The sequence below is a fragment of the Acinonyx jubatus genome, chromosome B2, assembly GCF_027475565.1.
Source record: "Acinonyx jubatus isolate Ajub_Pintada_27869175 chromosome B2, VMU_Ajub_asm_v1.0, whole genome shotgun sequence".
Lineage (NCBI taxonomy): Eukaryota > Metazoa > Chordata > Mammalia > Carnivora > Felidae > Acinonyx > Acinonyx jubatus.
This window is the reverse complement of record NC_069385.1, coordinates 108113245-108182075: the sequence shown is the minus strand read 5'-3', so window position 1 is coordinate 108182075 and position 68831 is coordinate 108113245. Positions and strand designations below refer to the sequence as shown.

At 51.8% G+C, this 68831-nt stretch overlaps 2 protein-coding genes, 1 long non-coding RNA gene and 1 other non-coding gene across 8 annotated transcripts in view; 2 read left to right on the top strand and 2 right to left on the bottom strand.

The window, feature by feature from the left end:
• The window catches only part of TMEM63B (transmembrane protein 63B), a 25004-nt gene extending 5465 nt beyond the window's left edge, over positions 1–19539 (top strand). For 2 of the 3 annotated variants that reach the window (XM_027057658.2, XM_053222749.1), the window contains 23 exons: positions 1919–2101; positions 2392–2471; positions 2733–2774; positions 3750–3840; positions 5270–5307; positions 6243–6385; positions 6498–6549; positions 7008–7116; positions 7817–7887; positions 10772–10852; positions 11326–11449; positions 12266–12399; positions 12542–12679; positions 12804–12957; positions 13865–13971; positions 14239–14325; positions 14529–14594; positions 15889–16051; positions 16625–16730; positions 17712–17879; positions 18110–18225; positions 18381–18461; positions 18733–19539. In XM_027057658.2, the coding sequence (XP_026913459.1) occupies positions 1943–2101; positions 2392–2471; positions 2733–2774; positions 3750–3840; positions 5270–5307; positions 6243–6385; positions 6498–6549; positions 7008–7116; positions 7817–7887; positions 10772–10852; positions 11326–11449; positions 12266–12399; positions 12542–12679; positions 12804–12957; positions 13865–13971; positions 14239–14325; positions 14529–14594; positions 15889–16051; positions 16625–16730; positions 17712–17879; positions 18110–18225; positions 18381–18461; positions 18733–18924 (2502 nt within the window). In that variant the 5' untranslated portion in view covers positions 1919–1942 and the 3' untranslated portion in view covers positions 18925–19539. The remainder of the gene's footprint in view (positions 1–1918; positions 2102–2391; positions 2472–2732; positions 2775–3749; positions 3841–5269; positions 5308–6242; positions 6386–6497; positions 6550–7007; positions 7117–7816; positions 7888–10771; positions 10853–11325; positions 11450–12265; positions 12400–12541; positions 12680–12803; positions 12958–13864; positions 13972–14238; positions 14326–14528; positions 14595–15888; positions 16052–16624; positions 16731–17711; positions 17880–18109; positions 18226–18380; positions 18462–18732) is intronic. The other variant, XM_053222750.1, reaches the window with a different exon arrangement.
• A 5667-nt stretch (positions 19540–25206) lies between these two features.
• Positions 25207–43756, top strand: CAPN11 (calpain 11). 2 transcript variants are annotated; one of them, XM_053222747.1, is made up of 21 exons: positions 25207–25296; positions 31274–31527; positions 31907–31976; positions 34519–34637; positions 35446–35579; positions 35764–35932; positions 37162–37245; positions 37355–37440; positions 37680–37754; positions 37911–38071; positions 38213–38382; positions 40560–40771; positions 41061–41100; positions 41199–41267; positions 41350–41407; positions 41543–41607; positions 41881–41949; positions 42410–42488; positions 42585–42701; positions 43172–43230; positions 43321–43483. In XM_053222747.1, exons 1-21 carry the CDS (start codon positions 25266–25268, stop codon positions 43345–43347), a joined length of 2148 nt encoding a protein of 715 aa, XP_053078722.1. In that variant the 5' UTR covers positions 25207–25265; the 3' UTR covers positions 43348–43483. The 2 variants fall into 2 exon arrangements, with proteins under 2 accessions (XP_053078722.1, XP_053078721.1); XM_053222746.1 differs by lacking the exon at positions 25207–25296 and adding an exon at positions 26903–26943 and having other exon boundaries at positions 42585–42627; positions 43321–43756.
• On the bottom strand, positions 35443–62831 carry LOC106974015 (uncharacterized). Of its 2 annotated transcripts, none has more exons than XR_008298585.1 (4): positions 61121–62831; positions 57489–57592; positions 41041–49811; positions 35443–40744 (listed from the first exon to the last, which is right to left on the bottom strand). It is a non-coding gene; the product is annotated as an uncharacterized LOC106974015 (long non-coding RNA). The 2 variants fall into 2 exon arrangements; XR_001430082.3 differs by having other exon boundaries at positions 41041–45193; positions 61121–61883.
• Positions 62832–67910: 5079 nt separating this feature from the next.
• LOC113598960 (U6 spliceosomal RNA) lies at positions 67911–68013 on the bottom strand. The gene has a single exon (XR_003419723.2). It is a non-coding gene; the product is annotated as a U6 spliceosomal RNA (small nuclear RNA).
• Between the last annotated feature and the right edge of the window lie 818 nt (positions 68014–68831).

The following is a 68831-nucleotide window of genomic DNA, read 5'->3' as shown; positions in this document are numbered from 1 at the left end:
AGTGGGTACTAGATAAGTGACGCCTGTTGTAATTACTAAATTCATGGGGTTTTGGGGTTTTTTTAAGGCGACTTGGGCTGGAAGGGAAGAGGGAGGCATAAACACTGGGCAGTTACCACTTTAGCCTTCTTAATACAGGCTTTTCAGAGACTCCCTGGGACCAAGTATAACATATAAACAACCACAGCTTCCCCCTCCACTTGAGAGCTGGTGCCTCTTCCCCTGCAATTGAAGTGTCAGGAAGGGGAAAACCAGGGATCGGTGGGCAGGAGAAACCCTCTGAGTCCCCCCAAGGGGCTAGGGGATGCTTGCTGCCAGAGTTACAGTCACTGATTCTCGGTTTGTTGTTCTCTCTCTTTGTCTGGTTTCCTCTCTTCCCTGGGGACCCCCACCCCCACCCCAGGCAGAGTTTCAGTGTTGTCAGCAGAAGGGGCCCCCAGGGGCCCCCAGTAGGACGGGGTGGAGCAGCGTGCCTCGGCCACACTTCTCCACCTCTCCACCGTAGGAGCCTCCCCAGAGCCCTGCTAGGTTCCGTCCCCAGACACTCCCAGAACCCAGGTATCCGGGCTGGCTGCCCCTTCCCTCCTCCTCCCCGCCCCACCCACCCAGCCCAAAGAGGGCCCGGGCAGCCCGGCAGTGGGCAGTGGCGGGGAACCGGGCTGGAGGGCAGTACCCTGGCTGCCGGGGACTTGGGCAGGCTAAGAGGCCCCTGCCCACTCTCTCTTCCTTTGCCAATGGAAAAGCTCGCTGGAGGGCACAGCATTCCCAGCCTGCCCTACTCCGGAGGCAGGAACAGGGCACTCTGGGAGTTGTAGTTCTCACACCACTCAGGTGACCCCTGTGCTGAGATCGTTGGAGAGGTGAGGAAGCTGGAGGGGAGGAGCTGCTTCCAAGGCAGGGAAAAAGGAATGAGGGTAAGCAGGAGTGACTGGGACCAGGCAGATAACACAAACCCAGAAGTCCTAACTTTTTAACTGACTTCCCACTCTGACCCCATCCTCAGGTCCCTACTCTGAGGACAGAGAGCCAGCTCTGAAGCTGAACATCTTTTTTTTCTTTGTTGTTTTTTTTTTTTTAATGTTTTTATTTATTTTGGGGACAGAGAGAGAGCATGAGCAGGGGAGGGGCAGAGAGAGAGGGAGATACAGAATCCGAAGCAGGCTCCAGGCTCCCAGCTGTCAGCACAGAGCCCGACACGGGCTCGAACTCAGACTGTAAGATCATGACCTGAGCCAAAGCTGGACGCTCAACTGACTGAGCCACCCAGGCACCCCCCTTTTTTGCCTTTGTTTTGAAGCCAGTTATATCGAGAAAGTGATTAACAGTGCCGAAATCTCTAAGCAGATGAAATCATGCCATTTTTCTAATAGAGGTAGAAAGAGAAGATCAGGATGAGGTAGCTGGTTCCTGACTCATCTTCCCCTGGCCTCCTCACCCCACCTTTTAGCCTTGAACCCTCAGACCTAAGACCTCTCCCCATCTTCCCTCATGTCTCTGCCTGAGACAGAGAGAGAGGGAGAGAGAGGGAGAAAGAGAAAGCAAGCATGAAAGTGTGTGTGTGTGTGTGTGTGTGTGTGTGTGTGTGTGTGTGTGTTTGGAGAGTGTTTGTGTGTGTGTATGGAGGTGGTGGGAGGTAGGCAGCAGAGACTCACAACTTCCAACTTAGAAAAACCAGTCTCCCCAGTGCAGATCTGGGCCAAGTTCCCCAGACCCTGGGTGGGGTCTCGGCCTCAGAGCCAATGAAGGTAAATCCATGTGACTCAACCCTCCCCTCCCCAGGCCCTTATCTCTGGAAGCCAGTGCTTCCCCCCACCCAGGCAGCCGGTGATCTGCCCTCACTCCCTCTCCCCGTGCTCATGCTGGGAGCCATGAGGGGGACAGGGGATGAGCCCAGCTGACCATGGTGCTCTCTGCTCAGGAGGACCATGCGGCAGTAGCAGCCATGCTGCCCTTCCTTCTGGCCACCCTGGGCACCACGGCCCTCAACAACAGCAACCCCAAGGACTACTGCTACAGTGCCCGAATCCGCAGCACCGTCCTGCAGGGCCTGCCCTTTGGGGGTGTCCCCACCGTGCTGGCTCTTGACTTCATGTGCTTCCTTGTGAGTGCCCACACATGCCCCCCCCCCCGCCCCCCATGCCTGGCATCCACACCCTGTACCTAGCTAGCTAACACCTGCAGCTCTAACCACTCTTCCACCTGACCCTGACTCCCCAGGCTTAACTATGGGAGGGATCCGTATCACGCAGCCCAAGCCTAGCCTCTGACCATTCACCCAAGCCAGGGTCAGCCCTTTCTAAGGCCAGATCCCAGCCCCTCTGCCCCTGCCCTCCAGGCTAGTCCCGTGGGTGGACGGTCTCTCTACCTGCCAACCATTCCCTCTGCCCACAGGCACTGCTGTTTTTGTTCTCCATTCTCCGGAAGGTGGCTTGGGACTATGGGCGGCTGGCCTTGGTGACAGATGCAGACAGGTAAGGCTTGGGGACTCTTCCTCACCCCTGCACACATACACATGCACACTCACTGTCACTCACTCAACACACACCCATCACTCCTCGGGGATAGGAAAGAGCAAGCCCTCTCTCATCCCCCTTTGTCAGGGGGATGAAGAGGGACCAGTCCCAGAACAGCCATGGGGGACATGAAGGCCTACAGTTGGATCTGTGTCCTTTGTCAGTCCCCCGGGACCCTCCCCCCCTCCCCTGTTAACCCTGTCTGTTCTCTGTCCCCAGGCTTCGGCGGCGGCAGGAGAGGGAGCGAGTGGAACAGGAATAGTATGTGGGGCACCTGCCCCCTCATCCCCACTAAACCAGCTTTCTCTTTTCTTCTCTCATGCTTCTTTTCTCTTCCGGCCTCGTTACTGGTTTCTCTTTGCAGTTTTCTCCTCTGCAGGCTCATGTTTCGGACTAAAGCAGGCGGTGTGCTTTGCAGAGCAGGGGACTCCCAACTTGTCTCTGCCTCGCTCCCCCATCTCTCCCTCTGGCTTTCTGCCTGGGAAAAGCCCCTCCCCATATGTCTGGCTCTCTCCATGGTGGCCGGTGGCCAGGCTGGAGGGGCTGTCCTCCCGGAAACTTAGAGGATGCTCACCTGTTGGTCCCAGAGACAAGATTGGGTGTCCCCAGTGGCTTGCCATCCCCTAACAACTAGTTCTTCATATTTCAGGGTTCCCTGCTCACCCCTTCTGGAGGCCTGGGAGGGGGGCCTCCCACGGAGCCCCGAGTCTGGGCTTTTGTGTCACATCATTGTCTCTGTCTATAGGACTGGCGTTGGAGTTGTAGCAGCTGCTGGGGTCATGGAAGAGGGAGGGTAGGGTCCCACCTGGGAGGCATCCCCCAGCCCCTGATCCCTCCAGCCCTTCTGGGGCTCTCCTAGTCCATCCTTTCCTTCAGCTCCCCATTGCCCTGTGCATAATACTGGCTCTGTCACCCCCCTATCCCGTCCCCTGCTGGTCAGCCCCAGAAATGCAGGGCCTCCTCACACTCTCGCTCCAGCCTCCAGGGAGTAAGATGAAGACACCCTCTCCCTTCACTCACTGCCCTGCACTGGTGTGCCCTCCAGGTGCCCTGAAGGAAGGAGGTGCAATTAAGGGAGGCAGGGAGAAGGCAGGCGTTCGTCCCCGCTTCAGCCTCTGCGCTTTCTGTGCTTTGTCTAGCCCCTGGAGCTCTGGAGGGGGAGCCCCCCACTTCAGTCCCGCTCCCCAGGAGCTCAGACTCACCAGGCTCTCTGATCTCTCACCTCCCCACCCCCAGTGTGGCCTCAGCTATGCACGGGGACAGTCATGACCGGTATGAGCGTCTCACGTCTGTCTCCAGCTCCGTCGACTTTGACCAAAGAGACAATGTGAGTGCCCTCCCCCAGACTTGTTAGCCACCCACTCCTTCTCCGGGGCAGGGGGCTTAGCAGCCTCTAGCCTCCAGTGATACAGAGTCAAGGACCTGGAATGTGGCCTTCTCCTCAGCAAGGGCAGTGCTCGTCTAAGAGCCACAGGATGGCGACCCAGACTCGCTCTGTACTCCACGCCAGCCTCCAAATCAGCACAGACCTAACATTGTGAATCCCACACTTTGCACCATGTAGAGCCCCGTGCCCGTCTCCACCTGTTAATCCCAAGGACCCCTTCTTCCTTAGGGTTTTAGAAGTAATAACAGGCCTTTCTGCCCTATGGAGCAAAAGCAGGAATTCATTGCGTTGCTCAGAGATTGCAGGCTGGTGGCCCTCGTCTAGATGGGGCCAGTTGTGGGTTGGGGCTGAGTGGCAGAGGTCCTTACAGATAAGGCGATTCACAGCAGTCCCCGGACCCTCATGCACGCCAGACCCAGTACTCCAACATTACCTGCCTGGCCCCTGTCGTCCTGCCAGGGTGTGGGTCCTAGTCAGAACTCTAATCTTTAGGCCCTAGGCTGGCCCTGGGCAGTCCGGCTTGGGCTGGGTGGCCTGGGGGCAACAGCTCCTGTAGCAGCCATAGTAGAAGAAGCCTGTCAGCTTCCTGAGCTGGACTCACACCGGTAAGTGGCAAAGCAAAGCTGTCACCCTTGCCCGCCAGAGGTGTCCACATGGTCCCCAGACTCAGGTGATGTTGGCAGCAGGCAGCACAGTCCTGCATCTTAACTGGAAGCACCCCTGTCCCCGATCCTGTGTTAAGCCTGGACCTTCCACTGGTAGGAAGGTGAGGGAGGGTTCTCTCTGCCCAGCCCTCCCCCCTGTATCCCGACCCTGCTCTCAGTGGGGTCTCTGCTGCAGGTAGGCCTGGGGGCTTGAGGGTGGGAGATTGAAGCTCACAGGGACCCGGGGGTTGGTCCCTCTGGGCTGTATTGGGAGAAAGGTGGCAGGAACTCGGGAAGCCTGGCCTGCTCCTCTGCTGTAGGCAGAGCCATGTTGCAAACTCTTCTTGTCTGGGTCTGGAGTCCCCACTGCCTCTCCTAGAACCCTGAATCCCACTCCTCCCTACGCTGACCCACACAGCTGCAGGCCTTCCTTTGGTTGCGCTGCCCCGTTGACTCTTGGCGGGGATATGTAGCTCTGGACATGAGCATCCACAGATAACTCAGTTTGGCCTTAGTCCCTTTCTCCTTTGAGGGCTGACACCTTCCCTCTCCCCCTCTGGGATGATCTGCTTTCTTTGGGGGGTTGTGGAAGTTGTTCCAAGGTGAGCCCAGCCTGGAGGTGAATATGAGAATGGGGCAGGTGGGATTTGAGGGGGAAGGGAGGGTGGGGGTGGTGGGGTGGTGGGGGGCTCCAGCTGATAGCCCTCTGTCCCCCCCCACTCCAGGGTTTCTGTTCCTGGCTGACAGCCATCTTCAGGATAAAGTAAGTGAACAGTCTTCAGGCTCTAAGGAAAGAGAGAAACAAATAAAAACTTCAGAACCTGTTACCTCCCTACAAAATCCAGAAGCCAGCAGCTTTGAGGGCCTTAGTGCTCCTAGCCAGCCCAGCACCCTCCTCCCTCCTCCAGGAGGCCAAGCCCTGGGGTCCTGGCCTCTGCTGTCCCCTGAGCTGGCCTCACTCTACCCCACGGTCTCCTGTATGCCCCCCTGCCTGGTGGGCCCGCTCTGCCCTCAGCTCTCCTCACCCCTGCCACCCTGTGAGGGCAGAGGCCAGAGCGCCCCCACCTCAGAGCCTCCGTGCAGCCAGCGGGGCGGGGGGCAACAGGCAGGCTGGGAGCAGCCAGCCAGCAACAGGCAGGAGCCAGTGTCCAGCAGGCAGAAGTCAGGAGATCGAGCCAGAGTGCGGCAGGCAGGCAGTGAGCGCTGAGAGAGGCAGGAGGCCCAGACAGATCAGCACCACCACTGCCCACGCCCCGGCCCCCAGGGCCCCTCCCCAGGTGCACCACATAATGTGTTTCTCCAGCACCCATAAGGCGCTGCTCTGTCCCCAGCCTCCGTCCTCCCTCCTGCTCCAACCTCTTCCATCAACCCACCCTCCCTTTCCTCACCCCCTCTATTCCTGGCCCTTTCTTACCCTTTCTGCCACTCTGCAATCTTCCCCTTTCCCCTCTGTTCCCCTCCTCTCTCTCCTCTTCTCCTTTCCCTCCCTGCATCCTTCCTTTCCTCCTTCCCCTTCCCTCTCCCTTTCTCATCCCCCCTCCCAATAATAGGGGGCCCAAAGACCCCAGCCCACCCCCATACTGCTGCCAGACTGGCAGGGGCTAGGGTGGACTTGGGGGCGGGCGGGCAGGGCAGGCAAGCTGTGGCCCCTCTGCCACCCGGCCCTCACCTGATTCCTCTGCTGCCCTGGGCCTGCAGGGATGATGAGATCCGGGACAAATGTGGGGGCGATGCTGTGCACTACCTGTCCTTCCAGCGGCACATCATCGGGCTGCTGGTCGTCGTGGGCGTCCTCTCTGTGGGCATCGTGCTGCCTGTCAACTTCTCAGGGGACCTGCTGGGTCAGTGAAGGCTGGGATGGGTGGGGTGGGGAAGGGAGGAGAGGGGGCAGGAGGGCACGCGTCCTGACCCCAGCATCATCCTCTCCCTCTTCCTGCCCCCTCCCACCCCCAGAGAACAATGCCTACAGCTTCGGGAGAACCACCATTGCCAACCTGAAATCAGGGTAAGATTGGGAAGCCAGTCGGTGAGGTCAGAGTCCAGCTGTAATGAGGAGGGGTGCGAGGGGGAGCACTGTGGGGAGAGGTGGATGTGGGGCCCTGGGGACTTGGATTGGAGACAGAGTAGGTGGATGTCTGCTGGGAGTCCCCAGAGATGACCAGATAAAGAAGCTGCTGTGTGACCTCAGGCCAGGGAAAGATGGCAGGGGGTAGTTAGGGGACAGTGTAGCCAGTGCACAGGGCAGGGAGAGATGACCTCTTGGGGACATTTCAACTGCAGTGGAATAATCTTGGGACCCGGACGGTGTGAAGTATGGGGCCTGCCCTGTGAGGGGGCCAGTGCCAGAAGACCACTGGCAGTATTAGGGCCTTGAACCAGGGCTGAATTCACACCGGGAGGCTGGGGGCTGCCTGAGTGGGTTCCTGGCCCCGGTGGCTCCATGTACCCCTCTGCCCCACCCAGGAACAACCTGCTATGGCTGCACACCTCCTTCGCCTTCCTGTACCTGCTGCTCACCGTCTACAGCATGCGTAGACACACCTCTAAGATGCGCTACAAGGAGGACGACCTAGTGAGTAGAGCCCAGCCGGCCTGCCCCGCCCCCAGCCTCTTCCCTTCCCTCTGGGCCTCTCTCCCCTCAGCCCTAAGGGGTGTCAGTGCCAGCGTGAGGCCGCCTGGGTTTCATTCCGGGCTCAGCAACTCAAGAGCCCCTATGCTGCAAGTTAAGTTACCTCCCCAAGCCTCGCTTCCTGATCTGTAAAATGAGACAACAGCAGAACCTTCCTAAGATGGGGGCGGTGGGGGGGGGCGGGGGGGGGGGTAGGTGATAGGAGGCGTGGAAATCACCCGTGCTGTGCCTGGCCCTGGGGAAACAGCAGTGGTGATGCCATGCTTGGGATGCTCCCTCCCTCTCCGCATCCATCTACCAGCCCAGTACTGAATGCCCACCCCACAGCAGCCACGGGGTGCCCGGGCCTTGTGGCCTGAGGGTCAGAGAGTAGTACCCCCTCCCTCGCCCTGGATGACCCCTCAGGAGTGAGAGACCAAATGGCTCTTCCATTAAGCTCCTGCCTGATTTCAATTAGATGCACTCCCCTGCTTTCCCTGGAACCTGGTTTATCCCTAAGGCCTCCTCCCACCCAGCTGCTCCTCTCTGCTCACCATTCCCCACGCCCTCCTGGCATTCTCGAGCCTCCTCTGGAAGGTACATGCGCCCTCCTGGCATTCTCGAGCCTCCTCTGGAAGGTACATGCACTCCCCTCTCACCCCAGGTGAAGCGGACTCTCTTCATCAATGGAATCTCCAAATATGCAGAGTCAGAAAAGATCAAGAAGCATTTTGAGTGAGTGGCCACTCCTACCCCCAACCCCAGGTCCCTTCTTCCGTCTTTCAGTCTTTCAGCCCCTCAGACTTCTCACATCCTCTGGCTGAGGTCTGGGCTGCAGCAGGGTGGAGACTAGACCACTGAAGGATTACGTGACCCCAGGGCATTCTAGCACCAGGGCTGGGTGATAGCCACCCCTGCCCCCAACAGCAGGGGAAATATAAGAAATACTTGTAAAGTGAGAGAAGGAAGTGTATGTCACATCCCCTCCCTCCTCTCTCTCACCACCCCCCCCTCCCACTCCACCTCCCCTCTCAGCTTGAACTGGGTCATGGGTTGTTGGCCTGGGATCCAAGGGGCCTTCAAGGTGTGTGGCTTCAAAACCGTACGTGACATTCTGGGGTTTGTGTGCAGACTGGCAGGGAGCTCTTGGCTTTCAGTGGATCCTCAGGGAGCCTGGGGGGACCTGAGCTGCATGTGTTCTCAGGCTCTTTTCAGCTCTGGAGTTGTGTCTCAGAGGGGAAGGGGAATATACACCTCTAAGAGCTCCAGGTAGCCGGAATGGTCCGCATCCGGGATTAAGGATCCTGTCATACATTCATCTGTGTGCTCAGCAGACTTTCTCATGATATTAAGCCTTGGGACCATAGAAATGAATGAAAGATCATTGAGCTCTCAGGAGGTTCACATGGTGGAGGTCAGCGTCAGGAGCTGGTCCAGGGTCTGATCAGAGATTGGTCTGAGGCCAGTCTGTGGCCAGAATTAGGAGTTGGCCAGTGGGGTCCTGATAAGGGACATTGGCAGTTTGGATCAGGGCTCAGTCTCTGCTCAGGATCAGGACTTAGTGAGGTCTGTATCCACAGCCATTTGGCCTGGATCAGAAGCCAGTTGTTGTTCTGGATCAGAACAGGATTGGGAGTCAGCATCTGGCCGAGGTTAGATTGCAGACCCCTTTGTTGCAGGCAAATGAGTGGTTTGTGATCAGCATCAGCGGACGGATAATCATTCATTCAACATGCATTTATTATCACTTTCTGTACTCCAAGCATAAATAAATTAGAAACAGGCCCTGCCCACACAGAAGTTCGAGAACAGCGGTCAAAATTAGATCATCCTCGGTCAGTACGAGAGCGACTTGAGATCCTGTCTGGATTCCCAGCTGTGATCGGCATTAGGGGGCAGTCCGAGTCAGGATTAAGGACAGTGTGTGCTCAGAATTAGGTGGCATCTTAATATCACTGTCCTGTTGGGATCAGTTGTCAGCTTGTACTGGTTAGTCCTTTAATGACAAATCCTTCTTGAGCACCTGCCGGGCACCCGCCCTGGAGGGGGACCTAGGGTCACAGCAGCAAACGAAGAAAGAAAGCCCCTGCCCTTGTCCGCTGGCATTCTGGTGGGCGAGACAGGTAATAAACAAACGAACTAGTAACAGACATTGCGTCGAGTAGGGGTGGGTGCCAGGGGGAAAACCAAAGCAGGGAGAGGAACAGAGTGAGGGAGTCAGGAAGGGCTGCTGTTTCCAGTGGGGGGGGGGGGGGGGGGGAGCAGCGGGGCGCATGCTGACAGGGCCCTGCACACAGTGAGGAAGTGAACCCCGCTAACCAAACATCCATTCAGCACACACTCATCGTACACCTACTGTGTGTTTCCTACCAGGGAGACAAAGGAGAACCAGGCCTGATGGGTGTCCGTGGGGAGCTCGTGGTTCAGGCTGTTTCAGGAGTCAATCTACGGTTTTGTTTAGGAAGCAGACTGTGATTAAAATTTAGTGGTCAGCCTCTAAGCAGGGTGGGGGGGAGACTGTGGTCCTAATTGGAGTTTGAGGGGTCAAGGAGGTGAGCATCAGGGAACAGCCATCTCATGGATCCATTCATTCAGCGCATGTTTATTGAGTACCTAGTATGTCTAAGCTGCTGGCCCAGGCCCGAGCACGTGGTGATGAGTAGGGCTTGTGATCCAGGTCTGGGGTCTGTCTGAATTAGAGGACTGACCCAGCAGAATTAGGGAATATCCCGTGTGTAATATCAGAGAGCCTGCATGGCAGGGATTAAGGGGTTAGAGATTAGTCGGGTGAGAATGAGGGCTCAGCCTGCCACAGGGTTCCAGGCCCTTCCAAAGAGGAGCCCTAAAATGGTTAGAGTAACACCGTGTGGGGGGAAAAGTCTGTAGTGCATTTCAAGGACCGCATCCCAGATTTAAGTTTGCAAATTCTCGTGCTTTTGGGAACCAGATATTGTGCATCTGTTAACACTTGGTGGTTCTTCATTTAAAAAAATTTTTTAACGATGGGGCTCAGTCTAGATCGGGGAGCAGGGAGCAGTGTGCGATGAGAAGTGAGAAGGAGCCGCAGGCACCCCTCGAGTCCTGCCAGGTACCAGCACCGAGAGTCACATACAGTCTCTCTCTGCTCGGTTTCGGGGCAAGGTGAGGGTCAATCTCGGGTGAGGGTTAAAAGGTCAGTCTTGGGTCTGCAGACCGGGCCGTGGGTTGGTTGGCATCAGTTGGACCGTAAGGCAAGGCTAAGTGTTGGACTGTAACCAAGTATTCTGGAAACAGGGTTGAGAGAACAACCTGAGTAGAAACCGTTTCTCTCAACTGAAAGGTCAGAGCTCTGAACAAGAGTCAGACCACGGCCGTGGCCTCCCCTAGCGCCATGCGGGGGTGCACTGACATCCACGGTCATCATCGGGGTGTGCTCAAGGTCCCCGTGCCTCAAGGCTCCCCGCTGCTGCTCAGTTAAACACAGGGAGGAATTTCCAAGTTTCATTCTTACGGAGCTCCCATTTTTGTAGACCAGAAAGAGGGAGCTTGAATTGGGGGTGTATGTCTTCACGGTCGCGGCTGCAAGTCGGGGGCAGGTGGGCAGGGTCGCCGCAGAAGATGATGGTGGACTGTATTTCAGGGAGGCCTATCCCAACTGCACGGTTCTTGAAGCCCGCCCGTGTTACAACGTGGCTCGCCTCATGTTCCTCGATGCAGAGAGGTAATGGGGGGGATGACAGCTGGGGGCCCCTGCCTATTATAGAGTGCATCTCAGCTGCCACAGGGGAACCTGGCTCCCCATCCAGGTGTTTCCCAGGGCATTTGATTTTAATTCAACCCCTGGGTTGCCTGTCAATCCAGCTCTGGAAAGAGCAAAGCCTGGAGGTTAGGGTTGTTGCAAGAAGAAAGGAGCCCACCATCCCCACCCCGTCCAAGGACATCCCCTTCTCCAGCTACAGTATGAAAACTTTAGGCCAGACTATAGGAAGAATTTCTGGCCCTCAAGGGATGGGTGGGAAGACCCTGGAATGGGGACATACCTGAACCATACATTCTAAGAAGATCCAAGAGTAAGATCGCCCCTGTCCTCAGGGAGTGGACTTAGGTGGCCCCTCAGCTGGGCTCCCTACTCACCCTCCCAGCCATTCCTGGCCCCAGCTGGGTGGTGGGTGACTGGACCCCTGGATCCCACAGGAAGAAGGCCGAGCGGGGAAAGCTCTACTTCACAAACCTCCAGAGCAAGGAGAATGTCCCCACCATGATCAACCCCAAGCCCTGTGGCCACCTCTGCTGCTGCGTGGTGCGAGGCTGTGAGCAGGTATGAGGTGACCTCAGGCCCCCAAAGCTCCTGCTGAATACGGGAGGGGTTGGACAGATTTTGGGAAGACAGATCACAGTAGAGATGGGCACATTCCAGGTGCGTGTCCCACGACCCCGGGAACACATACACACACACACACACATACACACAAATGGGTCTTAAACATAAACAGCCAAAGGTAAGGGACGCCTGGGTGGCTCAGTCAGTTAAGTGTCTGACTTAGGCTCAGGTTATGGTCTCACGGTTCGGTTCTTGAGTTCAAGCCCCGCATCAGGCTCACTGCTATCAATGCAGAGCCTGCTTCAGATCCTTTGTCCCCCCCACCAAAGATAAATAAAAAACACCAACGGTAAACAGACTCCCTGAGGAGGCAAGGCCATGCGGCCCGGGGGCTGGAGGTAGGGTGCCAGGATGGGGAGCAGGGCGCAACCCTCCCTCAGTAGGTCCCCACCTGTTCCTACAGTCCTTGAAGCTCCAGTTCCACTACTGGGTTTGTACCCATCCCTCCAGTGACCAAGTTTTCAGGGCCCAAGTCAGAAGAGGTCAGCCAAGAGGACAGTGCTGTGGTGTATTTACTAGCTCTGTGGCTTTAGGCGAGTTTTCTGACTGCTCTGTGCCTCAGTTTCCTCATCTGTAGGATGGGGCTAATTGTATCTACCTCGGGCTTATGAGGATTACGAGTTAACACATAGCCTAAAGCAGTACCTGGCCCGTAGTAAGCCCTGGGGCAGCACCGCTGAGCATGGTGGGGACCAGCCCGGCTCTCTGACCAGAACCTTCGCCTCACCCGCCCCCCCCCCCCCCCCCCGGCAGGTGGAGGCCATCGAGTACTACACGAAGCTGGAGCAGAAGCTGAAAGAGGACTACAAGCGGGAGAAGGAGAAGGTGAACGAGAAGCCTCTTGGCATGGCCTTTGTCACCTTCCACAATGAGACCATCACCGCCATGTGAGCCCCTGCCCTGCCTGCCCAGCCCAGTCCTTGCCCCCCACCGACCAGCCGGGGCTCCCAGGTCCCCACGCTCACGGCCAGCTGTCGGCAGTGGGGTCCCCAGCGGCTGGCGCCCTGGTAACCGGTGCCCGTCCCCCAGCATCCTGAAGGACTTCAACGTGTGTAAGTGCCAGGGCTGCACCTGCCGCGGGGAGCCGCGCTCCTCGTCCTGCAGCGAGTCCCTGCACATCTCCAACTGGACCGTGTCGTACGCCCCCGACCCCCAGAACATCTACTGGTGAGCGCTGGGGTGGCAGGGGCACGTTCCGTGGGGCCTGCTGGCTCCAGTGGGTAGAGGGGAGGTGTCACCGGGAACCATCAGCATGCGGTCCCCAGGATGACCCTCTCCCCTGCCTTCCCAGGGAGCACCTGTCCATCCGAGGCTTCATCTGGTGGCTGCGCTGCCTGGTCATCAATGTCGTCCTCTTCATCCTCCTCTTCTTCCTCACCACCCCGGCCATCATCATCACCACCATGGACAAGTTCAACGTCACCAAGCCTGTGGAGTACCTCAATGTGAGGCCCTGCCCCGCCCCACCCCTCTAAGCTGTGTCAGGAGACACAGATGCCAGGCCTCGAATCCCTTTTCGGGGGGGAATCCAGAACACCCTCCTGCCCAGTCTGGCTCCTCTCCTGCTTTTCTAGCCCAGCCACACCAAGCACTCCCACACGACCACGGGCTGTAAAGCCCTCTGTGAACTTCCCTGGGGCTCCCTGCCACCTTCTCCTAGCAGAGACCACCCTTGGGTTTGCACACATCTAGAGAGACACCGGGGAAGAGAGAGAGCCCAGGGCCAGTCCCTTCTCATCCCCCAGTCTCTCCGACAAACGAATGGAGGTTCAGACTACATCACTGGCTTCCAAACTCAGATTCTGGTGCCTTCATCAAAACGACTCTTACGTGAAACCCAGTGTGGAAAAGCAAGGCTGCTCAGATGGCAATAGAGTGACGGCCACTTCCACCAGCTCTCCCCCCACCTCTCCTGCCGCGCACACGGCATACCTCCTTGGGAGTCTCAAAGTCCAAAGGAAGACAGTTTAAAGAATTACTGACTGATAAGAGCAAAAGACATAAGACCCGGTTTTTCTGGGTTCAGATTCCACCTCCCTTCACTCCTCACTAGCCGGGTAACCTCCTGAATCTCTTTTTGCCTTAGTTTCCTCATCTGTAAAATGGGGTAATATTGTGAGGCTCAATACACGTAAAGCATGTGATCAATGCTGGGTACTTAGTAGATACTCAGCAAGTGCTAACTACTGATGCTATTTATAAGACCCTGGCCCCCACAGGTTCTGGACGTCTGTCATGGGGCCCTGAGAGCTGCAGGGCCTGGGGCTCAGTGGGGGAGGGGGCCGATAAGCAAAGCAAGCCGGACCGGGGCCGCTGCCCCTGCCTGAAACGCAGCCCCATGCCCCATTGCAGAACCCCATCATCACTCAGTTCTTCCCCACCCTGCTGCTGTGGTGCTTCTCGGCCCTGCTCCCCACCATTGTCTACTACTCGGCCTTCTTCGAAGCTCACTGGACACGGTGAGACCCTTCACACTCACTGCACTCTGGCCCTCCTAGGTGTGCACCCGTCCCCCCACCCCCACCCCGCCGCCCCCAGGCAGCGCTTTCCCCTTCAGCCTCCCCGCCCCAGGCGGCCCCAGAGCTGCTGGGGAAGGGATGCCGGCCGGCATCCTCACCCTGGGCGGCCCCCATCCCAGTGGGGCCTCCTGTGATACCATCCTGGCTAGGGGAGCAGGCGTGGGGGGCTGGTTCTCCTGACCTCTGCCCCCGTGCCCCCTGCCCCAGCTCCGGGGAGAACAGGACCACCATGCACAAATGCTACACCTTCCTCATCTTCATGGTGCTGCTCCTGCCCTCACTGGGACTGAGCAGGTAGGTCGCAGACGATGGGATGGGAGATGGCGTGGGGGTGTTGCAGGGTGGGCGAGGGGAACGCTTCAGGCTCCTACCTCCCTCACAGAGCGGGGGGACCCAGGTCTGGGGGGGCATCCCCAGAGGCTCACGGACTAGACTCCTCCCCTGGTGTTCTGGGCCATTCCAGCCTCCCACCACACCTCTCCACTCCTCCTCTCCAGCCTGGACCTCTTCTTCCGCTGGCTCTTTGACAAGAAATTCTTGGCTGAGGCAGCTATTCGGTTTGAGTGAGTGACCTGGACCCCCAGGGAAAGAGACCGGAGGGCGGGGGTGGGTATGCCTGGGACACACTACCTTTCCCCATGGGAGGGTGCCTCGAAGCTTCCCACCCCCCGCTGCAGGGAAGAGGAGGGGGCTTACAGGGTGTGGCAGGGTCATCCCAAAGCTTGCACACAGTGTCTCAGGTGTAGACGTGGGAGATATCCCTGGGGTCTGTGTTGGGGCTCATTCTCCGGGAACCCCTCTAGAGGTCACCTTCAAAGTGTATTTGGGGCTTTAGGACCCACACTGGGGCATTTCTCTGACCGTCTCTAGAGCTTGTATTCTAGGACTAACTGTGGGAGGCGAGTTTCACTCAGGAGGTTTGGAAAGGTGTCTGTAGTAGGATCTTGGCCATACTTTGGGAGTGATTTGGGTGTATCCCTGAAGGGCTCTGGAGCCCACACTTCTGAGTATTTATGGAAGGCTCTTGGGCTCCCAACTCTGGAGTATTTACGGGGAACTCTGGGGCTCATACTTTGGGATGTTTATGGGGCACAGGTTCTGGGAACACCTCTGAAGTTTCAGTCCCTTATCCAGAGGTGTGACTGTGAAATTCTTTATGGAGCACCTTTTCTGGAAAGCCCTATGAAGCTGTTTGGGGGTGGGGGTGGGGGTGGGGGGCCACGTGCCATGGCTGTATATGTGGACACAAGCTCCAGGGGTCTTGCTCTAGGCCATCTGTGATCATCTTGGGCTCATACTTGGGGTGTCACAGGCACTGACAAAAGTTCTTGGGCTCCCCCACTGAAGATCTTTGAGGAAGGGTCTCTGGAGCTTGTGTTCTGGAGGTGGCTGAGGCTCACGCTCTGGGGGTAATAACCATGGCTTAATTTAAGAGCTAAGGGGTAATTTCTGGGTATTCCTAGGGCTCACGCCCTTGGGGGTCTTTTAGGATCTCATGGGGGTTGTCTGGAGACCTCAGACAGTCATACCCTGAACTCCGGTGGCCTCAGGGCTATGGAGCACTCTCCATGGGTCTTTATAGCGCACAAGTTCTAGGCGCACTACTGAGCTCACACTCCCAGGTTGCCTCCACTCGCACTGAGGGTGTTGGAGGTGTCTGTTGATACTCTGGCATCTGCCCCTGGGGTTCACACTCTGGGGGGAAGCGGGGGCACAGGTGCTTGAGAGCTGACCTGGGGTGTCCACATGGAGGAAGGCGCGTTGGGGGCAAAGGTGTGGTGTGCTCTCAGGCTGGCAGTGGGCAGGCCGCAGCCGGGTCTCCCAAGGGTGCAGTGCTGGAGCACTTGGTGCCTGCAGGTGCGTGTTCCTGCCCGACAACGGCGCCTTCTTCGTGAACTACGTCATTGCCTCAGCCTTTATCGGCAACGCCATGGACCTGCTGCGCATCCCAGGCCTGCTCATGTACATGATCCGGCTCTGCCTGGCGCGCTCTGCCGCGGAAAGGCGCAACGTGAAGCGGGTATGGCCGCCTGGGGCCGCAGTGGCCCGCACAGCGCCCCCTGGTGGGCCCAACCAGAAACAGTGACAGTTCAGCTAGGGTGTGGGGACACAGGGGTGCCGGAAGTTGCAGGACCCAGTTCCGAGGCCTTGGGCTTTCCCTTTCCTTTCTGGAGCCTCAGTTTACCCATATGTGCGACGATGGATCAACATAGAGAACCCTGAAGGCACCTGCCAATTCTGACAGTCTAGTGTTCCCATGGGAGTTGGGGGAGGTCCGGGTCCCTAGACCTAGGATCCCTGTGCCCTCACCCCACACGAGGTCTCTGGGCATCCCATTCCCAGGCCTACCAACCTGCCAGCCCCTGATTTCTCAAAGCCCCCCCACCACCCCCCCCCCCATGCCCCGTCACTGTACCCACCCTGACTTAGCCACAGCCCCTCTTTCCATCTGCTTTGCCCTGCCCCACCTGGATATTGGGTTCCTTTTCCCCACAGCTTCGTTCCTGGCCCCCTGCCCCCTCCCACCTGCCCTGTGCCCTTCTAGTCTGTCCCTCCCTTCCCTGAGCCACCCTCCTGCCCATCTCCCCCCCAGCATCAGGCCTACGAGTTCCAGTTTGGCGCAGCCTACGCCTGGATGATGTGCGTCTTCACGGTGGTCATGACCTACAGTATCACCTGCCCCATCATCGTGCCCTTCGGTAGGCACCGCCGCGCCGGGACCTGGGCCCTGCTCGGGGGGACCCAGGACCTCACCCGCTTCACTCCAGTAAGGCAGGCCGCCCTGAGTGGACAGGGCCCCGGCTGGGAGGCCGGCCCCTCGGGCCTCCCGCCCGGTCCCTGCCTCAGTCTGGGGCCGGGCCTGGGGGGAGGAGGGGGAAAACCATCTCAGCTCAGGTTGGCTCCAGCTGGTGTGCTGAGCCCCTGGGCAAAGCCACCCAACATGGCCATACTCATCCACACCAAGTGCCTTCACTCAACTGACATGCTCGGACACACATCACATACCCACAGAGGTATTCACATGTGCACACACACACACACGCACACTGTCACTCCTACACAGCATCCGCGGGTCCACGTGGACACAGTCCCATAAGCTCAGGAAAGACCTTTGGGTTCCAGGGTGGGGTTGGACTCTTGCCACTCACAGAGACCCACTGTAGCTGAACTGTGCGCCTTGAACAAGTCCCTCTTCCTTCTGAAATTTAGCAAAGTTTCTCTTCACCTGTTGCCCTACTAGTGACCTCTCCTTTCCCCCTGGTAACATCCTAACCCCTTAACCACCCTCCCTGGTTATTGAAGGCTCCAAAATAACCCCCTTGTCCTCATTTGAAAGCTCCCATTCCCTCAGCCTCCAGGAAAACAGAACTTACCATCTAATTTATACCCATCTGTTTAGGGACAGGGTAGAAAAAAAAACCGAGAAGGGTTTCAAGAGGAAGCTCATTGACCCAAATGAATGGACTTCTAATAGTAGGGTTTTTAGCGAGGGGCAGCAGAACAAAGCAGGGAAGCTGAGGAAGCGGACAGTCTGTGATCCTGCGATGGGCTTGGGGCTGGGGCAGGAGGAGGGAGGCCAGCCCTTCAGCGATCTCGGTAGGACTGGGACAACCTGTGACGGACACACCGAGGTCCAGTGGCGTTGGTTCCGAGGTCAGAGCCCGTGTGGCTTCCCCCAGGGCTCATGTACATGCTGCTGAAGCACCTGGTAGACAGGTACAATCTCTACTACGCCTACCTGCCGGCCAAGCTGGACAAGAAGATCCACTCAGGGGCCGTGAATCAGGTGGTGGCCGCACCCATCCTCTGCCTCTTCTGGCTGCTCTTCTTCTCCACCATGCGCACGGGTGAGGGCCACCCCCCCACATGCCTCAGGGAGCTGGGGGAGGGGGACCCCCATTCAGAGTCAAGGCAGAGCAAGCCATGGGAGGGTCCGTGATGGCCAAGGGCCACAGGCAAGGAACCTGGGAGAAGCCACAGCACATGGAAATGTGGGGTTGCATTCAGAAGGTAGCGAAGGTGGGGGGGGTGCCCAGAGGAAAGGTAGCAGCCCCATCCTCTGCCCCCCCCCCACCAGGGTTCCTAGCCCCCACGTCCATGTTCACATTCGTGGTCCTGGTCATCACCATCGTCATCTGTCTCTGCCACGTCTGCTTCGGACACTTCAAATACCTCAGTGCCCACAACTACAAGGTGTGGGGCCAGGGGGGCAGGGGATGGCTAAGGGCAGAAGCTCAAGGGGATGGGTGGGAGCTGAGGGCAGGGGTGTCAAGAGGGTGCAGGGTCATGATTGTGGCTGAGAGCCAAGGACATCGCCCCACTCCCTGACTCATTCTGGACCCCTCAAGATTGAGCACACGGAGACAGATACTGTGGACTCCAGAAGCAATGGACGGCCCCCCACTGCTGCAGCTGTCCCCAAATCTGCGGTGAGTGCCCCGATTCATGGCCAAAGGTGGGGAGGAGCCTCTGACTGAGGCTCAATCCAAAGTTGGGGGTTCCATTAGTCCTTCGGAAAGTGAAGCCCATTCCAGACCCCAGAGGCAGGGAAAGATCTGGCTTCACTGAGGGGTCTGCCCACCTCTCCCTGGGGGGGAAGATGACTGTCCCGCTTCCTGGAGACCCTGAGATTCCCCCAGTCAACCCCTCGCCACCAGGAGCAGCTGTCCACCCTCACCCTCTACTCCTCTCCCCCTTCAGAAATACATCGCTCAGGTGCTGCAGGACTCAGAGGTGGACGGGGAAGGGGACGGGGGTCCTGGAAGCTCAGGGGATGAGCCCCCATTGTCCTCGTCCCAAGATGAGGAGCTGCTGATGCCACCTGATGGCCTCACGGACACAGACTTCCCGTCTTATGAGGACAGCCTCATAGAGAATGAGATTCACCAGTAAGGGGAGGGAGGGGCCCTGGAGGCCACGCCCTGCCCCCACCCGACCCCCCCCCCCACGGACACTAAAAACGCTAATAATTTATTAGATCTAAAGCCCCCTCCTCCCCCCATCCCCTGCTTTCATTAAGGTATTTAAACCTGGGGATTCCACCACTCTCCCCCCACCATGGAGGGAGGGAGGGAACCCCCCCAACCTCAGTGAGGAGAGCCCCGAGCCGGACCCGGGGCAAAGAGGGGTGCGGACAGGGTTCCCCCAGATCAGTGCCCCCCAGGCTAGTAGTATGGTCAGGAAGGGTTATTGAGAGCCAAGAGGGGTACCTGGTGCCATGGCTGGAGACCTGGGGGGGGGCAGGCATATCAGGGGCCACCCCCCCCCCCCAGTTCTTTCCTCCCCCCAAGGCCCCCTGGGACCTGGCACTCCAGGGAAATGGAGCCTCCAGCCCCTGTGGGTTGCATGAGAGGGGAGGGACTGCTGAGTGGGAGGAAGAGTCAGGCCCCCAGCCAGGGAGGTGACCTAGGGGTGGGGGGTGGGTATGGCTGACACTGGAAAATGGGTTTTTGCACTGTTTTGTTTTTTTTTTTTCCTTTAAAATAAAAACAAAAAGAAAAGCTCTGAGGCACGTGTCTGATTTGTGCTGCCGCCCGGACACGTGGGCTAGGGACCAACCACCCTCCTGTATCTGGAAGATCTGTTTGGACCCCGGGCAAGAGTCTTCCTGTGCGGGACCTCAGTTTCCCCAGGGAGAGGAGAGAATGGGCCTGGGAGACTGCAGGGGAGTCTCAGGCAGGCGGAGCCTGCTGAGTTCACACCGCCACCCTGCTCTGGCATCTACTAGCTCTCAGCTCTGTCTTCACCCCCTGCCCGGAGGAAGCTGTAGGACCACTCAGTCTGAGGGACAGGGACACAAACCCACACACCTGAATCCCCAGGAGCCACACAGATGGGATGGAGATTCAGGGAGAAAGGCCATGCAAAACCACAGGTTCCCCACTGTCTTCTTGAAGACTTCCTGGAGAAGGAAGATCCCCAGAGGGCTGCTTCTAGAAAGGGGCTCAGCAGGTGGCTCTGGAGGGTGAGAGAGGCCAGAAAATGGGACCACAGTAGTCCCGCAAATAATGCCATTATTATTTGTTGTCATTGTTGCCATAACATATCGAGCAGTGATGTGCCTGGAATCCTGCTGAGTGACTGTGTTACCTGTTATAAAGCATTTACTCCCCAGAGAGCTCACTCCAGGGGTCAGGCATGGGTTCACTGCGAGGAGGATTACGTGAGGCAACATAGGCCAGATGCCCACTTGGCCCAGCGCCTAGCCCGTAGGAAACACCCAATAAACGTCAACTAGAATTAATTCTGTGATCATTAATAGCACTTGCAACACAGGTGTCATTTTCCCTCTTCTTGTGGAGGCTCAGGGAGGCTGCGGGGTTTGTCCAAGGTTACCGGCCTGAGAGGAATCTTGGAAAGCCCTTCTGAGAATCTCAGTGAGCCAGGCCCCCAGCCTGTCTGTCCCTTCCCCCTCAGGAGTGCCTGAGGCCCTGCCCGACAAGTCTCCTGCCCAGTCAAGTCTCCCACATCCCCAGACCCAACTGTAATTCACTTTTTTTTTTATGTTTATTTTTCTTTTTACATTTATTTATTTTTGAGAGACAGAGAGAGACAGAGCCCAAGTGAGGGAGGGGCAGAGAGAGGAGACACAATCTGAAGCAGGCTCCAGGCTCTGAGCTGACAGCACAGAGCCCCACGTGGGGCTCGAACTCACACACTGCAAGACCATGACCTGAGCCGAATTCGGACGCTTAACGGACCAAGCCACCCAGGCGCCCCTTTTAATGTTTATTTTTGAAAGAGAGGGAGACAGAGCATGAGCAGGGGAGGGGCAGAGAGAGCAGGAGACACAGAACTCGAAGCAGGCTCCAGGCTCTGTGTTGTCAGCACAGAGCCCAGCATGGGGCTCAAGCTCACAAACCATGAGATCGTGACCTGAGGCGAAGTCACTGCTTGACCAACTGAGCCACCCAGGCGCCCCAGTAATCCACTTTTTGTAAGAAGTTTCCTATGGCCACTCTAGCCCACCCCCGAGAGGCCCACCCAGCCACATGGTCGCATGCAACGTACATTGCGTGTGCAACGGGTCTCCTGGCTCCTGGAGAACCAAGAACTCCAGTCCTGGTTCTGTCACTAACATGCTGCACGACCCTCGGAAAGCCGCCTCTCCTCTCTGAACCTATCTGCTCATCGATAAAACCAAGGAGTATGACCAAGTGACTCCAATGACCCTGAACATCCAACCCATCCATTACCCACCACCCATCAGCAGGACCCCGAAAAGAAAGTGAGTCAAGGAACTCCCAGAGGAGAGAAGAGGAGAGACCCCAGGGGACCAGGCAGAGGAAGAGAAAAAGCAGATACCACAAAGGCTTACGGATAGTCGACCAGAAACGACCAACAGCAGGGATAGCAAACAAAGCAAAAAGCCCGTGAAAGATTGCCCAGGCACTGGCAGGGGGCAGGAGGCACACGGTGTGGGGCCCACCCACTCCCAGGCTACAGACAGATGTCCCCTGCTTGGAAGGCCAGTGTTCCCTGGGGGGACCGCCGTGAGCAGCTCGGCCCAGGCCTCAGCCCTCACATGTACGGCAAATGCACAGTCTTGTGAAATGTGGACCTCCAGGGAGGGTCCCCAGAGTCCCAGGGCTGGGGAGCAGAGCGCCGGCCGGTAGGTGGGCTGAAACTGGCTGTGAATTTCAAGCAGGGAGCATGCGCAGCAGGCCTCTGAGGCCTCAGACAGCAGCCCCTGATCCCTCCATGAAACCCCCTCGAGTACTCCTGTGCTCCAGACCCTGAGCTGGGTGCTGGCGACATAGCAACAAGGCTGATTGTAGAAGCCCAAGGCCCGGCGGGCAGGCCAGAGACAGATCTGAGCACTCACTAGGTCCAGCACCCTTCTGACCACCTTCTCTGAGTTGACTGAGTCCTCAAAGAAGCCCTATCCCAAATTCAGAGTTGAGGGGCCTGGGGCATACGGCGCTCATGTCCCTTGCTCCTGCTAACATGACTTTGGGTGCAGGGGTGCTAGGACAAGGGTGAAAAAAATCTTAGGGTGGTATGAGAGCCCCAGATCAGAACTATCTTGCCTATTCAAACTTTTTACTGTTCAGCCAAGAAGGTTGACACCCAAAGAGGAGGAATGACAAGAACCCACAACTATTAAGGCCAAAATGGCCAGCGTGGTACCAGATGCCTTCCCCAGGGTCATTGGATTAAACCAGAAACACTCCCAGCATGTGTTGGGAGGCTGGGAATGGCGGTGGGCAGTGGGGCGACCCTTCATCAGGTCAGACAGAAAAGTCCAGAAGGCGAAGGAAGGCTGGGGAACTGGGTAAAGGGGCAGCGAACAGACGGGGAGGGGTCGGGGTCCAGGTAAGGACTCACTGGCAGAGGCTGTAGGCAAGCAGGGAAGCATTCTGGGGCTGGACGCCTGGGGTCCTGTGAAGGTCCCACAGGTTCTGATCTGTTCTTTGGAACAAAACAGAGGAAGGAAGAAACCAGGTGTGTTTTGGGTCACGGGGGAAGGACCACTGGTGTTGATTGAGAGGGGGCCCTAGGGGGGTGCTTTAAGTAGCCAAGAGAGGTTTTGAACCAAGCACCTTGGTTCACGAAGGCCCCTCAGCTCCCCCGAAGCGTGTTCTCTGTACAGGTGGGCAGGCACAGCACCACTTTGCCTGGAAAACCCCGTTAGCTGCGCAGTGTGGCCTGGGACAGACCTCAGCCTAGACCCCCAAATTCCTCACCTGCCTGGCTTCCGTCGAGGCGGGGTCTCCCCTAACCCCACCTTACAGGGTCTTCTCCCCTAACCCTACCTCACGAAGCCCAAAGCCAGGTTCAAGTGTTGCCAGTTGTGAAACTCCAGATGATGCCGAAACAGCAAACTGAACACAGGTCCTGGGGCGAGCACGGCCCCGAGGTGGGAGACTGTGATACAGGAAGATGCCCGCAACCACCCAGCCCCTACCTCCGGTGCCCCCTCACAGGCAGAACCCAGGTCAGAGAGGGAAATCACAACATGCTCATTTGACAAACATTTCCTGAACCGGGGTTGAGGGTCCGGCTTCGCCCTGGGTACCGCAAAGGATCCTCGAGGTGCGACGGTGGAGTCACGGAAGGAGGCCACAGGGAGCCCCAGAGTCCGCCTCTCCTCCCTCCCTTTCCAGCTGGGGCCGGCAGAAGATAATGGGCAAGAGCTGAGGATTTAGGTTCAAGTCCCAGCTCAGCCACTTACCAGCTGAGTGACGCTGGGCGAGTTGTATCGTGCCTCTTGAACAGAAAAGCTCCTGTTGTCCTCACACACGAAATGCTCTGACACCAAAAGAGGGAAGGGGGCTTTTCCCACATCAACCGACTCTCCAACTATCCAGGCACCAGCTGGGTGTCCCACAATTCCGTTCAGTTCTGACGCCGTCTACCTGGAGCTAGCATCAGATGCCCAGGTTGTCACCTGCGCTTCCGCCCGACTGCCTATACATCAGGATTTATAGCCCTTCCTCAGGTTTTATCATTTGCTATGACAGGGGCGCCTGGGTGGCTCAGTTGGCTAAGTGTCCGACTTCAGGTCATGATCTCACCGTATGTGAGTTCAAGCCCCACACAGGGCTCCAGGCTGACAGGGCGGAGCCTGCTTGGGATTCTCTCTCCCTGCCCCGCCCCCCCCAAATAAAGAAGCTTTTTAAAAAATCTTATCATTTACTACGACAGCTCAGCAGAACTCAGGGAAACACATTTATCAGTTTCTTGTAAGAGGATATATTATAGGACACCAGTGAGTGGCTGGATGAGGAGGTACCTAAGGTGAGATCAGAAAGGTCCCAAGCATAAGAGCTTCTGTCCCTGTGGAGTTGGGGTGCCCCACCCTCCCAGCACGTAAATGTGGTCACCAACCCAGAAGCTCTCTCAACCCCGTATTTAGGAATGTTTCTGGAGGCTTCCTCCAGATTGGGCCTGACTGATGATTAAGTCAATCTCCAGCCCCTCTCCCCTCCCTGGAGAATGAGGAGTAGGGCTGAAAGTTCCAGGTTTCTAATCACGGCTTGGTTTTTCTGGCCACCAGCCCCCATCCTGAGGCTATCCAGGAGATCTCCAGGAGTGACCTCATTAGAACAAAAGACGCTGTTGTCACTCACAAAACTCCAGGGGATTCAGGAGTCCTGTCCCAGGAACCAGGGGCAGAGACCAAGTGTGTATTTCTTATTATGTCACCTCTGGCCCTCACTTTCCTCATCTGTAATGTGAGGATAATGATAACGTCCTTGAGCTGTTTTAAGGATTAAACAAGCGGAAAGTTCTTAGCCCAGCATTTGGCAGATAATAAGAACTTAATTAACTGTAATTAATGTTCTTATAGATGAGGAAGTTGAGAGATCCAGAAAGGGGGGTGGGGAAGACTTGTCCAAGGTCGGCTTGGAACAGGACTCTAGGATTCCATTCAGCGGCCTGAGCACCTGCTCTGTAATCAGCACTCCACCAGGCAGGGCAGGGGGACACAGGGACGACTGGACAGTCCCCGTCCTCAACGGTCATACGCTCTTGGAAAGACTATACTATAGGGAGGGTTTCTCATGTCAAAGAGTTCACTCTTTCCCCTGGATAGACATGACAGCCAGGCCAGTGGCCTAACCATGCCAAGGAGAGTGTTATGGGTTGAATTGCGTCCCCCCAAAGACGTGTTCAAATCCTAACCCCCCCAGTCAGTACCTCAGCGTGTGATCTTATTTGGAAATATGGTCATTGCAGAAGTAAACAGTTAAGATGAAGTCACGCTAGAATAGGGTAGGTCCCTAATCCACTGCAACCGGTGTCTGTATGAGAAGGAGACACAGAATGCCTTGTGAAGACCCAAAGACACACAGGGAGAGTGCCATGTCAGTGGGAAGTTGCCTTTCGGAAATGAAGAGGTTTTCAGGATACAAAGGTCAAGTTGGGGTGTCAGGGCCAACCCCTTCCTGGAAGGCTTGGGCTGGAGGAGAGGGACTCAGACTTGTCCTGATTGGACAGTACGGTGAGGACAGCCAGCGTGGTGGAGGTGCCCCCGGGGTAGGGGTGCTGGGACTCCTGTCTCCACAGGAAGATGACCCTATAGGCAGCGGGTAGGGCCCAGGCAGATGGAGAGCGGCGAGGTTACTGACCATGCCAGCTATGAGGGACAGTGGGAAGGAGGACAGAAGAGGAAGGCAGCTATTAAAACGTGCCACTGCCCCGGGGCCCCCACTGCACTTGGAGAGTTCTAGGTGGGGGTGGGGGTTCCCCTCCCCCTCCCCACCCAGAACCTTCAACTGTCAAGCACCATGATAGCCACCAGCATGCCGTACTCCCCAGGTAGGCGCTGATGGGCTTGTACCATTCCTGTACCTCTACAGACCAGGGCCTCCCGCCCCCCACCAGGGAAGAGGCCATGTCCCCTCGAGGGTGACTCTCCCATCGGACTGGAGGCTCCCTAGGAGCAGATGAGCCTCTTCCCCAGACGGTCCACTGATGGCCAGAACCACAGGACCCCTTCTTCTTGTCTCCACTGAAAGGTTGGAGTCGAGGAGCCGAGAGGGACCAGACACCCCACTGTCACAGCTATCTGTGAGAAAGGCTTGTATGAGGGAAGCCCCAGAGGCCATTAGAAAAAAACCTCAGGGAACAGAGAGAACCCCTCCGCATCCCAGAAAACCTGGCCTCTTGATCCAGAAAGACCAGACCGTGAGAAGGCTACAGGAGCAGGACTCCGTAGGCAGGCCTGGGGACCTGGCCTCAGGGCCTGAGGGAGACAGCACTGGGGAGAGGGGTGCTGGGCAGAGCTAGGCTGTTCTGCAGGGTGGAAGGCAGCCAATCCCAGCCGGCAGAAGGGCTCAGCGCTGCACCTCACCCAGCCTAGGAGGGTAGCTGGCTTCTGCTATACAGGGCACCCTAGATCCTGGCTTCCCCGGCCCTCACCATCTGCCTGACCCCTGGAGGCGTAGGGCTAGCCCTAGGAGAAGACCAAACCCAGTCCTCACTCTTCCAAAGTGCCCTGAGAAGTCTAGACACCCCTGGGCCAGAGAGCTTCCTATCCCTTCATGCCTTGTTTTACTGCGTTGCTCTGGCCATCTGCCTGTCTTTCCCACCGCCAGGCTTATCTGTCTGTCTGTGTCTCAGCTTGCCCACGCCCCTAGCCCACCTGTCAGGGCTCGAGTCTGTCACCCGCTCTGGAGACATTTTTGGTGACGACTGTGGTGGAGTGTGTGTCTGTGTAAGTCTCCCCGCCAGCCAGCTGAGTAACACGCTCAGACCCAGGAGACTTGGTACACAGGAAGTGAAGCCGGCGACAGAATGGTGGGAAGTGACTTCTCAGGCTGGGTGATGATCGAAGGGCATGATCACAGCCTTGGCCTGCCCCCTGGGGTTCTCCAGTGTTCTTGGACACCAGCACCTCCTGTGGTCCTTCTAGACCCGCAGGGGAGCCCAGTACATTCACTGCGGGGGGGCAGCCAAGTCAGAGTCTACCTAAGGCGACCTCGTAGTGGAAGGGCACAGAGTGGTTCACCTCACTGTCTGAATGACCTCGGGCCATTCGCTCACCCCCGGTCTCTCACCCTGAGCACTACAGGACGCTTAGCAGCATCGCCGGCCTCTCCCCTCTGGATGCCAGTAGCACCCACCTGGTCCCCAGTTATGACAGCCAAAAATGTCTCTAGACATTGCTAAGTGGTCCCTGGGGCACTATCTCGCAGGTTGAGGACCACTGCCCTAAGGCCTCCAGGCAGGCTCTAAGTTAGATGTAGGTCAGATGGGCCTAGTCGTTCCTGCCCTGCTGACGACACTGGGTAAGGGCCAGGTGATGAGACAAAACCAGTCCTCAGGGATGCCACTGCCCTGGGACTCCCACTGCAATTGGAAGAGTTCTGGGTGGGGGTGGGGTTCCCCTCCCCCTCCCCCTCCCCACCTAGAACCTTCAACTGTCAAGCATCACGCTAGCCACCAGCATGCTGTACTCCCCAGGTAGGCGCTGATGGGCTCGTACCATTCCTGTACCTCTGCGGACCAGGGCCTCCCCCAGGGAAGGGGCGTGTCCCCTTGAGGGTCCCCCTCAGGGATGTTCTGCCGCCTGCCTCATTGGACCCTCTTCATCTGGACCCCTTCTTCACCCCCCAAGATTTGTCCCCCCACCACAGGCCTCCCTCTAAGTCTTTCCCCTGCTCTTTGAGCAAAGAAATTAGCCACTTCTTCCCCTGCGTCCCCAACACCCTACCTTAGGGGAGTGGAGTGAACTTAGAGGAGGGAAAAGGAGGCAGTCACTCTCCCCAAGAACCTCCCAATTATCCCACCCGACCTGGTGGCCTCTCTCCCTGGCACCTTCTCCCTGCCTCTGTGGCCCATGAAGCTGAACCTGAAGGACGATAGTCGGAGAAGGGTCCTCTCAGAGCTCCATGCAGGGGTGGGTTCGCTTCTGACTCCTCGGTGCCCGGCACAGAATACATGCTCCAAAGATGTGGCTGAGACGAGCTACAGTTTGCTTCAAGGAGCGCAAACGGAGCAGCAGAGACAGACAGGCTCACAGAAGATCCCAACATGTAGAGTACAAGTGTTCCTGCATCCTTATGATCACTGAGTCCTGGGAGGGAGGAGGGGTGCTATATGATCCCAGGAGGAACTCCATAAATACTAGCTACCCAGCCGGGTCAGCGAGAAGGCAACCCACAATTTCTGAGCGCCTCGTGAACGCCAGCCTTTTTCATGTCTGTTGCACCATTTAATCCTGAAACACCCTACAAGGTAGGATGTGACGGCCTCTTTAGAGAGATGAGAAAACCAAGGCTCAGAGACATAAAGCAGCGTGCCCGAGGTCACACAGCTATCCACTCTGGTATGGGGCAGCCCAGGGCTGCAAAAGAGGAATCAGCTGCCTAAAGGGAGGTGACTTCACAAAGACCGCCTAGAGGCTGTAGGAAAGTGGAGGAAGCCTAAGCCGCGAGTGATGGGTAGGAGCATGGACCGGCCTGCCTAGGTGTGACCCTCACTGACTCTGCTGCCCACCAGGTATCCAGCCTTGAGGAAGTTCAACCTCTCTGGGCCTTGGTTCTCTCCCCTGTAGCAGGGAGACATAATAATAATAAACCCAGCCAACAGCGTTGTGAGGATTCCTTGAAGTAATGCAGGTAAAGCATTTAGAACCATGCCAGGTACACACTGAGTCCTCAAACACTGTTAACTATTATTTTTATAACTGCTCTGTAAGTGCTAGTTACTTTTTTTGTTTTTAAGTAGGCTCTGGGGCCCAGTGCGGGGCTTGAACTCACGACCCCGAGATCAAGACCCAAGCCGATATCAAGAGTCGGACGCTCAGCCAACTGAGCCACCCAGGCGCCCTGGTGCTAGTTACTTTTACACCTGGGGGAGAATCCTAGTATCTTCTCGTCACAAACCATAGGCTCTGTGGAAGAGGCAAAAGACAGGGTCCCAAGTCTCTATTCAGCAAACTCATTCTAATCCTTAGAGCCAATGGACTTTTCTCAGTGGGGGCCAGGAAACTCCAGGCCCCAGGGACCCCAAAGGGGGACCCCAGAGAAGCCTTTATGCTGTGGTCAAGGACTTTGCTCATCGCCTGCACCAATGCTCTGTCTTCCCTAGGCTGGGGTGAGCTCTTTTTTGTCCCCAGCCCAGGCATGGCCCGTGGCAGTGGTGGGTGGGAGTCTGCAGGTCCCTCCATTTACCAGGCACCTGCTCTGGGGTCAGCTCTTTGGGGGGATTCTCCCTAATGGAGTGGAGGGTCCCAGGGACGAGCCACATGACCATCTATCCCTTCACAGAGAGAAACTAAGATGCTCCTCCCTTCTAGGAGCACTGGGGAACATCATTCAAAACATCTATCGAGCACCTACTATGTGCCAATGCAGCAGCAAACAAACGACAAAAACCCCTGCTCTCCTAAGCTTTCATTCTAGTGAGGGAGACAAATAATAAATAAAGTGTATAGTATATCAGGGACCAAAGAGGGACAGGCAGCTGGGGGTCAGGGCAGGAGAGAGAAAACACAGATTTGCAAACATAGATGAAAAATCACTACAGTGCAATGCAAGGCATTCATTCATTCATTCATTCATCCACTGAAAGCATTTCTGAGCCCCTGCTGGGGCCAGGTGCTCTATGAGACAGATGGAGTTCATTGTATTTTATTTTTTAAGTTTATTCACTTAGTTTGAGAGAGGAGAGAGAGTGAGTGCACGGGGGGGGGGGGGGGGGGGAGGGGCAGAGAGAGAGGGAGAGAAAGAATCCCAAGTAGGCTCCAGCATAGAGCCCAGTATGGGGCTCGAACCCATGAACCGCGAGATCATCACCTGAGACGATGTCAAGAGTCAGATGCTTACCTGCCTGAGCCATGCAGGCGCCCCAAGAGACAGATGGAACCTAATAGTGGACAGAGGAGCCCCCACGTCCACCCTTGAGAGCTCACAGACAAGTCAACTCAGCAGGCAGGCAGTGACGGGTGTCACAACAAAGGAAAGTGTTAGACGTGACGGCGGCCCCACACTCTGCCTGGGCACGTTAGGGGAGGGCTTCCCCAAGGAGATGGCATTGAGCAGGGACTGGAAGACTGAGCAGGACTGTCTCCAGTGGACCAGGTGTGTGCGTGGGATCAGGAATGACCCCGGGCGGAGGCACAGAGGCAAGAACGATCTGGTACAGCTGAGAAACAGGGGCTGCCTGTGCAGGAAGGCTCTGGGCCTCTAGGTGGCAGCCTGGTTTGGGTTTGTCAGGCTCCAGGGGGAGACAACAGGAGCGTTACCGGACCTAGAGAAGTCCCAAGGAGACGCTGATGTGGGACAGGGGAATGGGTTGGCTTGGTTGGGGTAGCTTGAAGAGTAAAGAGGCCTCAGATAAATTTAGCCACAAGTGGCCCGTGATCCCCTTAGTTGGTGAAGATGGGAAGATGGTGCTAATTCCACAGGACTTCCCTCTGAGGAGAGGCGCCTCCCTCTAGGAGGTAGCATCAGGAAAAGGTCACGGTCATGGGTCAGGGCACCTGGGTGGCTTAGTCAGTTAAGCATCTGACTTTGGTTCAGGCCATGATCTCACAGCTCATGGATTCAAGCTCAGCTCAGAGCTTGGAGCCTGCTTTGGATTCTGTGCCTCTGTCTCTCTCTGCCCCTCTCCTACTTGGGCTCTGTCTCTCTCTCTCTCAAAAATATATAAACGTTAAAAAAAGATGTTTTACTAAAAAAAAAAAAAAAAGGAAAAGATCACGGGCCTCGTTTGGGATCTGCAGTCAGACTTAGACCCATGCCCAGCCCTCACCCCGTGACCTTGGGCAAATTCCTTGACCTCCAGGTCCCTGCTTCCTCTTCCAGTAATTGAGGGTATTGCATGGATCTTTCTCAGGGCTGGTGTGCCTGGCACAGAGCAGGCACTCGGCACTGTTAGCTCTGCAATTGTAACTCTTCTCCTTGTCTGTCAACAAGGGAGGACGAATAGCTGAGACCCCCTGCTCTTGCCTCTGTGCAACTCAGCCCTCTGTGTGCTCAATCTGGGTCTCACCTCTAGACACCCCAGAACCCTCCTGCCCTTCCCTGTAGCTGCCCCTTCTTTTCCTCACTATGCATTCCTCCCCTGCCCTGGCACCAACTGGGCTCTGTTTGCCTCAGACCACATCCTTCTACTGCTCTCTCTCTCTATGTAGATGATTGGCCTATTTGGGGCATTTTATATAAATCAATCATACAATAGGTGGCCCTTTGTGACTGCCTTCTTTCTCCTACATCCACGTCGTAGCGTGGATGAGAACTTCATTTCTTTTTGAATGGTATCCTTGTACGAGTGATATTCCGTTGGATGTCTGTTTCTCATTTTTGGTGCCCATGGATCAGCTGCTGGCCATGTGGGGTCTCCTCCCACTTGTTGGCTATTGTGAATAATGCAATGAGCATTTGTGTCCAACTTTTTGTACGGACACATATCTTCCTTTCTCTCAGGTATATGCCTAGAGGTGGAACTTCTGGGCCATACGGTAATAACTCTACGTTTAACTGTTAGAGGGAGAGCCAGGCCATTTTCCAAAGTGGCAGCACCCTTTCAAATTTCCACCAGCAAAGGATGCAGGTTCCAACTTCTCCACATCTTTGCCAACACTTGTTGTTGTTATCAGTCTTCTTTATTATAGCCATCCTAGCTGGTGCGAAGGGGTGTATCACTGTGGCCTTGATTTGCATTTGTCATTGACGACCAGTGGTGTTGAGCGATTTTTCATATGAGTGTTGGTCATATCTTCAGAAAGAAATCTGTCCAGATCCCTTGTCCATTTTTTAATTGGGTTGTTTGTCTTTTCATTATTAAGCGGAGGCGGTTTTCACCAATCAGGGAATGGCGGCTCACATCACCCACTGCCGCCTCAAAGCCAAGGGCATGGGCCAACACCACAACGCCCAGAACTTCCATAACCAGAGCTTTGAGGACCTGCAAGCCACCTGTCTGAGGAAGGGGGAGCTGTTCGAGGACTCCTTTTTCCCTGCCGAACCCAGGTCCCTGGGCTTCAAGGATCTGGGTCCCAACTCCAAAAGCGTGCAGAACATCTCCTGGCAGAGGCCCAGTGTGGGTACTGGGAGGGAAGGCATGGACTCATCTTCGGGGTGGAGGGCTGTTTGTAACAATGTCCCAGTCGCTTTGAAATTTCCAATCTCCCAACCTCCCCAATCCTGGCCCTGGGACTAGTCTCCACCTCCGTCAGGGCTGGAGACAGTTCTGGACATGCTTAAGCAAAACTTCTCAGATAACCCCTGGGAAAGTCACTTACTGACCTTTGCTATCACATCCGACAACTACGTCAATCTGGTCTTGTGCCCTCCTGCACCCTGTTTTCCCCTAGAACTTGGAGGTGGGCATCATGCCCCGGGAATGGCAAGATGGAGGTTCCGGGGAGGGGGGCGGGGCACGTCCTGGACCCTCTAAGACCTTTATTCCTTTACTGCAGGAAATCACAAGCAATCCTCATTTCATTATGAATGGGATCAGTCCAACAGACATCTGCCAGGGTGTACTTGGTGAGTGAGGAGCAAAAAAGCCGGTAGGGGGGAGGGGGTGAATCGGGGAAGAAGGCTGAGGTAGGGGGGGTGCCAGAATGTCTTTTGAGGATGGGAAGCTGGGACTCCTAGATTCAGACAACCTCTCCTGCTTCCCTGCCCCTCTGTTTCTGTGGAGAGGATGAGACTGTCAAGTATGTTCTTCCTGTTACCCGCCCCCCGGGTCTGATCCCAGCCCCTCCCGCTGCTAGCTGGGTCTGGGAGTAAGCTGGGTGGTATACTAGTGACCCATTGCTACACAATAAACTGCCCCGGGCAACGACAAATATCTATCATCTCCGTGTTTGTGGGTTAGTGATTTGGAAGAAGCATAGGTGGGTGGGTCTGGCTCAGAGTCTCTCCTGAGGCTGCAGTCAAGATGTCAGGCAGAGCTGTGCTCACCTGAAGCTTTCACGGGAGCTGAAGGATCCACTTCCAAGATGGCGCACTTACGGGCCAGGAGGCCTCAGTTCCCTTCCACGTAGGCTTCTCCATTGGGCCGCTTGAGGGTCCACACAACATGGTAACGGATCTCCCCAGACAGAATGATATGAGGGAGAGAACAAAGAGGAAGCCATCATGCCTTTTCCCGCCTAGTCTCAGGAGAACACACGCGGTCACCTCCACCACATTCCATTTGTTAGAAGCAAGCACAAAATCTGGCCCACACTCAGGGGAAGGGAATTAGACTCCACCTCCTGAGAGGACTGTCAAAGAGCTTGTGGACATATTTGTAAGCCAGTGCCGGTTCCAGAACTTCCTTAGTCTGACGTATTAAGTAAAGGAGCACTAGGCTCTTCAGCCCCCTCTCCCATGGGCTTCCATGACAACCCCAAGGGATATCTTCCTCCTTGAGGAAGGATTCCTCCAAACCCCTCATCGCATTTTCAGGGATCAGACCAGCATGGGCTTCCTCTGGGGCTGAGTTCTGTCGTATTTGTGGCAGAGAAAAGGGCAAGTTGTAGGCAGGGCAGAAACCAAGGAGACCTCAGGCCCCATGTCTGTCACCGTGGCTTACTGGGCCACAGGAAGTGACCTGGCTTCTCCCTATTTAGGTGTCCTTTTGGCAATGGAGGATTGGAGTGTCCTTAACCCTCCTTTTCCCACCCTCTGCCTCCCACTAAGGGTACCCCAGGCAACTAGGAAGCCATTGGTAATCGCAGTAGCTTTCCTAGAGCCCCTCAGCCTCAGCCTGGCCCAGGACACTCAGGCTACCACCCTGCCCCACGGCCACCCCAGGACATCTGAGATACCCAGGAGAGAGAACTCGGTGGGTGACCTCAAACCAGAGTTACTGCCCCTGTGCCCCATCAATGCCTAGCCCCGGGGACCTAGCTGGGCTACAGACTAAGCCCCTTGGGTGTCTGGTGTTATGTGACTGATATCAGGGAGAGATGTCTTTTTTTTTTTTTTTTATGTTCACAATTTGCTTTATTTATTTTTTTTTCATTTTTTTTTAATATATGAAATTTATTGTCAAATTGGTTTCCATACAACACCCAGTGCTCATCCCAAAAGGTGCCCTCCTCAATACCCATCACCCACCCTCCCCTCCCTCCCACCCCCCATCAACCTTCAGTTTGTTCTCAGTTTTTAACAGTCTCTTATGCTTTGGCTCTCTCCCACTCTAACCTCTTTTTTTTTTTTTTCCTTCCCCTCCCCCATGGGTTCCTGTTAAGTTTCTCAGGATCCACATAAGAGTGAAACCATATGGTATCTGTCTTTCTCTGTATGGCTTATTTCACTTAGCATCACACTCTCCAGTTCCATCCACGTTGCTACAAAAGGCCATATTTCATTCTTTCTCATTGCCACGTAGTATTCCATTGTGTATATAAACCACAATTTCTTTATCCATTCATCAGTTGATGGACATTTAGGCTCTTTCCATAATTTGGCTATTGTTGAGAGTGCTGCTATAAACATTGGGGTACAAGTGCCCCTATGCATCAGTACTCCTGTATCCCTTGGATAAATTCCTAGCAGTGCTACTGCTGGGTCATAGGGTAGGTCTATTTTTAATTTTCTGAGGAACCTCCACACTGCTTTCCAGAGCGGCTGCACCAATTTGCATTCCCACCAACAGTGCAAGAGGGTTCCCGTTTCTCCACATCAGGGAGAGATGTCTTGATTGCTACACTAATGTAATCATGGCGTAGAAGTAGAAGGAGGCAGGGCATGGGGGAAGGTGACTGGATTTGTTCAGGGGGGCGGGGAGGGGGGGGGGGAACTGGCTCTCTCCCAAAGAAAGTAGATCCCAGAGTGAGAAGCAAGACGAAAGCCAAATGCCTCCTCCCCAAATCTGAAAACAAAAGCATCCAGCTCTAATTTGTGAATCTCTTCTGTAATACAGAAGGTAAAGAGGCTCACCTCCCCCGCCCCCCCGCCAGAGCCTGTTCTTTCAGCCCTGTTTCTCCCTACTAGATTCCTTCCTGAACACTTCTTAGTGACAGGGCTAAGGGAGGGGGCCACGGAGTCAGTTCCTGGGAGTACAGGAGAGGCAACCCCCTTCCTGTCTTTCCAGGGGACTGCTGGCTGCTGGCTGCCATTGGCTCCCTCACCACCTGCCCCAAACTGCTGTACCGTGTGGTACCCAAGGGGCAGAGCTTCAAGAAAAACTATGCAGGCATTTTCCATTTTCAGGTGAAGGATGATTTGAAAGCCAGAGTTGTTTTGTGGTGTGTGTGTGTGTGTGTGTGTGTGTGTAGCAGAGACAGAGACAAAGCGGGTAGGGAGGAAGAAGAAGAATTATATTTGCTTTGAAGTTACATTTTTTCTTTGTGAAAAATGACATTTATTAGGGTGGATTTTTGTCTAATTATCAGAGAAATATCTGGTCACTAAAGAAATCACGTAAGCTAATTTTTTAAAGCCCTCGAAGAAAATAATAATAATGATCTGTTGTTGGTGGCCCTCCTTCTCCTGCTTCTCTCCCTCTCCCTCTCTGTCTCTTCCTGTTGGTAGAAACACGCGTGTGTGTGAATGTGTGTGCGTGTGTATGACATTGGGAGTCGCTGTCACATAGTTTTGGTAATCTGCTCTTTAAACTTAGCGACATGTGGACACATTGCCCGTGTCGCAAAATATTTCTGAGAATCACAAGAATTTTTTTAATTCCAAATTTAAAATCCTAAAGCCCAGCCAAGGTCAAAATGTGGGTGGGGTCCCTCTGGGGCCCAAGGCAGAAACTGGAGATGAGGCTTGGGGTGACCTTCAGGCTTTTCATAGCTTTTCACTCACTTTTCAGCCCTTCTGGGGAGTGGGCTCTCTGACACTGGCGTGTCACTGATCCTGGCCACCAGGAGGTGCTCGTGTAACACAGGTCTCATATACGGCAGCGGGGGTGGGGTGGGTGTGAGGGTGTGTGCCTACACGCACGCATGTGCTTGTAGGATGGCCGGGGGCACACACGTGTCTTAAGCCCCACTGAGGTCCACCTTGCTGCCCACAGATTTGGCAGTTTGGACAATGGATGGACGTGGTGGTGGATGACCGGCTGCCCACAAAGAATGGCAAGCTGGTGTTCGTGCACTCGGCTGAGCGCGCTGAGTTCTGGAGTGCCCTGCTGGAGAAGGCATATGCCAAGTGAGTGCCCCAAGCCTGGGCTTGCCTCCAAGCCTGCCCGACAACTGGCAGCTATGGGGGCAGCTGACTCAGGGGAAAAGGCAGATGGAGGTCAGGGCATCCCTTCCTGCCCTCACCACACCCACTCGTGTCCAAGCTGGCATCTCTAACCCAGAGCATAAAAGTGCCCTCTCTGTGCCCACAGGCTGAATGGGTCCTATGAAGCTCTGTCGGGGGGCAACACAGTAGAGGGCTTTGAAGACTTCACAGGGGGCGTGACCTATAGCCTCCAACTCCAGAAGCCCCCTCGGAACCTGCTGAGGATTCTTAGGAAGGCCATAGAGCGGTCCTCCCTCATGGGCTGCTGCATCGAAGTAAGCCATACTGGGTCCTGCCTCAGGGCCTTTGTACCTGCGGTTGCTTTCACCCAGATGGTTCTTTCCCCCAGGTAGCTGCGCGACTAGCCCCTTCTCATTCACATTTCAGTTCAAATGCCCCTTCCTCAGGCCTCTCTTCCCTACCTCCCACTCTAAACCAGCTGCTCCTACCTCCCTTTGCTTTCTACTTTGTTTTTATTCTCCCCCTAGCATGTATTGTGATCTGAAATGGTCTTACTTATCAATATAGTTGTTCCCAGCCTATCTTCTCCCGACAGTTTCGTATTCCATGGGGGCAGTGACCTGTCTCATTCACTGCCGGATCCTGGGACTTAGGATGCTGCCTGGCATATGCAAGAGACACCCAGCAAATATTTATTCAAAGAAATAAATGAGCCCAGGGTGGAACCGTACGACCCTGCCTTTGCACCCTGGGCATGTAACCCCGAGAAACGAAGACTTACAAGCACATGAAAGCCGGCACACAAATGTTCATAGCGGCTTTGTTCATAGTAGCCAGAAACTGGGAACAGTCTAGACGTCCTTCACGGAGTGAATAGTTAAACTGCGGTGCCCAGAGGCCATGGGATATAACTCGGCGATAAGAGGAAATGAACTACCAATACATGCAACTACTTGGGTGAATCCCAAGGGAATTATGCTGCGTGGGGAAAACCAAGAGAGTTCCATACTGTACGAATCCATTCACATGGCAGGCTTGAAATGACAGATTTTTTAAATGTTTATTTATATTTGAGAGACAGAAACAGAGTGCAAGCAAGGGAGGGGCAGAGAGAGAGAGACACAGAATCGGAAGCAGGCTCCAGGCTCTGAGCTGTCAGCACAGAGCCCGACGCGGGGCTCGCACTCAGGAACCGCAAGATCATGACCTGAGCCGAAGTTGGACGCTTAACCGACTGCGCCATCCAGGGGGCACCTAGGTGGCTCAGTCGGTTAAGCGTCTGTCTCTGGATTTTGGCTCAGGTCGTGATCTCACGGTTCATGGGATGGAGTTTTGAGTCCGGCTTTGCACTGACAGCAAGGAGTCTGCTTGGGATTCTCTCTCTCCTTCCCTCTGCCTGCCTCTCTCTCTGTCTCTCTCTCTCTCTCTCAAAATAAATAAACTTAAAAAAAAAAACCCTGGACCCCAAGAGTGCTCACATCTCTTCGGGTGCCCTGGTGCATCTGACCGGATCCTGAATTCCTTTCTTTCCTCTGTTCTGTAGGTCACCAGCGACAGTGAGTTGGAGGCCATGACCCAGAGGATGCTAGTGAAAGGGCACGCCTACTCCGTGACCGGCCTCCATGATGTGAGTCTGCCAAGGGCACCCTACCTGGAGACACAGAACAAGGAGGACAGTCCCTCCTGCCCCAGGACCTTCAGCCACACCCCTGCCACCACACCCTTTCCGCCGCCAGGTCTTCTACAGAGGCAGGACGGAAACCCTGATTCGGGTCCGGAATCCCTGGGGCCGGATCGAGTGGAATGGAGCCTGGAGTGACAAGTAGGTGCCCCTGAGCAGCACTGTCAGGTGAGGAGCAGAGCGCACGGCTGGCCCACCAGCCAGGCAGTGTCACAGATGGACCCGCTGGCGTCCCAGGACCAGCCCCTCCCCACTAGTGTCTTTCCCTCTAACTCAGGACCCCCAGCGGCCGGAGTTCAGTGGGGAGGGAATCCCTTGGGGAGGAACAAAATACCTTCTGAGCCCTGCCCTTCTCTTTCCACCTCCTGTCTCTGATCCAGTGCCAGCGAGTGGGACAAAGTGGCCCCAGAAACCCAGAAACAGCTGCTTCAGAAGAGGGAGGATGGGGAGTTCTGGTCAGTGCAGCTTGGGTGGGCTTCCTTCTGCCCCCACGCCCGTCCCTTCATCTCCTCTGCCGCCCTCCCACCCTTGCCTTTGATGGGGAGGCTCTGAGGGGGAGCCTCCGGGTGTGACGGTGCCACAGGCTCTAGCCGTCGTGCCCTCCACCACAGGATGTCCTACCAAGACTTCCTGGACAACTTCACGCTCCTGGAGATCTGCAACCTGACGCCTGACACGCTCTCTTGGGACGACAGGGGCTGTTGGCACACCACCTTCTGCGAGGGCAGCTGGCGGCGGGGCAGCACTGCGGGGGGCTGCAGGAACCACCCCGGTGGGTGAGGGGATTCGGGGTCCGCGAAGGGGTCAGGGGACCGGCAGATCCCACGAGGCCCCGCCGAGGAGGCAGGTGTGTGGCCAGGAAGCCGGTCCACCCTGGGAAGGGCAGAGCCATGCTGACCTGCTTCTTCCACAGACACATTCTGGACCAACCCCCAGTTCAGGATCTCTCTCCCGGAGGGGGATGACGACCCAGAGGACGACGAAGTTGTCTGCACCTGCCTGGTGGCCCTGATGCAGAAGAACTGGCGACGGGCACGGCCCCTCGGAGCCCAGCTGCAGACCATTGGATTTGTCATCTACTCGGTGGGTGCTCCACCACCTCCCCCAGCCACTCTTGCTCCCTCTCCTGGCCTCACCCCCTTCAAGACCCTGCCAGAGGCCTTAATGAATAGTAACGCCTTCCAAGAAGAGGGAGGAGACAGAGCGCCAGGGAGGTGAGGTTACTTGCCCAAGCTCACACACCCAAGGCTCAGAAGCAGATTATGTCCTGATTCCCAGGTGTTCTGAGACTTCACAGTGTCCCCAGGTGTCCCCCCACACACACACACCCGCCCAGACACACCACCCAGAGCGTTGACTCCAGCAGCCAAGAGATATCCCTGACCACATTTCTGAAATTGTGCTTTGCGAAATCCTATAAATGACAATTTGTTCGAATAGTTACGGAGCACCTACTGTATGCCAGCCACCAGTCCAATCTCCACTGGTCCAATAGTGAACAAAAAGAGACACAAGGGGCGCCTGGGTGGCTCAGTCGGTTGGGCATCTGACTTCGGCTCAGGTCATGATCTCACAGTTCATGAGTTCGAGCCCCGCATTGGGCTCTGTGCTGACAGCTCAGAGCCTGGAGCCTCCTTGGATTCTGTGTGTCCCTCTCCTGCTTATGCTCTGTCTCTCTCTGTCTCAAAAAAAAATAAAAACATTTTTAAAATTATAAGATACTTCATCTTAAAAAAAAAAAAAGAGAGAGACACAAGCCTTGCCCTCCTCCTAGGCTGGGAGCCCACCAGGTTAACAGACACCAGACATGCCTGAAGATATTTCCAAGGTTAGGGGTGCCTGGTGGCTCGGTCGGTTAAGCGTCTGAATTGAGCTCAGGTCATGATCTTGTAGTTCATGAGTTTGAGCCCTGCATCGGGCTCTGTGCTGACGGCTCAGAGCCTGGAGCCTGCTTCAGATTCTGTGTCTCCTTCTCTCTCTGCCCCTTCCCCGTTCACACTCTCTCTCTCTCTCTCTCTCTCTCTCTCTGTCTGTCTAAAGAATAAAGAAACACTCAAGACATTTAAAAAATATATATATTTCCAAGGTTAGCTGTGGTCCTTCAGGAAAGGTATATACTCTACCTCCCACCTGGGGCTCTACAGGGCATCAGCTATGGGTTTTTGTCATCCCTACGGGGCAACAACCCACTTAATCTTTTTTGTTTATTTTATTTACTTTTGAGACACAGAGAGAGACAGCAGGGGAGGGACAGAGAGAGAGAAAGAGAGAGACAGGAGATAGAGAATCCCAAGCAAGCCCCGTGCTGCCAGCGCAGAGCCCAATGTGGGGCTCGAACTCACGAACCGTGAGATCGTGACCTCAGCCGAAATCAGGAGCCGGGCATTCAACTGACTGAGCTACCCAGGATCCCTTACAACCTACTTATCTTGGTTTAACTCACCTTTTTACAAACATATTTGTGTTCAATGGCCAGTTTCAATAATCACCTGTTAACTACTGCAGGATACAAGTGTTCCATGGAAAATGCTCGTGTTCTGGAAAACGCTCTCCTCGACTTTCATCCTAGCTCTTTCACTTTTTAGCAGTGTGAAATTGGGCACGTTACCTCACCTCTTGGGATTCGGTTTCCTATCCTTAACCTGCAGGGATAAAAACCTCCCCCTGGCAAAACTTTGTGTAAACTATGCTTTGTTGTCCAAAACTGAGGGATTATTAATGTTAACGTTAGGACTTTTGGCTGTCAGAACCTATGCCCCCCACCGCCACCAGTGTCCCGCTGTAACACACACATGTGCACGCGTGCACACACACACACACACACACACACACACACACACTGCCTGACTTCTACAGGCCTGAGTCCTTTCACCATCCTGGGAGTTTGGCCTTCCTCTCTCTTCTCTTCCTAGGTCCCAAAGGAGGTACAGAAGACATGGGCTTGATTCTGGGCAGGCACTGCCCCACCTCTGGCTGCATGTGGATGGGCAAGGGGTAGAATTCAGCCAAGGGCTCTCAGGGCTACTGGGTTAGGATTCTACTGCGTTGGGGCCCCGGATGGGAGTCAGGGCAGGAGATCAAGGAGTAGGGAGTCGGGCAGGGGATACTTTGGTTACCTGCCAGCTGGGTGGTATCCAGGACTGGTCAGTTTGTGGTAATGCCTCCCCCGGAGACTTGCCCAAGTAAGCTTCACTTTTGGGGTCCCTCTCTCTGCCTATACTCACATGCCAGCCCTGTACCCACCTCCAAGGCACATATAGTTTCAGAACATCCAGGATACTCGCTTGAAGAAGGACTTCTTCATAAAGTATCAGGACCATGGCTTCTCAGAGATCTTCACTAATTCGCGGGAGGTGAGCAGTCATCTCCGGCTGCCTCCGGGGGAATATGTCATCATTCCCTCCACCTTTGAGCCACACAGAGATGCCGACTTCCTGCTACGGGTCTTCACAGAAAAGCACAGCGAGTCCTGGTGAGGAGCCCTACCTCACCGCTCCAAGACCACCTGCCCAAGAGCTGTAGGATGTCAAGCTCAGGGGGCCGTCATCTGGTCCTCCCCAACTCTGTCCCTAGTTTAAGTCAGGGAAACTGAGGCACACGGAAGGGGAGTCTCAGTAGCAAGCCAGAATCAGAACCCAGATCCCATGGAACCTGTTCCACGCGGCTTCAGATACACGACATGATCTCCCCACAAGCACCCCACTAAATTCCCTGTCTCCCTGATCCCGCATAACCATGAACCTTCCTTCACTTTTGCGCAGGGAACTGGATGAAGCCAACTGTGCTGAGCTACTCCAGGAGGTGAGGGGAGGCTGTGGGGTCCAGGGACCAGAGGAAGCATCTGAGGAATGTGAAGGAACTTTCTTGACTGGGTCCCTTTCCCACTCCTTCCCCACCAGGAGAAGTTCTGTGAGAATGACGTAGACCAGGACTTCATACATTTGTTTGGGATAGTGGCAGGAGGAGAGGTCCGAGGCCGAGGGCTGGGCACCCAAAGCAGGTGGATGGGGGGAACGTGCCAGAGCTGGGATTTATGGTCGCCCTTCCTAGGACAAGGAGATAGGCATGTATGAGCTACAGAAGCTGCTCAACAAGGTGGTCACCAAATGTGAGTCTTCCACCCCCCCACCCTGCCACTCACAACCCTCCTCCTGCAGCTTGCACCCCCCCTGGGCCGCTCCCTGCATCCCCTGCGATGCCCCACTCACTCCTTCTCTCTTCCTGCCCCTTCCCTCCCTCACAGTCAGAAACTTCAGGACCCAGGGCTTCGGCCTGGATGTGTGCCGCTGTATGGTCAACCTCATGGATGTATCTTCTTGTCCAGTGCTCTCCTGCCCCTCACCCCTACCCCCATGCCTGGCCCCCAGGTGACCATCGCTCTGGCCAGTCATGCCCTCCTTCCTGCTGGGGATTAGGCTCTGAGGTAGCAAAAGATGCCAGTTTTTCTGGCTGTTACCATAGTGACCACACAAGATCCCCGGGTCTCATGTCTCCCACTCAGCGAGCCTCTCTGCTTCCCTGGCCCCAAGATGCCCTCTTCACTCCTTCTTCTGGCATCCTTGACTACCACCCCCTCCCCAGAAAGATGGCTCTGGCAAGCTAGGGCTTCTGGAGTTCCAGATCCTGTGGAAAAAAATCAAGAAATGGACGGTAAAAAACACTGAAGGGGCAGTTTATGGCGGGGAGAAAGGGAGGTCCTCAAGAGTGATGGGGATTAGTAAGGACGATGCTAGAACCTGGAGCCCCTGACTAGACACACACACACACACACACACACACACACACACACACAGGACAGGATCTGTTGGAGTGTTGGTGCATTAGCTAGTCAGATTAACAACCAGTATAGTCCAGGCATCACCAGTTTAAAGGACTGGTGCAGAGGGCCCAGTTGGGAGTGGGTCTTTCAGACCCCTGACTCCGGTCTTAGCCCCCTCCCCTTGCCAGAGGCCCCCTACAGTCACTAGATGACAGGAATATTGGGCGCTCAGGGCGGGGGCCAGGGTAGGCAGCGCTGGGGTCTTGGGTAGTCCTTGTAGGTTAACTATACTGAAGTATTTCATTATTTCCACCACCATGCTATGCACACCCCCTCTGTCTATCCCTTCAGGACATCTTCCGAGAGTGTGACGAGGACAACTCAGGCAGCTTGAACTCCTATGAGATGCGCTTGGCAATTGAGAAAGCAGGTTAGCAGGGGGTCAGGGGAGAGGGTCTGGGGGCAGCGAGGGAGGACGCGGTGGCCAGGGGGCTGGACTCCCCCTCCGCACTCCTCTCTCTCCCAGGCATCAAGCTGAATAACAAGGTGATGCAGGTGCTGGTGGCCAGGTATGCAAACGATAACATGATCGTGGATTTTGACAGCTTCATCAGCTGCTTCCTGAGGCTCAAGGCCATGTTCAGTGAGTCAGTCATCTGCCCACTCCCCACCGTGGGTCGGGGACCACTGGCCGCCTCCCACACGCCCACATGAGGAGCCCTGCTCCCAAACCATCCCCCTCTTTAGGGCACAGACGATCTGGGTTCAAATCCCAGCCCCACCACTTGTTGGCTGTGTGCCTTGGGCAAGTCGCTTTATCTCTCTGTGCCTCTGTCCTCTGTTCTCATCTATAAAATGTGGGCAGTAACAGTATTGCCCTCATAGGACGGAGCCACAGAACATATGAGTTTCACACATGGCGACGCTCTGTGTGTGGCTCATGGCGAGGCTTGGAGTTCTTATCATTAATTCCTTCCTGGGCTGAGGGTTAGCCTGGAGGCAGCAAGGGACAGCTTCTGATGCCCTTTCTGACCTCCTGCTTCTTTGGGATTGGGTCTTGCAGACCCCAGACTCGGCTCTCAAACCCCTTCCCTTGCCTCCTCTCCCAAACAGCATACTTTCTATCCATGGACCCCAAGAACACTGGCTATATTCGCTTGAATCTGAACCAGGTACTCACGGCTCCCCTTGCCCTCTGCTCCCCCAGCCATCCTGCCCCACCCTCCCTGCCGTCCTTGGATCTGCTTCTCTCCTCCCCACAGTGGCTGCAGACAACCATGTGGGGATAGGGGAGCCCCAAGAGCCCGGCGCCCACCACCACCACTGCAGGGCTCCGGGCTCAGGGGCAGGGCACTCCTTACTGCTCTCGGCTCCGCATTCCCTGCCAATGGAACGGGCTCCAGGTAGTGGCACCTGGGCCCCTTACTCCAGCACCAGGCCGTCCATTGCCCACCCCCCCCCCCCAGCCCAAAGTGTTTCTCTTTTTCCCCAGCCAGCTTCTGGTGGCTGGATTTCCCCCAGTCTCTCTCCCTCTCTGAGTATATTCTACTGAAGAGTAAGTGCCACTTCCCCAGTGGCTGTGGAGGCTCTCCACACTTTCCTGCTCACACATACCCGCTGCCTACCTCTCCAGGCTTGGGCCCTCCCTTCTCTCCCTCACTTGGGGGCATTGTTATAATAAACAGCCATTGCCACTGGCTTCTGTGTCTCCGTGCTTCTATGCCGAGAAAATTCTGGCAGGGGTGGAAGTCACTTCCCCAGCACCAAAGAGGGGCTCCAGGAGCTCTCAGTTAGAGTGATCTCACCCCTACTTCCAGGGAGGCATGTGTGACTGTTACAAAAACTAGAGGGCGCTGTTGACATTTATGGGCAGTACCAGAGACGCTAAAGGCACAACAGTCCCTCCCCGAGGACCCGTACAGACGTGGTACCAAGGAGCAGCATCTGAGGAGAGGGCATTGGGCAAAGTTAGGGGCCCTTGGGACGCCAGCCTCCTCTCTCGTCCCCTCCCCAACCTGGGGTCTCCAAAGGTGGCATTGCAGGTGTCTCAAAGGCCAAAAATCTGGCACCCACGTGAGCCAGCCGGTCATAGAAATGAAGTGACCCTCCTGGGTGCGAGGCGGGGAGGGCTGAAGATTGTGGCAACAGATGAGCTCCTTCCTGCGTGAAACGTGCTCTGATTCAAATCATTTGTGTCGTTCGACACTTGCTACTGCCGAGCCACTGCCCTCACAGGAAGGATCAAGGGACCCTTGACCTGTTCTTGACCTTGGAGTCTCTGCCCCAGGTGCCCTCTCCCCCAGTCTCCAGCCTCTTGCTGCAGCGAGAAGTCCAGACCATCTGCAGCAGCCCCTCAGCTGCACATCGCCCATCCTTCCAGATCTTTCCCTGGCTTCCCCTCTGGTCTCTCTGGGCTGGACACCCGGGCCTGTGCATGTGAGCTCTTTAACCTCTTGGACAGAGGCAGCTTCCAAATCCCTTTAGCTTAGGGACCTGTCCACCTTACATGCGTCCAGATCCTTCTTGTGTCTGTGTGCCCTTTCGTCCTGTCTTTCCGGCTGGTGGCTGATTTCAAGTTCCCTCCTACAGCAGTGGTCCGTGGTGGCTTCCTTCCATTTGCACGACACCCACCCACCCCTCTCTTATGCTTAGTGGGGGGCCGGATTTCCAATCTGCCCTGCCGCCTGTCTCCTTTGTGGCCTCAAAGACTAAACTAAGTAAGCCGCCCTCTCCCTCCTCTGCCGCCCCCTCTCTTCCCAGGAATCATTTCCGCCAGCCACCTCCCTCTTCCTCCTCCTGCCCTCTGCAAGTCTTGTCTAAGAGAAAGTCACACTCTCTTGAAGAACCTCTTAAAGACCAGTAGTTCCTCCACACCACTTTCTGCCTCCTTTTTTCCACAGAGCTGCTCTCTAAGGTTCCTGGGGGGCAGGGCAGGGATCGTTTGGGGAAGCCCCAAAACTAGCAGGTCCTTTGAGCTTTTGAGAGGCCCTGGGCAGTCCCACTGGGTTCTGGGAAGCCCGGCAAGACGCTGACCCCACCTGTTGTTCCTTGCCCTGGCGCGAGATGCCGCCAACTTCTGTCTGGGTGGCTTCGGGGCAAGTTACTTTACTTCTCCGGAAGTCCCCTTTTTCTCATCTGTGGGTTAGGGATGTGAAATAAAAATTTATCTGAGTAACTGAAAAGATCAAATTGGCTTGACTGAACAATTCATGAATCGGGCAGCATCCCACTTAGCGAACAGAAAAAAGCTCCGTCCAGCTGTAGAAACAGGTTTGTAAGGGCAGGGGGTGGGGTAGCGGAAGGAAATTATTAGCAACGAGTGTATTGTTTTAGGTAAGGTCACCTCCCTAAGGGGGAACAGAAGGAGTCTATCCGTAAATGTTCTAGTGCTGCAGGTAATCCCAGGTTGACTGGTTGAGGGTCACATCCCTAGGAGGGTTAAAACTACAGTTAGGTTAGGTATGAAGTCTTGGTTTCCTGATATGGGGCCTTGACATAAGTGACTCCATGATCCATGTGGGGCCTGGGGATTTTCTTTTCTTTTTAGCAATTTCTTTTTTTTCTCTTTTCTTTCTTTTTTTTTTTTTTTTAAGAAAGGGAAAGAGTGCACAAGCAGAGGAGAAGGGCAGAGGGAGAGAGAGAGAGAGAAAGAGAGAGAGAGAGAGAGATTGACTGACAGAATCTTAAGCAGGTTCCATGCTGAGCGTGGAGCCCAGCTTGGGGCTCGATCCCACGACCCTGGGATCATAACCCAAGCTGAAATCAAGAGTCGGATCCTCGACCTACTGAGCCACCCCAGTGCCCCTCTTTTTAGACATTTCTCCCTTTTGATTCGATTCTAAGCTTAACTGAGAGACGTGATCGAAATTTAAGACATTCCGTGACTAAGGTAGTCACAAGTTACAGCTTCAGGTTCACGGGTTTTTTTTTTAAAGTCATCTCCAGGGGCACCTGGGTGGCTCAGTCGGTTGGACATCCAACTTCAGCCCAGGTCATGATCTCACGGTTGGGGGGTTCATGCCCCACGTCGGGCTCTGTGCTGACAGCTCAGAGCCTGGAGCCTGCTTTGGATTCTGTGTCTGTCTCTCTCTCTGCCCCTTCCCTACTCACGCTCTCTCTCTGTCTCTCAAAAATAAATAAACATTGAAAAAAATTTTTAAAAATAGTCATCTTGATACCCAACATGGGGTTCAAACTCACAACCCTGACATCAACAGTTGCATGTTCCATGGCATGGATACCACGCCTGCCAGGAGCCCCAAGGTTCACCATTTTTAAGTCAGTTCGTCCTCTTTGCTCTTTTTCTGACGGTCCAGTCTTCGGGAGATGGTGCACTTGGTGAAGTATAGCTGTGAACTCGCATTTAAAGCTTTTGAGAGAGTACAAGGCACCACGGAGATTATCGTGATGAGCACAAACAGGATAATCCCCAATGTCTGCCTCGCACTTCAGAGCCACGGTCTCCAAGACCCAAACCAGTCAAAACCGAATAAGTCAAAGTAAGACTCTGCCGAAGGAGTCACTGTTTTAAGCCCTGTGGCTAGGGCAGCGAGCTCGTGCAACTGAGTTTCAGCCTCCCCAGAAGTGTTAATCCAGGTACAGCGGATGGCATTGGCCACAGCACAGACACCTCCTTGCTCAGCTAAAAGATAATCAGGGGCTATCCTGTTATCAAGGACAGCTTTACTGCAGAGTTTAAGGATCTTTGTTGGGCAGCTATTGTTTGAGTGACAGATTCTACAATATCTTTAAGAGTTAAGGAGAGGTTTCTGATCATATTCTTATCTATATTTCCTCCTAACCAGGTAAGTATGGCTCTGCTAAAGGAAGCAAACCCTGAGTTGTGAATCCCTCCTGATAGGTCTTTTCTTTCTTCCTTTCTTTTTTTTCTTTCTTCCTTTCCTTCCTTTTTCTTTCTTTCTTTCTTTGTCTCTTTCTTTTCTTTCTTTCCTTCTCTCTCCTTCTTTCTTTCTTTCCTTCTCTTTCTTTCCTTCTTTCTTTCTTTCTTTTAAATTTTTTGTTTTAGAGAGAAAGTGAGCGGGGGAAAGGGGCAGAGGAAGAGAGAGAAAGAGAGAGAGAGGATCTCAAGCAGGGTCTACGCTCAGCACTCAGCACAGAACCTGACGCAGGGCTCCATCCCATGATCCAGGGATCATGATCTGAGCTGAAATCAAGAGTCAGATGCACAGGATGCCTATGTGACTCAGTCAGTTGGGTGTCTGACTTCGGCCCAGGTCATGATCTCGCGGTTCACAAGTTCGAGCCCTGCGTCGGGCTCTGGGCTGACAGCTCGGAACCTGGAGCCTGCTTCAGATTCTGTGTCTCCCTCTCTCTCTGCCCTTCCCCTGCACATGCTCTTCTCTATCTCTGTCTCAAAAAATAAATAAAAATAGGGGCACCTGGGTGGCTCAGTCAGTTGAGCGTCCAACTTCGATTCAGGTCATGATCTCGCAGTTTGTGAGTTTGAGCCCTGCATCAGGCTCTGCACTGACAGTGCAGAGCCTACTTGGAGTTCTCTCTCTCTCCCTCTCTCTGCCCCTCTCCCATGGTCTTGCTCTCAAGATAAATAAATAAACTTGAAAAAAATAGAATTAAAAAAAAGAAAAAATACATAAATACATAAATAAAAACATTAAAAAAAAAAAGAGTTGGACGCTCAACTGACTGAGCCACCCAAGCACCCCTGGTAGGGTGCCTTTTCTAACTAACTCAATGATGTAAATCCAGGGGAGTCAACCAGTGAGATGTCTGATTTCACTTGTGACAAGTTGGGGACACAGTGAGATAACCTAAGAAGCATTGCCCGGCTGGGCACTGATGGGGAGAACAAAGACCAAAGGAAATGAAGATAAAATCCAATTTCCTTATATCCTGCAGCCCATTGACAAATACTTGAGGCCGGCAGAGTGTGACATTCCTCCAGGAATATCTTGTTATATTTTTTAAAAAGATTTTATTTTGAAGTAATCTCTACATCCAATGTGGTGTTTGAACTCACAACCCCGAGATGGCGAGTGGAATGTCACCTCTCCACCCACTGAGCCAACCAGGCGCCCCCCACCACTGTCTTAACGCTAATGCCTTGCTAGAGGGAAAAACGGACTTAGCCGACAATAGCTAGGCCTCCAGGATCCTGTGAGGCTTCTTTAACATAAGAAAATCCTTCTGGATGTGGAGGTTCCTCAAAAAATTAAAAATAGATCTACCCTATGACCCAGCAGTAGCACTGCTAGGAATTTACCCAAGGGATACAGGAGTGCTGATGCATACGGGCACTTGTACCCCAATGTTTATAGCAGCACTCTCAACAATTGCCAAATTATGGAAAGAGCCTAAATGTCCATCAACTGATGAATGGATAAAGAAATTGTGGTTTATATACACAATGGAGTACTACGTGGCAATGAGAAAGAATGAAATATGGCCCTTTGTAGCAACATGGATGGAACTGGAGAGTGTGATGCTAAGTGAAATAAGCCATACAGAGAAAGACAGATACCATATGGTTTCACTCTTATGTGGATCCTGAGAAACTTAACAGGAACCCATGGGGGAGGGGAAGGGGAAAAAAAAAAAGAGGTTAGAGTGGAAGAGAGCCAAAGCATAAGAGACTGTTAAAAACTGAGAACAAACTGAGGGTTGATGGGGGGTGGGAGGGAGGGGAGGGTGGGTGATGGGTATTGAGGAGGGCACCTTTTGGGATGAGCCCTGGGTGTTGTATGGAAACCAATTTGACAATAAACTTCATATATTGAAAAAAAAATGCAACAGTATATACCAGGCATTGTGTTATACTCTAAATATATAAAATAAAGCAAGAGCAGATTTAATTTAAAAAAAAAAATAGAAAAGAAAAGAAAAAAGAAAATCCTTCTGGAAACTTCCTTTGTTTCTTCCGCCCCTCCCCACTTAACCCCACTTAACCCCACTTAAAATGTATTGTGAGTCACTCCTCACAATCCTGGTGCAGCTCTTTCTGCCCACAGATCCTGTCTCTGGGCTTTAATAAAAACCACATTTTTTTTTTTTTTTTTTTGCATCAAAACCATCTCAAGAATTCTTTCTTGACCGTTAGTTCCCGAACCCCACTTCAAATCATACCTTGCACCAGCTCTCTAGACATTTGTAGACCCAAGGAGAGTGATGACCACCAAAGACAAGGGACAAACCCCATCCGGTCACAAACCACTTCCACTAAGGTGGCGCTGTGAATGTGGACAGATAGGAGTTTGGGATGACGAATCAAGCAGGCCGAAAGGCAAAGGTTATCCCCCTTCACACCAATGAGGGGGGTCATCTTTCCAGGCCAGGGCCATTGTGAAAAAAAGAAAAAAGAAAGGGTTTCGTATCAGTTAAAGTGTGAGGTCTCACGATCTGGCCTCTTGGATGTCTCCAGCACTTGCACAGGACCAGATGCCAGGGGGGAGCCTTCTCCAGCTCCAAGGTGCACATCCAAGGTTTAAGGCCCTGTGGTTTGGCTGCCATCTGACTAGTGAGGAGGGCCTGCTATAGTCCCTTCCAAGGAGATTCAAGAGCAGGCTTTGTTCTCACCAGTCCAGTTGTATGATCTGAAAGTTACCAGAAATCTGTATTCTACGGGCTCCGGTGTGGCTCAGACGGTTGAGCATGTGACTCTTGATTTCGGCTCAGGTCGTGATCTCGCAATGCGTGAGTCCGATGGTACTTGGCAGACTCCTTTCCATGAATTTCTCTGAAGATGAAACTCGCTTACAGGAAGGTTCTATAAAAGTATCTGAGTAAAACAATAACTGCCTGTAAATGATAAAGGACTTAAACATGACCTGGGTAAAAAGATCTGATGAGAGTTCATTGTAATGCAATTGACAAAGAAACTTGGGTATTCTTGCGACATACATTTTAAGACAGTAATTAGAATTACAAGTGCCGACATTATATTAGGACACATCAGATTGCCAGGAATTTTACAAGTTTTCCAGAACATGTATATGAAAGAGCGGACCTACGCCAGCCGACTCCATCTTGTTCTGTGTCCTCCACCTTCAGTGACTATGTCCCCGACATGGCCCCCTTTCTGGGAAAATCGCAGAAACCTCAGACCACGCCTCCTACCCTTGAGTAATCTCCCGCTCACCCATTCAAACTTCCTGATCAAAACCTGCCCAGCAACCTGCCTAATGGGACTCTGACCCTTCCCCAGCCAATAGGCTGAGGCCACGACCCTTCCCCAGCCAATAGGCTGAGGCCACGACCCTTCCCCAGCCAATCAGCTAAGGCCACAACCATTATCTCACCAACTGCCCCTAGATTCCTATAAAACCTCTGTGCTTTTGAAACTCGCTGGCTCTCTCCGGCATCTCACCGCTGCCTCAGTACAGGTTGGGGATTGAGCTGGATCTAGCTCGAATAAAGGCTCTTTGCTTTTGCATCGGACCGGGCTCCCTGGTGGTCTTTGGGGATTGCGAATTCTGGGCATAACACATACAGGCATATATATAAAGAAGGCTTAGTACCAATGCAGTTTGACGTGTTGGGGTTCGAAGCCAATGGCCAAGAAAGAATTCTTTTCGTTAATGTTTGTTTGTTTGTTTGTTTGTTTGTTTGTTTGTTTTAAACGTTTATTTATTGAGAGGGAGAGAGAGATTGAGAGAGTATGAGCCCAGTAGGGGCAGAGAGAGAGGCGAGAGAGAATCCCAAGCAGGGTCTGCACTGTCCTTGTAGAGCCTGATGTGGGGCTTGAACTCATGACACATGAGATCATGACCTGAGCCGACATCTAGAGTTGGACACTTAACCTCTGAGCCACCCAGGTGCCCAAATGTTTATTTACTTTGGAGAAGCGGGGAGAGGAGCAGGGACAGAGAGGGACAGAGGATCCAAAGCGGTACGGGGCTCAAGCTTGTGAACCACGAGATCGTGACCTGCGCCAAAGTTGGACACTTAACCTACTGAGCCACCCAGGCGCCCCAAGAAAGAATTCTTGAGAAGTCTTTGGTGCAAAAGGGTGGCTTTCTTAAAGCACAGGGACAGGACCTCTGGGCAGAAAGAGTTGCACTGGGATTGTGAGGAGTGACTAATTCGATAGTTGGGAGCTGGGGGAGGTAAAAGCAAGGGGAAGTTTCCAAAAGGACTTTCATGTGCTAAGAAGACCCACAAGATCCTGGAGGCCTAGCTATTGTCAAGCTAAGGTTGTTTTTCCCTCTGGCAAAGCATTAACAATAAGATAGTTGGGAGTTCCTGGAAGAATGTTATTCTCTGCCTGCCTCAAGTATTTGTCATTGGGCAGCTGGTTATAAGGAAACTGAATTTTATCTGCGTTTCCTTTTGCTTTTGTTTCCCACATCAGTATTATTTCTTATTTGACAATGCTCCCCGTGTAATTTAATATACCAGATAAGCCTAATTAAATTTGATATCTCCCTTTTTATAAGGAGAGAGAACAAATCCTTTGAGATGTTCTGGGAAACATCTGGAATAACTCAAAGGTAGTTCAAGGTCAAAAAGACTATTTAGGATTTGATTTGGGGGAAGCTCATCAAAAATATCAAAAAGGTTGGGGCACCTGGGTGGCTCAGTCAGTTAGGCATCCGACTCTTGATTGAGGCTCAGGTCATGATCTCCCGGTCCTGAGCGTAGAGCCTGCTTAAGATTCTCTCCCTCCCTCTGTCCCTCCTCCTCTCACGCTCACCCACTTTCTCTCTCAAAATCAATCAATCAAAAAGGTTTTAAAACACTTGGGCAAATAGAATCATAGGTCACTTTCACAATACTTAGTTATCCATTTAACCAAAGCAAGAAGTAAAGACTTTGCAAGCAAATACAGAAAGTTAAAATAGTTATTAAAAATTTCAACTCTTTTAGCATTAAAAAGATTCAAGGTTTTTTTTTTTTTCCTAAGTAATCAGAGACTCAATAAAGGCAAGCATACAATCTTTGCGTTTCTAGGCAGATTACATTAAAGGTGAAGAAAAACCTTTGTTTATAATGTCTTCTTAAGAACAGGTCAATAATCTAGAAAAAATATTCTTTGTTTAAGTTTTTATATATATATATTTTTAAGTTTATATATATATATACACACACATATAAAAATATATATATATATACATATGTATATATGTATGTATATATATATATATATATATATATATATATTTAAGTAATCTCTACATCCAATGTGGGGCTTAAACCCATGACCCCAAGATCAAGAGTCACATGCTCTTCCCACTGAGCTGACCAGATGCCCTGAGAAAACTTTGTCCTTTTGACAGCAAGAAAAGCTAACTTCTAATTTTGCAGCTGTTTACTTTTGATACTAAAGCTCATTTTTTAAAATGTTTATTTATTTTTCAGAGAGAGAGAGAGAGAGAGCAGGGGGAGGGTCAGAGAGAGGGAGACAGAGGATCCAGAATGGGCTCTGTGCTGACAGCAGAAAGCCTGATTCGGGGCTTGAACTCATGAACCGTGAGATCATGACCTGAGCTGAAGTCAGGTGCTTAACCACCTGAGCCACCCAGGCACCCCTAAATCTCATTTTTAAATAAGTTCATTTTAATCTTAGCCAACTTGATCACATATTAAAATTCCTTTTGAAAATTTCCTTTTCCACAAATCTTCTACAACTCTTTCTGTTTTACATTCAGATTTTGTCCTCTATTTTCCTCTTTAAGTACCCCTATTTTAGAACAAAATTACTATATTTCTGTCTACAAAAATGCATTTCCATTAACTTCTTTTACTGAAAGCACACATCCTGTTCTTGCATTACTTCTAGTAGCTGTAATCACACGTATTAATTTGAATTCTTAACCCTTAGGAACCTTAGCTAAGAAGTAAATAATTGTGAACTGTCTTTTATATTAGCATACTGCGAATTGTCAGACTTATAAATACTTAATGTGATTTCTAAGAACATGCTTTAAAAAAAATTTTTTTTTTAATCTTTATTTTTGAGAGAGAGACAGGGAATGAACAGGGGAGGGGCAGAGAGAGAGGGAGACACAGAATCTGAATCAGGCTTCAGGCTCCCAGCTGTCAGCCCAGAGCCCGATGCAGGGCTCGAACTCACAGACCACAAGATCATGACTTCAGCCGAAGTTGAACACTTAACCGACCGAGCCACCTGGGAGCCTCAGAATATGCTTTTTTATAGAAAATTTCTCACCATGGCATAAACCATGTTTATTATTAGAGGCAATTATTTTTAGCTTGTCTATAAAAGGAAGCAAAAAAAAAAAAAAAAAAGGAGAAGCCTGTGTTCAGTAATTAATGTTTCAGCATTTTATCTTATTTGGAAATGATCTAGATATTCTTTGAATTTAACTTAACTCATCACTTAGCAAAACTTTAAGATTTCAGGTTACCAAAAAGACTTGAGGAAGGGGTGTCTGCCTGGCTCAGTCGGTAGGCTATGCAAATCTTGTTCTCAGAGTCAAGCCCCAAGCTGGGTGTGGAGCCTACTTTGAAAACAAAACAAAAAAGATGTTTAAAAGATTTCAGGAATTTTTTTTTTTTTTTTAAGTAATCTCTTCTCCCAATGTGGGGCTTGAAATCACAACCCTGAGATCAAGAGTCACATGCTTTTCCGACAGAGCCAGCCAGGCGCCCCATGAGGAAATTATTTTAAAAGTTTACCTAAGATTTTTTTATCTTATTTATATCTACTCAATTTATTTTTTCTTAACAATTATGTTTAGATTACCCACAAAAACTTCATGAGACATTAGATAAAATCAACTATTGTCCCAAGGTATTTTTCTTGTTGACAAATTTTGTAACAGAGATAACGTGACCTTACTCCATTAGCAAACCAGGGTAGGATAAAAGTATTATATTTAATGCTAATAACTTCAAAGACATGTTTATTTTAATTAAACTAACAACCTTAAACTAGCTTTAATACTAAAATATCTTCCCAGAGCATGTGAACCTGAAAAGCACTTGGATTAGCTTCTATTATACTTCTGAAATTTAGAAATATTCATTTATAAGTGTTTATTTTTAAGCCAGTTAAATAGAAGCCCTCGCAAATTAATTCTAGCAATTCCATACAGAAGTAGAAAATGTCACCTATCTACAATAAACATATAAACAGAGACTTTACAATTATTGTTTTAAAATTTTTAGCCACGAGACAGGCATGAAAATACAAAACCCACTAGTTTATAAAAGAACAGTTAGATCCAAACTTTTTCTGGCAGATGAAATAAGTTCAGGTGGCTTGCTCAGATTGCTAAAGATTTTTCTACTAATATTTGTGGAAGAAAACACATGACTTTTCATTCGTCTAAGTTTCTTTTTTTCACATTTATTTTTGAGAGACAGAGCAACAAGGGGGAGGGGCAGAGAAAGAGGAAGACAGAGGATCTGAAGTGGGCTCTGTGCTGACAGCAGAGAGCCCAATGCGGGGCTTGAACCCACAAACTGCAAGATCATGACCTGAGCCGAAGTCAGACATTTAACTGACTGAACCACCCAAGCGCCCCCATTCATGTAAATTTCAAATGGCCTGTGGTGCCTGGGTGGCTCAGTCAGTTGAGCTTCTGACTCTTGATTTTGGCTCAGGTCGTGATCTTATGGTTGTGGGATCAAGCCCCTCATCAGGCTCCAAGCTGACTATGGAACCTGCTTAAGATTCTCCTCTCTCTCTCTCTCTCTCTCTCTCTCTCTCTCCAGATGGCTGTCTCTCAAATAAAAAAGTTTTTTTAATTAAACTAAAAAACTTCTAATTGCCTTTCTCCCTTTCATTCTACTTCTGGTAAGAATTACTTTGGGCAAAATAAGTGAAGGGAATTAAGCCATACAGACTTCTAGAATTAAGACATTATTAATTTCTAAAAAAAATTTTTAATGTTTATTTATTATTGAGAGACAGAGACAGAATATGAGCAGGGGAGGGACACAGAGAGAGGGAGACACAGAATTGGAAGCAGGCTCCAGGCTCTGAGCTGTCAGCACAGAGCCCAACGTGGGGCTCGAACCCACAAACTGCGAGATCATGACCTGAGCTGAAGTCGGATGCTTAACCGACTGAGCCACCTAGGCACCCCAAGACATTATTAAACATTTTTTTAAAAGAGGGGGAAAGAATGGCTTCCCTGAGGTTTGTACTTTTAATATTTTTATCTCAAAGTCCTAGGAAGAGAATGCAAATTCCTCCAAGAAGGACTTTGGCTTTGTAAAGTCAATCATTTTCAAGCCGCTTGAGATAGGGGAGGTTTGGGAATTAGTAAAGAAATAGGTGAACTTTGAATTGCCTTTAGAGCTGCAAGTCTAGTTTTGTAAAGATTTGTAAGATAAGGACAGTTGCCTTTAATCCCTCTTCTGAAGAACTGGGCTGTAGCCTGAATGTGGAGGACTGACATCTACCCACCTATGGTGAAATGTTTGTTAGTTTCTTTCTTCGTGGGTACATTTCACTGACAGGAAACAGCCTTCTAGCCAGCTTCCATCAGTTTTTCCAGGATCCCATCCTAAGGTTCTGAGTGGGGCTTAAAGTGGAGAGAGTATAGCTCTGATATTTACTAGAATTTGGCAAGGCTTTGTTTGGCTTTTAATTTTAGTTTTCCTTTGGCTGTCTCAGGGAACAATGTAACAGCTTACCAGAAGATTTCCACAGAGTCGCATCAGCTCTGGGAGAGGCTCAAGGGGGAGTGGGGGGGCTCCTTTGAGAACAGATACGGTGGTGTCTGTAAAGTGATTAAACCGGTGGACTTTTGTCTCCAGTCATGTAGTGTAAAGGCAATCCAGACAGAGGAATCTTTGAGTAAAGGATAGAGGGAGGGGGAGGCAGTAAGAATTAGGACAGTCTTACAGTCGTTTGTATTACTTCTGTGTCTTCGTAATTTTTTATCAGCTTTTTTGCACCGAAAGTTTCAATAAAGCTGGTTTTGCAATTTTGAAGCCTTTGTTTTTACGTGTACTTCTTAAATGATCTTATCTGATTGGAACATTCTTCCTAATGGCCACTGTAATTCCCCTGAGGGCTGGTAAAGGAGTTTAACCTACATTTCTGTCCAGCCAGATCTAGCTGTAAATGAAGTACAACTCACTTTGGCCTTATTTTGGGGATCGCCACCTGAGGGTTATGAAGCCAAGTTCCTCAGAATGCAAATCAAGCTTAGTAAGATTTTTCCATTTGTGTAAATATCTATAGCTTCCAGAACCGAAGTTCTTAGACATAAAAGAAGCAGGTGTGCTGGAAGGTGGTACACTTGACTCTGTAAAAATAAAGGATCCCATCTTTATTATTTATTTACTTATTTTTATTGTTTGTTTGTTTGTTTGTTTTTTTCATTAAGCTTCTGGGTTTCTCGAAGCCAGATTAATACCTAAGAAAGATGCATATGGAATTGGGTTTGTGTGGTGTTTCAGTGTTTCACCTCATTGCACAGAAATTGTCTCTTTTTTTAAATGTCTATTTACTTGTTTATTTATTATTTATTTTGAGATAGAGAGTGGGGGAGGGGCAGAGACAGAGGAGAAGGAGAGAATCTCCAGACGCCTCGCATCAGCACGGAGCCCACTGCGGGACTCGAACCCACAAACCATGAGATCATGACTGGAGACAAAATCAAGAGCTGGATGCTTAACTGACTGAGCCACTCAGGCGCCCTAAATGTTTATTTATTTTTGAGAGAGAGATAGAGGGGGGTGGAGGGGTGGTGGGGGGAGGATCTGAAGCAGGCTCCGTGCTGACAGCAGAGAGGCTGACGCGGGACTCAAACTCACGAACCGTGAGATTGTGACCTGAGCCAAAGTCGGACACTTAACAGACAGAGCCACCCAGATGCCCCGCGCGAAAATTTTCTTGAGGTTGGTAGATAGATGACTTAGTGTCAATCTAACCCATTCTGTGGCCAACTTATCCTAACACGGGCGTCTTTGGGTCAGGTGGCACTCTTCACCCTCTAACAACTCTTAAATGCTTGACCCATGCCCACCAATTTTTGTGGCTTTTTGGCTTCCAAGATCCCCATCAGCAATTACACCTTACCTTGTGGGTACACTAACAGAAAGCCACAGAAACCAAGGAAACCGACCGTGGCTGCAGCAGTACCCAAAGAACTAGGGGCTGGGGAAAGGACAACCCGACCTCAAAGAATGGGGACTGCAGACTGATTCCATACAAATGGAGAAACACAGCTGCCACCAGCAGCTACCCGCGTGGACTCTGAGGACAGAACCAAGAACGAGGGTTTAGAAGTCACTGCGGACCAGCCCATAGAAGACTTTGCACACTGCCAGCAATTCCAGTGTGGACTCCACAGGCAGACCTCAGTCTCCATCTGGGGCGAGCAGTTCCAAACCACTGGGGAACTGAAGACTGAACCAAGGGCTCCAGCCTCAGCTTGCCAACTCAAACTGACCCACCAAGCCCTGGAACCGGGAAGCCAGCTAGATCAGGAACTCATTGCAAAGAAAGCCCGGTTCCCAACTGAGAGGGACTTACCCACAGCCCTGGGAAACGGTGAGAAAGACAGTGAACTCAAAAAGGGGTTCGCAGCTACCGCGCCTATCCACAGTCTTCTTCGGGGTCTGCCGCGGCCGCCAAATCTGTTAAACAACCAAAATTCAACTGAGTGGTTGGAAAGATCGAACTGGCTTTATTGAATAATTCATGAATCAGGCAGCGTCCCACCCAGCAAACAGAAAAAAGCTCCGTCCAGCTGTAGAAAAAGAAAGGTTTGCAAAGGCAGAGAGGAAGCAGGAAAGGGAAATTATTAGCAGTGTATTGTTTCAGGCAAAGGGAACGGAAGCAGTCTATCTGTACATTTCCTAGCGCTGCCCAAGAAATTCCAGGTTGACTGATTAAAGGTCACATTCCTGGGAGGGGTTGAAACTGCAGTTAAATCAGGTATTAGTCTTGGTTTGCTGATGTGAGGCCTTAACATAAGTGACTCCATGAGGGGCCCGTGGTTTTCTTTTTAACAGGGGTGCCCCTGGCTACCTCTCAGGGGGTGTCGGGTGGACAACAGAGATCAAAGTGTGCTCAGTGCTTGGTGAGCAGTGAGCGCTCCCCGGGTGGTAAGCTCATCATCATCATCACTTTTAGATGAAGGAGCCCCACCTGTAGTTTGTGTGCCAACCAATCAGAGGGAGTGTCATTCACCTAGATCATGTGGTGCACGCCCAGAGTTGTACCACATGGCGGCTGCCTAGCATTCGAGAAGTGAAATGAATTAGCATACATGTGATAAATGCATCTAATGAACACATGCATCTAACACATACGCAAGCGTGCATGCGTCACATTCTCCCACATCCAGACTCTGAAACAGAAGTGCCCCCCCCCCCACTACAGCCAGGCCTGTCTGGCCTGCCCCCTGCCAAATCTGCATCCCGCCCCCTGTTTCTCCAGTCCCTTTGGACTTAATCCCAGCTCAACTTCATTTGCCTGCTCTCTCAGCCTAATGCCCTGGAAAGTCATTCCCACTTTGTCCTTGCTGTCTCTCAAGGATCTGTAACTACACTTTCTGGTCTTCTCCCCTGGCCTTCAGTGTGGCTAGCTTCCTCTGTGCACGGAACGGGGTGGTAGGGTTTGGCTGGGGAAGGGCCCTGGCCCGTGCTGCCTGCAACCTGCACAGCTCAGGCTGGGTGACCTTGATCGAGGCCATGTGGCAATCTAGATTTCACAAGATCTAGATAATCTTGATGACTAACTGCCATTCTCTGCAGCTGCTGCCCCCATTTCCTTCAGGCCCCCCTCCACGGCTTCCAGTTTTTCTGCAAGGATGAGGCCACATCAGAGGAACCCCCTCAGCCCGACTTCTCCAGTCCCTCAGAATAGCACATAGCTTTGTCTTCTGGTTTCTGAGAAAGCGGGGTCTAAAGTGCGCCAGAAATCTTGCCGTTTGCAACAACATGGATGGGCTCTGAGGGCATTATACCGAGTAAAATAAGTCAGACAAAGACAGACAAATATGTATGATCTCACTTATGTGTAGAATCTTAAAAAAAACAAAAACAAAAACAAAGCCAAAAGCAAAAAATCTAACTCATACATATAAAGAACAGATTGGTGGGGATGGGGGTGTGTGCAAAATGGGTGAAGAGGGTCAAAAGGTATAGGGGCGGCTGGGTGGCTCAGTCGGTTAAGCGTCCGACTTCAGCTCAGGTCACGATCTCACGGTCCATGAGTTCGAGCCCCGCATCGGGCTCTGGGCTGATGGCTCAGAGCCTGGAGCCTGCTTCCGATTCTGTGTCTCCCTCTCTCTCTGCCCCTCCCCCGTTCATGCTCTGTCTCTCTCTATCTCAAAAATAAATAAACGTTAAAAAAAATTTTTTTTTTAATTTTAAAAAAAGGTATAAATTTCCAGTTATAAAATAAATATGTCATGGGATGTAATGTACAGCTTTGTGACTATAGTTAATAATACGGTTGTATGTTTGAAAGTTGTTAGGAGAATAGTTCTTTTTTTTTTTTAAGATTTCATTTTTAAGTAATCTCTACACCCAACGTGGGGTGAAGTCACAACACTAAGATCAAGAGTCAGATGTTGCACTTGCTGAACCATCCAGGTGCCCTGCCCAAAGAGTTCTTAAAAGTTCTCAACACAAGAAAAAAAAATGGAATCATATTTGTATGTAAACCAATATAATGTTTATAATGTATATAAACTAATATAATATAATGTCATATGTCAATTATTTCTCAATTTAAAAAATAGAATGTGCTAGAAAAACTATGGACTACCACATAACAGGAGCAGTAGACTGGACACCACACAGCCACGGCTATAAGATTCTGAAAATATGCTGAGTGGAAAACAGTAAAGCAAAATGAACACAGTAACTTTTTTGTACCTTTTTTAAATGACGGTTTCAACAGAATATAAACTTTCCCATCTTAACCATTAAAAAAAATTTTTTTTTTAAACATGTATTCAATTTTGAAAGACGAAGAGAGACAGAACATGAGCAGGGGTGGGACAGAGAGAGAGGGAGACATAGGATCCGAAGCAGGCTCCAGACTCTGAGCTGTCAGCACGGAGCCAGATGTGGGGCTCGAACTCACGGACCGTGAGATCATGACCTGAGCCGAAACCAAGAGTCGGATATTTAACTGACTGAGCCACCCAGGTGCCCCCAAACATATTTTATTTCTCTACCCTCTTCGCACAAAAGGTAGCCTGGTATACTCATCAGTCTGCACCCTCCTTTTTTTCTTAAATTTTTTTTTAATGTTTATTTATTTTTGACAGAGAGACAGAGCATGAGTGGGGGAGGGGCAGAGAAAGAGGGAGACCCAGAATCCGAAGCAGGCTCCAGGCCCTGAGCTGTCAGCATGGAGCCCGATGCGGAGCCCAGACTCACAGACCTCGAGATCATGACCTGAGCCGAAGTCGGACGCTCAACTGACTGAGTCACCCAGGTGCCCCTGCACCCTCCTTTTTTTCTTAAAAAAAAAAAAAAATTATTATCTTGGGAATATTACAGATAAGGCAGGAAAAGAGGCTAGATGATCCATGTGGTCATAGATCAGACTTGGAGATATCAATATGAATTCATGTTTAGCTTAACATAGATACAGATGACTACATACAATATATTTATAGATATGTGTGTATACTGGGGTCAGTATACACACACGCATTTCCTTCCTCTGCAGGCTGAGAGGGCCCAAAGCAACAACACTCCAGTAGCAATGAGCACACCAAGTGCCCAGTACTTGGTTTCTAATACCATTCACCAATAAACAGAACTGGGGCTTGTGGGAGAAATGTCTGATTCTAGGGCTGGTGCAGGAAAGGTATAAGATGAGCCCAACGCGTCTTGTGCCAGAAAGTAAGGAAATGCTCAAAATAATAGCAAAAACAAAGAACACAACGATGAGAGTACGTCAAAGGTGGAGCGTGATTGCCCACCCCTTAAGTGTGGGCAGCACCGAGTGACTTCCTTCCAAGGAGGGCAGTATGAAAAGTGGGAGGAAAGAGTAACTTCATGGTAGAGAAACCTGACAAACACAACTTCAGGCAGCTGATCAAGGTCAGCGTCAACAGGAATGGCTTTTTACTTCTTTGGTTTCTTTCCCCCCAACCCCAAAACCCCAGTCTAATCATGAGAAAAACAGACAAATCTCACCTGAGGGACATTTTGCAAAACACCTGCCCGGGATTCCTCAAAACTGTCAAGGTCACCAAAACAAGGAAAGTCTGAGACACAGAGGAGGAACCTAAGGAGAAAAAGACAACTAAGTGTCATGTGGTCTCCTGGATGGGACCCTGGCACAGAAAAGGGACACTGGGTAAAAGCTAGGGAAATCTGAATAAAGTATGGGTTTCAGTTAATACTAATGTATCAATATCAGTTCCTTAATTGTACCGAACGTACTATCCTAAGGTCAGATGCTAATTATAGGGGGAATTGGGTGTGGGGGATACAGAAATAGTCTGTACTATCTTCACAATTTCTCTGTAAATGTAAAACTATTCTCAAATAAATAGGTGGGGCGCCTGAGGGGCTCAGTCAGTTAAGTGTCCGACTTCGGCTCAAGTCATGATCTCACTGTTCGTGAATCGAGCCCCACATCAAGCTCGCTGCTGTCAACGCAGAGCCCAGATCCTCTGTCTCCCTCTCTCTATGCCCCTCCCCCTCAAAGATAAATAATAAAATAAACTTTAAAAAATAGTTTATTTTTTAAAGTAATTAAAATAGATACCTTGGAGATATTTTTCTATTGGTGCACAGAGAGCTTCTGTATGATTTTTTTTATAGCGGCATAGGATCTCACTATGTAGTGAAGTCTTGACGTTGACTTATCTGTTCTTTCCTGACAGTTGTTCCCAATCTTCAACTATTATAACCAATGCTACAATGAATGACACCACACATGGCGTTTCATATAATGTAGATATTTCTAGAAGATACGTTTCTAAAAGTGGGATATTAAGTTAAAAAGTATATACATCAGGGGCGTCTGGGTGGCTCAGTTGGTTAAGCATCCGACTTCAGCTCAGGTCATGATCTGGAGGTCCGTGATTTCGAGCCCCGCTTCGGGCTCTGTGCTGATGGCTCAGACCCTGGAGCCTGCTTTGGATTCTGTGTCTCCCTCTCTCTCTACCCCTTCCCCATTCATGCTTTGTCTGTCTCTGAAAAATGAATAAATCTTAAAAGCAAAATTTAAAAAAAGCATATACATCAGTAATTCATTATATATATTAAGCTCCCTCCATATCGGGGGAATTTATACTGCCACCAGCAATATAAGAGAGTGCGTATCTCCCCACATCAACACGGTATGTGGTAAAACTTTTACATATCTCTAATCTGGTAGAAACAAAATTGTTTCTCAGTGTCCTCATAATTTGCATTTTTCTTATTGCAAGTTGAAACTGAGCTAAGACTCCCGTTTTGCTAGCATTTCATTTTCTGTGAGCTGCCTCTGTATATTCTTTGTCCATTTTTATACTAGGCTTTTGTGTTTTTCCTTATACAATTCTAGGAGCTATTTATATTTTAGGAAGATTTGTCTTTGTTCTGCCATAGGGGCTGCGAATATTTCCCTTTGTTTGTCATTTGTCTTTCCACTGGTTTTTTTTCCCCTAATGTTTATTTATTTACCTTTGAGAGAGAGAGAGACAGACAGACAGAGAGACAGAGCATGAGAGGCAGAGGGGCAGAGAGAGCCAGAGACACAGAATCTAAAGCAACTCCAGGCTCTGAGCTGTCAGTACAGAGCCCAACCCAGAGCTTGAATTTGTGAACCACAAGATCATAACCTGAGCTGAATTCGGACGCTTAACTGACTGAGCCACCCAGGCACCCCTCCACTGGGTTTTAATGCCTGCCACACGGACCCCACTCCTCCCTTTCACTCCAGCAGAACTGCTTTCCTCAGGCCACCTGTCCCCTCTCAGAGCCATGTCCCAAAACCCCTCTAGTTCCTCATTCGTCCTGGTGACATTTGACCTCTTGGTGACATCTGGCTCTATAAAGACTCTTCTTTTTTTTTTTTTTCTTCAACGTTTATTTATTTTTGGGACAGAGAGAGACAGAGCATGAACGGGGGAGGGGCAGAGAGAGAGGGAGACACAGAATCGGAAACAGGCTCCAGGCTCTGAGCCATCAGCTCAGAGCCCGAGGCTTGAACTCCCGGACCGCGAGATCTTGACCTGGCTGAAGTCGGACGCTTAGCCGACTGTGCCACCCAGGCGCCCCATAAAGACTCTTTTTATTGTAAATAACATTTATTGTGTCCTTTGACTTCTGGGATTACATGTTTTTTTTTTAATGTTTGTTTATTTTTGAGAGAAAGAGCATGCGTGTGCAGGAGAGACATTGAGAGAGAGAGAGAGAGAGAGAGAGAGAGAGAGAGAGAGAATCCCAAGCAAGCTCTGAGCTATCAGTGCGAAGCCAGGGTTGGGGCTCCAACCAAGAGATTGGTACCTGAGCGGAAGGTGGATGCTTAACCGACTGAGCCACCCAGACGCCCCCCAGGATTACATATTCTCATTAGAACATGGAAAATAGAGAAAAGCACACAGAAGAAAACCAAAATTCACCTTTCAGCCTACTTCCCAGGATAACCACTTCCTGTTTCTCAATGCCTTTGTGTGTTTGTATCTGTGGGTGCATTTATTTACAAAATAAATTTCTTTTTTTTTTTTTTTTTTTTTTGGCAATTTGTTAAATCTCCCTTTTGGGAGTCTATCGCTGCACTTTCACACCCCTCGCATTTCTCCTTGCGTTTATTCTGTCTCCACAGGCAGGTCCGCCGGAGGTGCCCCTCCTGCCCATCGCCTCTGCAGCCTCATTCTCTCGCCCAATGCGCCACATTTCTCCCACGCTGCCCGAGGTTAACCGCTGCACACGCTCCTGCCAGAGACGTGAGCCTCCAGGTCCTGTGGGTCTTGCAGAAGCACCTTCGCCTTGTTGGAAACTTGGCTTCCTCAACCCGTCCCCCAGAGTGAGTCTGCTGTCCCTCTTTCCCTTAGTGGCACCAGCCAGTCAGAACCACCCAGACTCGCCCAAGCACTGTTTCCAGCCCCCGCCTCGCGCGCACCGGACATTTCCTGAATTCACCCCGCTGTTTGACCTCCATCTTGGCTCAGGCTCTTCCTCATCTGGATTCTGTTCCTCCTCCCTGCAGCAGGGTCGCCCTCTGCCCCCAGCGCACCTTCGGCCTCTGCCTTCTCTTCCTGTTTCCTCTCCGAACCCCCGCCCTCGCCGAGACCTCAGCTGGCTTCAAGCTCGGCCAGTCTTGTGGGAGGCCTTCTAAGACAACTTCCACGCCTGCTCCCCAGGCCATGCTGGCCAGGCGCCCTGGACTCCTCAGGCGCCAGGCACTTTTCCCTGGCAGCACAATCGTCTCTCCTTATTGTAATTTCCTGTTTACTCCTCTGGGTGCCTTACTGACAGCCGGTGGCAGGGCTGTCTTTCACTGACTTATTTCAAGGTATTTCAAGTGCCTTCGCAGGAACACTAACTATGTTTGTTGAGGAGGGAAATGAATGGGTGTCCTAGCTAACGTGCTCACTCCCTATTTCGAACGTCCAAAGCTCTCCACCAAGGACGCCTCTTGGGGGGCCAACCTGGCCGTGCGGGGAATTAGAACCCTCCTGGGTCTGAGGTGCAAACTTCTCTACCTCGACTGTTTTCCCCGCACCCTCTTCCGACTGTCACCGAGGTCCTCGCTGAACCTCAGTTTTTTTCATCTGTCTAGGGAAGAGAACACTCCAGGGAAAATTATAAGGACCAATGAATATGAGATGTGGGTACATTATTAAAAAAACAGGAGTGCTCCATTCACTGAGCATGTTCTCTATACCAGGCGCTGTTCTAATATCTAACCAGTAGTAAAAGCCTTTTCATTCTAAATTGGCTCCATTTCACAGAAAGGTAAACTGAGGCCCGGAGCCGTTAATGACTTATTTGCCTAAGATTCCACTATGGAGGCAGAAGGGCTGGGATTTGAACCCTGAGCGGAGCCTATTTGCTTAACCACCACCCCATATTGTGTCCCTATTAAATAATATATATTAGTATCACTCGGTCTGAAAGCTGCCCTCTTCGAATAAAACTGACCCAATCACACAACCATCCTCTCCTGGAATGATTCTAACTCTAATGGGAATTCTGTAGGTGGATTTTTGTGTAGATATCTATTTATCTATCTCAAGGATGGAAATGTGTTTAAAATGTAGCTCTTTACAAAAGAACCATGCCCATATTTTCTGTTCTTTGACATTTGTGTTATCAGATTCAAACAGAATCAACCCTTCGGTTGAATGACACAGAGTTTCACTACATCTATTTTGCCATAACTCACATGGATTTACCTTCAGTGGTATTGGAGATGTGCATTCCCCAAACCCAGCCTTCCAGGTCTTCCAAGAACCTTTAGGCTGGGTTTCCAGTGCCTTCCCTCATATTTTCAGAATTCCCTCACTGAGAGAGGTGGGTGCAAGGGAGAGGAAGGAAGTGGGTGGGGCTCTCCTCTTGGATTCACAGAGGACAGGAGGAGATAAAGAGAGGTCTGGTGGCCTTCTGGGTCTGTGGCTCAGGGCACAGGCTTTGCTCTCCTGGAATGCCATGGGGGGGCGTGGCAAGGTCACCTCCACGTTGTTGGGTTCCCCTGACCTGTCTCCTGTGCCTGTCCTATTTCTGCGTCCCTGATCCCAGCCTCATCCCTGGCACAAAGCACCAACTCCTGCCTAAGGGAGCCAGAGAAGGAAGGGAGGACAGAAAGGGGCCATTTCTGGACACCCAAGGAGAGACTGAGTGTAGAAAGAAGGACACCCCCGGAGAACAGCCAGAAGCAAGAGGCACCCCCAGCACCATGCTCCCTGCTGCCAGCCCACACTGCCTTTACTTCTTGGGGTCCAGAAACTTGTGGGGAGGTAGGGAGAGAAAGAGAGGAAAAAAAGTGCTGGGGGCCTGGGTGGTTCCTTTGGTTAAACTTCCGACTCTTTATTTCATCTCAGGTCATGATCTCACAGGTTCATGGGTTCGAACCCCATGTCGGCCTCTGCCGACAGACCCTGCTTGGGATTCTCCCTCTCTCCCTCTCTTTCTGCCTCTCCCCTGCTCACACTCTATCTGTCTCTCTCAAAATAAATAAATAAACTTAAAAAAAGAGGGAGAGAAAGGTGAAGAGAGTTAGGGAAATCCAGAGAAAAAGCCTAAGAGGTTGGAGAGACCAACTCAGGCGTACCTTAGAGATAGTGTGGGTTCAGTTCCAAACACTACAACAAAGCAAGTATTGCAATAAAGCGAGTGAAATGAATTTTTTGGTTTCCCGGTGCATATAAAAGTTAGGTTTGCACTATACTGTAGTCTCATAAGCATGCAATAGCATTATGTCTAAAAAGACAATCTTTTTAATTTAAAAAATGAAGTTTATTTATTTATTTATTGAGAGAGAGAGAGAGAGAGAGAGAGGGAGGGAATCCCAAGCAGGCTCTGCACTGTCATCGCAGAGACCGACGTGGGGCTCAAACACACAAACGGTGAGATCAGGACCTGAGCCAAAACCAAGAGTCGGACGCTTAACCGACATAGCTACCCAGGCACCCTACAATGTGCATATCTTAATTAAAAACTAATTTATTGCTGGGGCGCCTGGGTGGCTCAGTCGGTTGAGCATCTGACTTCGGCTCAGGTCACGATCTAGCGGTCCGTGAGTTCAAGCCCCACGTCAGGCTCTGTGCTGACAGCTCGGAGCCCACAGCCTGCTTTGGATTCTGTGTCTCCCTCCCTCTGCCCCTTCCCCACTCATGCTCTGTCTCTCTTTGTCTCTCAAAAATGAATTAAATGTTTAAAAAATTTTTAAAAACTAATTTATTGCTGAAAAGGAATGCTAACCTTCATCTGAGCTTTCAGCAAATCAATCTTTCTGCCGGTGGAGGGTCCTGCTTCCTTGCTGACGGCTGCTGACTGATCAGGGTGCTGGAGGCTTGAGGGTTATGGTGGCTGTGGCAGTTTCTTAAAATAAGACAACGGTCAAGTTTGCCACATCCATTGACTCTTCCTTTCACGAATGATTGCAGCATGTGCTGCTGTGTGATAGCATTTCCCCGCGGTAGAGCTTCTTTCAAAACTGGAGTCGGTCCTCTCACCTCCTGCCATGGCTTTATCAATTATATTTACATAAAATTCTAAAACTTCTGTTGTCAGTTCATCAGTCTTCACAGCCTCTCCACCAGGAGCAGCTTCTGTCTCAAGAAACCACTTTCTTCAGGGGCGCCCGGGTGGCTGAGTTGGTTAAATGTCTGGCTTTGGCTCAGGTCATGATCTCATGGTTCCTGAGTTCAAGCCCCACGTTGGGCTCTGTGCTGACAATGTGGACCCTGCTTTGGATTCTCTCTCTCCCTCTCTCTCTGCTCCTCCCCCACGCACTCTCTCTCTCTCTCTCTCTCTCTCTCAAATATAAATAAACTTAAAAAAAAAAAACTTTCTGTGCTCATCCATCAGAAGCAGCTCCTCATTTGTTCATGTTCTGACATGAGCTTGTAGCAATTCGGTCCCGTCTTCAGGCTCCACTTCTGATTCTAGTTCTCTTGTTCTTTCCACCACATCCACAGCTACTTCCTCCTCTCCGAAGTCTCGAACCCCTCAAAGTCCTCCACGAGGGTTGGAATCAAATCCTTCCAAACTTCAGGGCACCTGGGTGGCTCAGTCAGTTAAGTGTCCAACTTCAGCTCAGGTCATGATCTCATGGTCCATGAGTTCGAGCCCCACATCAAGCTCTGTGCGGACAGCTCAGAGCCTGGAGCTTGCTTCAGATTTCAGATTCTGGGTCTCCCTCTCCCTCTGTCCCTCCCCCATTCACACTCTGTGTGTGTGTGTGTGTGTGTGTGTGTGTGTGTGTGTGTGTGGTGTGTCTCTCTCTCTAAAATAAAATAAAAATTTTTTAATTCTTCCTAACTTCTATTAATGTTGATTTTTTTTCAAGATTTCACATATCATCCTTCCCAAGGGCCGTGCTAATCTCTGTACTGTTCCAACTTTAGTAAATGCGCCTGTGAAGCAAGCACCTATTACTGTTAATATCTTGACCTCTTCCCATGAATCACAGATGTTCCTTTTTTTAATATTTATTTATTTATTTTGATAGAGAGAGAGAGCACGCACACAGAAGAGGGGCAGAGAGAGAGAGGGAGAAAGAGAATCCCAAGCAGGCTTCATGCTTGATCTCATGATCCATGAGATCGTGACCCGAGCCAACATCAAGAGTTGGACGCTCAACTGATGGAACCACCCAGGCATACCTGTATTTCTCTATTTTTTTTTAAATTTATTTCTTTATTATGATAGAGAGAGAGAATCCCAAGAAAGCCACACCCTGTGAGTGTGTGAGCCTGATGTGGGCTCGAACTCACAAACCTTGAGATCATGACCTGAGCCGAAGTCAGACGCTCAATTGACTGAGTCACCCAGGCGCCCCCACGTATGTATTTCTTAAATAATAAGACTTGAAAGGTAAAAGGACTCCTTGATCCAGCTACTGTAGAGTGGATGTTGTGTCAGCAAGCACGAAACATTAATCTTGTGGTACATCTTTTTTTTTTTTAATTTTTTAACACATTTATTTTTGAGAGACAGAGAGATAGGACACAAGACAGGAGAGAGAGAGGGACAGACAGACAGAATCCAAAGCAAGCTCCAGGCTCTGAGCTGTCAGCAAAGAGCCCAACGCGGGGTTTGAACTCACCAGCCATGAGATCATGACCTGAGCAGAAGTCAGACACTTAACCCACTGAGCCACCCAGATGCTCCTATATTTAAAAATTGTTTTTTAATGTTTATTTATTTTTGAGACAGAGAGAGACACAGCATGAGCAGGGAAGGGGCA

Excerpts from the sequence above, each read along its gene's own strand:
- CAPN11 (XM_053222746.1), top strand. Across the intron at positions 40,772-41,060 it reads GAAAAGCACAGCGAGTCCTG|GGAACTGGATGAAGCCAACT; the intron begins GTGAGGAGCCCT and ends ACTTTTGCGCAG. Across the intron at positions 41,101-41,198 it reads GTGCTGAGCTACTCCAGGAG|GAGAAGTTCTGTGAGAATGA; the intron begins GTGAGGGGAGGC and ends CTTCCCCACCAG.